This window comes from Vitis vinifera, chromosome 12 (genome assembly GCF_030704535.1).
Source record: "Vitis vinifera cultivar Pinot Noir 40024 chromosome 12, ASM3070453v1".
Classification (NCBI taxonomy): domain Eukaryota; kingdom Viridiplantae; phylum Streptophyta; class Magnoliopsida; order Vitales; family Vitaceae; genus Vitis; species Vitis vinifera.
The window spans coordinates 16,779,956-16,852,044 of NC_081816.1; the positions used below are offsets into that span (position 1 = coordinate 16,779,956).

The 72,089-nt window shown below is 31.7% G+C and overlaps 2 protein-coding genes and 1 long non-coding RNA gene across 3 annotated transcripts; all 3 read right to left on the reverse strand.

The window, feature by feature from the left end:
* Positions 1-17,765: 17,765 nt before the first annotated feature.
* LOC100262380 (uncharacterized) lies at positions 17,766-18,723 on the reverse strand. The gene is made up of 3 exons (XR_009467169.1): positions 18,376-18,723; positions 18,239-18,294; positions 17,766-18,152 (listed from the first exon to the last, which is right to left on the reverse strand). It is a non-coding gene; the product is annotated as an uncharacterized LOC100262380 (long non-coding RNA).
* Positions 18,724-26,518: 7,795 nt separating this feature from the next.
* On the reverse strand, positions 26,519-29,880 carry LOC100267543 (NDR1/HIN1-like protein 13). The gene is made up of 2 exons (XM_002265754.4): positions 29,004-29,880; positions 26,519-27,089 (listed from the first exon to the last, which is right to left on the reverse strand). The coding sequence occupies exons 1-2, from the start codon at positions 29,646-29,648 to the stop codon at positions 27,003-27,005; spliced, it is 732 nt and encodes a 243-aa protein (XP_002265790.1). The 5' UTR covers positions 29,649-29,880; the 3' UTR covers positions 26,519-27,002.
* Positions 29,881-33,213: 3,333 nt separating this feature from the next.
* Positions 33,214-41,815, reverse strand: LOC100245237 (uncharacterized). The gene is made up of 10 exons (XM_002265655.4): positions 41,583-41,815; positions 41,380-41,490; positions 41,220-41,285; positions 40,361-40,543; positions 40,087-40,200; positions 35,755-35,826; positions 35,247-35,330; positions 35,024-35,124; positions 34,604-34,688; positions 33,214-33,865 (listed from the first exon to the last, which is right to left on the reverse strand). The coding sequence occupies exons 1-10, from the start codon at positions 41,658-41,660 to the stop codon at positions 33,479-33,481; spliced, it is 1,281 nt and encodes a 426-aa protein (XP_002265691.1). The 5' UTR covers positions 41,661-41,815; the 3' UTR covers positions 33,214-33,478.
* Between the last annotated feature and the right edge of the window lie 30,274 nt (positions 41,816-72,089).

Consider the following 72,089-nt stretch of genomic DNA (forward strand, 5'->3'; position numbering starts at 1 on the left):
GGCTCTCATGGCTATAAAACAATTGTGTTGGAGACACTTTAGGATAGTTTATTATTTTGAATATTCTGTAAATATTTTAAATATGGTGTGAATATTTGATTTCTCTTGTTTAGGAATCAATTTATTATTCTTGTAAAGTAGCCACCATAATTATAAGAAATGATAAACCAGAAAGTCAATTGTTATACATGTCTTCGTATCATTGAAAATTAAGAGAAAGAAACCATTTTCAAACCTTTCCTTCAACAACCCAATCTCTACATGGTATCAAAGCATCACTCTAATGAGATCATGGCTGAACCAAAACCAAATACTCCTGCATTGTCTGCCTCTTCTCCTCCATCCATCAGCAACCTGTTTGAGAACACGCACTCCTTAAATTCCATTGATGTCTCTGCTCAAGCTCCCCTCAAACTCAACACAACCAATTAGTCATCATGAAAAATTCAATTCCATACTCTTCTTATTAGTTATGAACTCATGGGTTTTATTGATGGAACCCAACCTTGCCCACCCCCTATTCTCTAAGCAAATGGTGTTGAGACGATCAACCCAAATTAAATACTCTCTTTGGATTCACCAAGACTAATTGATCCTTAATGCTATTGTTGAATCATTGTCTCACACAATTTATCCCGTTCATTGCCTCTTCAAAAACATCCAAGGATGCCTGGACAACCTTGGCTACGACCTATGCTAAACCGTCAAGGAGGCACATTATGCAAATCAAAGGATAGATTGCTAATCTTTCTAAATGATCTCAGAGTGTCATTGAATACATGCAGTAGATTAAAAGTCAAGTTGCTGAACTCGTCATGATGGATGCTCCAATCAGAAGTGAAGACTTGACCATCAAAATCCTAAAAAGGACATACTGCAAAATACAAAGACATTGCCTCAGCAGTCCGAGGCCGTGAAACTCCAATCTCATTTGAAGAATTGCATGAGAAACTCCTCAATTTTGAAGCCCACCTTCAGCATGAAGAAGAAAAGAAAAATAATCTACCAGTCACTACAAACTATGCTAACAAAATGGGAAATGGTGACCGAAACAACAATCTGAATTGACTGGAAAAATTCAACTCTCACCCTAGCCATAACCAGTCAAAACATGGCTAGAACCACTTTTCTCATAACCATATCTTCTGCCCAAAACATAAGTATAGGAAGTGATATACCAGAAAGCCAATTGTAGCTTGTATTTATACATGTCTACATATTCCTTCAGCAACCAATATCTACAAAGTGTACATAATTAAAAGGAGTACATACATAAGTAGTGTTAGAAAATTTTTGTTTTTTCTGATGTGAGATATTACATTCTCATATTCTACGTTTAAGTCTTCGATCCATTTATTTTTGTTGTTATTCTAGTTTCACATTGAGCTACATTTCTCATAAGATAGAAAAAATATATATTTATTCTCATAAGATTATAAGCAATAGCCGTAAGTGTTCTACATGAAACCTAAATACCACGATGCAGAATGATCTCTCATGGACTTTCCCCACCCCTTAACTTCAAAAGGGTATGCTTCCACAATATTAACATCAAAGAAACCTGTATTAAATGTTATATCATGATTCATCATACATGATCAAAATCTTTCTATATATAGAGAAAGAGTAGCATATATTATTTAATTAATTTGGGCCTTCAGGCAAGATAAGTAGAGTTAAGGGTTCTTAAGGCAATTTGGTTTCCCCTTCTTGCAAGGATCATGCTACATAGTCATAGTCTGAAAGATCATGTCCCAAAAGCTTCCTTGAATTCATTGCAATGTCATCCTATAAAAACACACATAAGATAATGGTTATTAATGCAAAAGGAAAGGTGAAAAATAACCATAATCTACATAGTTAATGAAGTACCTTGCAAGTGAGTTAATAATGTTCATCCCATCCTTGAAACCTTCTATGACAACATCTGAAAATGGGAGTAGTTGTCATCTAACTTTGTAAACTAATTGAACTCTTTTCGGTTTAGGTGTACAACTTCTAATCAAAGATGCATTTATTATAATGATTTTTTACATTAATGCATCATTATATTTAGCGTTTGAGTAGTTTTTTCTTGAAGTAAATTCTTTTATTGGTTGGAATACATTAATAGAATCAAATCCTACTAATAAGGTAGTTTCATGTCTTTGTGTCCTTTTTATCAAAATAACACTCAATCTTTGCACTATCTAGTTGAAAACATGCATGGATACTTTTTTTTTTCTATTTTATTTTCTTAATTTAATACTTGTTTCTAGTATATATAGAATTCAAAAAATATCTTTAGATATTTCATGTTATTGCATAACCTTGAGTTTAGTATTATTAGGATAATGATAAATAGTAAAACATATATTGGTTTTCTTAAAATAGTTAAAATAAAATGAATTTTATTGAATTCTTAATACTATTATCCTCAATTATTTGAGGTCTGACTCATCCTCCTGTATCTTATATATGTTGAAAATGATTGAAGTTGATTTAGATCCCTACTTTAATTAATTTTATGATAAGGACAAGCACTAGTTTATAGTGGCAAGATGATTCTTTAAAATTAGTACTTGATCTTGACTACTTAATTTGCATTACTCGACTTCAAGTTTTTGTGTGATTTTTGAAACAGGTCTTGGTGATGGTGCAAATTTTGGAGTCGATTCTTTTTGGTAGAAATCAATGTTTTCTTATATGAAGTTTGATAATTTTCTCATTTGATAGATTGAAATTCAAATGGAAATTTGGTTAGTCCTTTGTATTTCAACTATTTTGACATGTTTGAAACAAATTACTAAGAATTTAATGGGAATTTGTTTGACCTATACTTTCTTTGAACATATTTTTTTTATACATAATTTAGTTTAGGTTGCAATGTTTTATGTAAATAATTAATTGGGTATAAGAATTTTTTTTATGAATGGTTAAGTAGATTCAATTTTATATATGAATTTATTGAAAATGAAAATTATTCATTAAGAGATGATTTAACACTTATGCTATAAAGTTAACTTTTTAAACAAAATAAAATAATAATATATTATTTTAGCTTAAATTGTTTCTTGATGGTAGCATTTTTGAGAAAAAAATATCAATAAAGACTTACCTTGATGAGAAAATAGTAGTCAACATAATTTTATATTGACTCATAAAATTGGGTCAATGTATAAATATATTGACGGTAACAAGAAGACCTACATTGACAATGAAACATCAACATTAACCTACATAGATAACTTTTGAACATCAACATATGTTTATGGTGATAGCAAGATGCTATCAGCATATTTTATACTTATTTTGACACCTTGGATCAATAACGCTAACACTCACTGTCAACATAAGCCAATGTTGATATTAAATAGCATCAACAAAGCCATTTTTCCTTGTAGTGCTTATTACCAAGGTCGGGTTGCATCTTCTCTATCAAGAACCATCTTCATTGGGAAATAGTTTTTTTTATTAGTCATTTCCTAGAGACAACACCAATTGTTGAAGTAACAATTTTTGCAACAGTCTTCTTCAATTAATAACTCATTCTTTACAACTTCAACTAGCGAGCATAGTAGTTCTATCCATTGTTAGACTTCATGCTTTCTGCAAACAAAATGAAATGTCAAATTAGATTGATCTAGCAAAACCTCCTCTGAAGGTAAAGTTAGCACTCTATCACCGAAAGATGAAGAGGAAAGAAGGAGATCGAAGAAGAAGAGAGAATATTCTTAGTAATTGATTTCTCATAATTTAACCTTAGGCTAATTATCTATATATAGTTACAAAGCAACCATTGAGCTATTAATACGTGGGTTTATTCCCCTTTGGATATAGATGTTGGAATTTATATAGATGAATGGAAATTAAGAATTTTTTTTCCTTGAAAGACACTATTTCTTAATGGACACAACTTATTTTAAAGGATGTGTCTTGTATTTAAAAGACACATCCTCTTCCAAAGGATGTGTTTGGTATCTTAAGACACAACCCTTCAAAGGATGTGTCTAGTATTTTAAAAACAAAACACATCTCTTCTAAAGGTCACCATCACACCCCACACCCCCCCCCCCCCCCCCCCCCCCCAAAAAAAAAAAAGGCATTTTCATTCATTAATCCTTTCTCTCCGCTCTTTCTCCTTTCTTATCATTTAAAACATTCAAGTCATTAGCTTCAAGTCTAGTTATTTCTCTTTTCTATCAAATTTTTGGTATTCAAAAGAGTACAAATCACCAAGTGATTCACTATTTTTTATGATTTGAAATACTATTATTACAAGAAAGTGATCATTATATCCTGGGAGACGATTATCAATAAACCATAAGTATTTGAGCAGGAAAAAATTTATAATTAAGTTTTAGGAGGTTTGGGATGGTAATGGGTTGGTTTTTTTCATGTACTTATCTCTAATAGAATAAATTTGGAAAAATGATAACCAGGTTATCAGTTTAAGAATTTTTTTTATTAAAAATCAGAGTGAGATTCTAGCATTTCTTTATCTTATTTAACGTTGTTTGATAAAGTTTAAGTATTAAGGTTGTTAAGTAAAATTAAATTAAATTTTATTCTAAATCATCAAAATTGATATTTTTACCTTTATTAGTTTTAACTATTATTTGTATTTTTACTAATTTTAAGTAATAAATTTATTTATTAAACACTCATATTTTGAAGTACTATTAAAACATGAGATAACTATAAGAATATTTACTATAAAAGATGACTTGTGAATGTAAACTCATAATTATAAAACATATGTTCACTAAACATGGGTAAAAGAGGTAAAAAGGTTTTAAAATTAAGAATAAATTAACAATTTTGATTTAATACTTAAAATTATTTTAAATTTTAAATTATAATATTAAGTTATTTTACCAAATATGTTTAATTTATTTAATGACTTAAGTGGTGCTTGTTTTTTTGCCTTAATTATAAATATAACTTAAAACTAAATAGTACTCAATAGTATTAAGTATTAAGTAGTTTTTTTTTTAATATTTTATTTCTATTAAATGTTAAGAAGTACAAAAATAAATAGGTTATTTTTAGTATTTAGAAAAAACCAAATATTTTGGTTTTTTCTATTCTATCAAAAAATTAAGAAATAAGTAATAGATTAAAAAAAAAAACAATGATCTGAAATTTGAAAGCAAGTTATTCTCAGCAAAAAAAATTTATAAAAACAAACAACACCTTAAAGTTAATCAGGGACATTTTCCTAATGCTCCTTTTTTTTTTTTTTTTTTGAACTATTTTGAATATGTAGGAACATGCTAATCTCTTTTGAATATGTAGGAAGAGTTTTTAGCCGATTGACAAACTGACTCCTTAATTGAATACAACAGATCAAACATGAATCCATGTTTTCTAAGAAACCAAGATTCATGAAGGCCACCAAATGGGGCAAAAAGGATTGCTTCGTTGAAACTATTGCTCCAGCATATCTTTAGGTTTGTTCAGTCCAGCTGCATCAGTTGAGAGAAGTGGAAACTGATTTTTTTATCTGTCCTGACGTTGAAATAATACACTATGAACGACATGATTTCTATTTAGTATAGTCCTTCCTTGCTTCTTATCCTTCTCAAAGAAATTAATACTTGTGGGCATGCAGCATGACCTTACTTAAAAACCAACCAATTGACTAACCTGCAAAGGCGGCATTGATGCGGATTCAGCGGAAATAAACATTCTTGCTACTGTTAAGAGCAGGATATACATTATGAACCAAAATTTTACAAGCTTAAGAGTTCTGTTTGGCTACGGGTATAAGGTCGCCAATGTCATATATATTTACATCTATATATATTTTACATCTTTGAATTCTGATGGGTAGGATAAAAGTCATATCTATATCTACATCTATATCTATATATATTTATCCTTCATGTTCATTGTCATTGATGCACTAACAATGTAGGCTTTGAATTTAAGACATATCTGGAAGCATCTTTGAAGGTGCATAGAAAAGAAATTTTCACAGCTTCATGTTCTGGCGCCCTATTTTTGAAGGCAAACAAGCGGGTCAAGGAATGATCATTAGGAAAAAGAAGTTGGGGGAAGGAGGTGAGAAAAGACTTGGAAAACGCCTGTCAAACCAAATATATACTAGTACCGCAGAACGCGGGTCATAATTGTGATGATTGGGAGAAAGAAGTTTTGAAAGGAGAGGGAAAAGTCTCACCAAAATGTCAAAACCAACTTTTATTACATCTATTCAATCATCAGATTTACCAGTGTGGCAATTGACTCAAATGCACTTGAATAGAGAAGGAAGAGGAATATGTGGGTGTCTAGTTCTTTTGGCATAAGTATGTAACTATATATGTATGGATTAGTTCTCACATATGATAAAATTTTGAAGATTTCCTACCAACTCAAGTTCCATGATAGGAACGCCTAAATTTACTGTTTTTCAGATGGTTACAATAGCCTGATCGGCATGGCTTTTGGTCTTTGGCATGCTAGCTGTTCTATAAGACAAACAGTTACATTAATAAAACAATGATCAGCATGTGTATGGTGTGCAATGGCCCGCTTTCAATCGTAAAGATCGATATCGTTCATTCTAAACCTAATGAACACACTTGTACATAATTAAGAGAAGTGCATCTCTCGTATAGAACCAAACAAACTTCGACATCAGGGTCGAAAATCAACTCTAATACTATTTTGTAAAGATCCACTCCCAATTATGTGCATATTATTTACTTTGAGTTTAATGGACTCATATGGCTTTAAAACACATACATATTTAAGAGGAGCACTACCGAAAATTTTTCCTATCAGATGTGGATTTCACACAATCAGATTCCAAGTTTAAGTCTCAAATCCAATTATTTTTTCTGCTATTCTAGTTTCTCATGGAACTACATTTCCCATAAGATAGAAAAACTATATATTTATTCTCATAAGATTATAAGCAATAGCCATAGGTGTTCTACATGAACCCCAAATACAACAATGCAGAATGATCTCTCATGGCCTTTCCCAACCCCCCAACTTCATAAGGGTATGCTTCTACAACATTAACATCAAAGAAACCCCTATTAAATGCTATATCATGATTCATTATACATGATCAAAATCTTTTTGATTTCCCTTTCTTGCAGGGATCATGCCTGGGGTTGGCTGCTGCATAGTCATAGTCCGAAAGATCATGCCCCAAAAGCTTCCTTGAATTCATTGCAATGCCATCCTGTAAAAAACACATACAATAATGGTTATTAATGCAAAAGGAAAGACGAAAAATATCCATAATCTACGTAGTTAATGAAGTACCTTGACAAGTAAGTTAATAATGTTCATCCCATCCTTGAAACCTCTGTGACAACACCTGAAAATGGGAGTAGTTGTCATTCAACTTTGCAAGCTAATGGAACCCTTTCCGGTTTAGGTGTACAACTTCTAATCGAATACACATTTATTATAATGATTTTTTACATTAATGCATCATGATTTTTAGCGTTTGAGTAGTTTTTTCTTCAAGCAAGTTCTTTTATTGGTTGGAATACATTGATAGAATTAGATCCTACTAATAAGGTAATTTCGATGTCTTTGTAGCCTTTTTATCAAAATAACACTCAATCTTTACACTATCTAGCTGAAAACATGCATGGATATCTTTTTTTCTATTTTATTTTCTTAATTTAATACTAGTTTCTACCATATATAGATTTTTAAAAAATATCTTTAGACATTTTATGTTATTGCATAATCTTGAGTTTAGTATTATTAGGATAATGGTAAGTAGTACTATCTATGATGAAACATATATTGGTTTTCTTAAAATAGTTAAAATAAAATGAAGTTAATTGAATTCTTTATACTATTATCCTCAATTATTTGAGGTCTGACGCTATCTTATGTTGAAAATAATTGAAATTTAATTAGATCCCCACTTAGATCAATTTTATGATAGAGATAGGTGCTAGTTTGTAGTAGCAAGAAAATTCTTTAAAATTAGTACTTGATATTGACAACTTAATTTGTATTACTGAACTTCAAGTTTTTGTGTAATTTTTGAAATAGGTCTTGGTGATGGTGCTAATTTCATAATCGATTCTTTTTGGTGGAAAGCAATGTTTTCTTATATGAAAGTTTGATTATTTTTTTCATTTGATTAATTTTATGATAGAGATAGGTATTAGTTTAGCAAGATAATTCTTTAAAATTAGTACTTGATCTTGACAACTTAATTTGTATTACTAAAATTCAAGCTTTTGTGTAATTTTTGAAATAGGTCTTGGTGATGGAGCTAATTTCAGAATCTATTCTTTTGGTTGGAAAGCAATGTTTATTATATGAAGTTTGATAATTTTTTCATTTGATGGATTGAAATTCAAATGGAAGTTTGGTTAGTTATTTGTATTTAAACTATTTTGACATGTTTAAAACAAATTACTAAGAATTTAATGGGAATTTCTTTGACCTATAATTTCTTTGAACATATTTATTTATACATAGTTTAGTTTAGGTTGCAATATTTTATGTAAATAATTTATTGGATATGAGAATTTTTTTATAAATGGTTAAGTAGATACACTTATGTCAAAGAATTAACTTTTTAAACAAAATAAAATAATAAATATATTATTTTAGCTTAAATTATTTCTTGATGCTAGCATTTTTGAAAAAAAAAATATATCAATAAAGACTTACCTTGACAAGAAAATAGTAGGCTTTAAAGGACATGACAAGAAAAATCAAGTACATATGACTGAAGAAGAAAAACTAGTAAATGATGTGTCAAATCTAATGCTTTCTGATGTGGTATTTGAAGCCACTATGGTGGATAACCCCAAAGAATGGTGGATAGACATAGGAGCTACTCGTCATGTATGTTCAGATAGAAAGTGTTCTCTTCTTATGTACAAATAAATGGAAGGGATAGCTATACATGGGTAATTCAATTACTTCCATAATTGAAAACATAGGAATGAGATACTGAAAATGACTTCAAGAAAAGAACTCACTCTCAATGATGTGCTACATGTGCCCGATATCCGTAAGAATCTAGTGTGTGGCTCATTATTAAGTAAAAATGGGTTCAAAATGGCTTTTGAATCCAATAAGTTTGTACTCACCAAGAATAGGGTGTACGTGGGCAAAAGGTATCTTGCAAATGGGCTTTTTAAGATGAATGTAATGACTCGCCTACGAGATTTCAATGATAGTACAGTTAGTTTTTTTGTTTATTTGCTCGAGTCATTTAATTTGTGGCATGACAGATTAAGACATGTGAATTTTAATTCTTTGCGCAAATTAAGAAATTTAAATTTATTACCAAACTTTCACGTTAATCATAATCACAAGTGCGAGACATGTGTAGAAGCTAAGCTAGCTAAATCACCCTTTCATTCTATTGAGAGGCACACTGAGCCTTTAAAATTAATTCATAATGATATCTATGATCTAAAGTTTGTGCAAACTAAAGGAGGGGAAAATATTTCATAACTTTCATTGATGATTGCACAAGATACAGTTATGTATATTTGTTAAGAAGCAAAGACGAGGCCTTGGAAGTGTTTAAACACTATAAGAATCAGGTTGAAAATCAACTTAGCAAAAAGATAAAGATGATAAGAAGTGATAAATGTGGAGAATATGAAGCACCTTTTGATGATTTCTATTTAGAACATAGTATTATTCATCATACCACTACTCCTTATTTGCCTCAATCAAATAATATTGCTAAACTCAAGAATCGAACATTAAAGGATATGATGAATGCTATGTTGATAAGTTCTAGTTTACCTCATAATTTATGGGGGGAAACAATTCTTTCCTCTAACCACATTTTGAACAAAATACCACACAAGAAAAAGAATGTGACTCCATATGAATTATGGAAAGAAATAAAACCATCTTATAAATATTTGAAAGTGTGGGGGTGTTTAGCTAAAGTAGTTATTCCTAATCTTAAAAAAGTTAAGATAAACTCTAAAATAGTTGACTATGTTTTTATTGGTTATGCCAATAATAGTAGTGCATATCAGTTCCTTGTATATAAATCAAACATTCCTGATATTCATAAAAATACAATCATTGAGCCAAGAAATGCCTCATTTTTTTAGAACACCTGTCCTTGTAAGAGTATACCAGAGAAAAGTTCTCAAAAAAGAACATGTGAGGCTGCTAATAGTAGTCATCAAGATGTTGAAGAACCTAGACGCAATAAAAGGGCCAAAGTATCTACGTCATTTGGTCCTGATTATCTAACTTATATGTTAGAAAATGAACCTCATACATTTAAGGAAGCAATGTCTACACTAGAAGCTATGTTTTGGAAAGAAACTATTAATGATGAAATCACACATGGTAGCTAAAGGTTTTGGAAAGAATCTATCATGAAAAATCACACATGGGAACTAATGGATCTTCCGCCATGTAATAAACCTTTAGCTTGTAAATGGATCGTTAAAAGGAAATTAAAGGCTGATAGATCAATTGAGAAATATAAAAAATAGACTGGTAGCTAAAGGTTTTAAACACAAAAAAAAAGGCCTTGACTTTTTTTATACATATTCACGAGTCACAAGAATAACTTCCATTAGAGGATTGATTGCAATTGTTGCATTGCATAATCTTGAAATTCATCAAATGGATGTTAAGGCAACATTTTTAAATGGTGAATTGCAAAAAGAGATTTATATGAAGCAACCTGAAGAGTTTATTGCTCCTAGATAAGAGAAAAAGGTGTGCAAGCTTGTTAAATCTTTGTATGGATTAAAGCAAGCACCAAAATATGGCATGAGAAATTTGACAATATTATGATGTCAAATGACTCTAAGATCAATAAATGTGATAAATGCATTTATGCTAAGAGCACACCAAATGGTTATGTAATAGTATGCTTGTATATGGATGATATGCTAATTTTCAAAAGTAATAATGATATCATTAAAGCTATCAAGAAAATGTTGACCAAGCATTTTGATATGAAAGATATGGGTATAGCAAACATCATTTTAGGAAATAAAATCTCCAAGACATCTAATGGACTAGTATTATCTACATCACACTACATTGAGACAATACTTAGAACGTTTAATAATGTGAAGATAGTCCGGTAAAGACTTTCGATAAATGTAAATCTACACTTAGCTAAAAATACCAGTCAAACCATATCTCAATTAGAGCATTCTCATGTAATTGGTAGTTTAATGTATAACATGAATTATACATTGCCAGACATAGCATATGCAGTTAACAAATTGAGTAGATTTACGAACAATCCAAGGAAAGATCATTGGAAGGTGATAGTCAGGGTTCTTAGATACCTAAGATACACTCTAAATTATGGATTGCATTACACGAGATATCCAATTAAACTCGAAGGGTTTAATGATGCAAACTAGATATGTGATACAATGGACATAAAATCCACTAGTGGATATGTATTCATAATAGTAAGAAGAGTTATATCGAGGAAGTCCTCAAAACAAACATGTATTGCTAGTCTACAATGAAATCTGAATTTATAGCTCTAAATAAAGCAAAAGAAGAAGAAGAAGAAGAAGAAGAATGGTTTTACAATTTTCTAAAGGACATACCATGTTGGAAAAAACTTGTGCATATAATAAGCATACATTGTAATAATCAATCAACTATTGGAAGAGCACAGAATAGCATGTATATGGTAAGTCTCGACATATACGTCGAAGACACAATACAATAAGACAATTATTTTCAAATGGAGTGATTTCCATTGATTACATCAAATCAAAGGACAACCTTGCGGATATGCTTACTGAAGGTTTGCCAAGAAATCAAGTTAACTACTTATCGAAGGGAATGGGATTAAAGCCTATGACCAAAAAGTCTTCATAATGGTAACCAAACCTAGTTGACTGGAGATCCCAAGATCTAAGTTCAAAGAGACAACTAAGTTATGAATAACTAAGAGAAGCACTAAAGATATAATCTCTCTTAACTATTCCTATGATGAAATAGTGTTTTCTGCAATGTGAACTAGGTTAAACTTTACTTTTAATGAATCCTATAGCTTGGAAAATAAATGGGGTATTGCAAGATACTCTTAATAGGAATCACCTATGTGAGTGTGAAATGGGGTCATGTCTATGGGAATTTTTAAGGCTGAAATTCTCTATAACACTCATGAAACCTAGATCTGTTCAAGGCCAAAATGAACACAACCATGAGAATCAATGATGATTCAAAAGGGAATTGTTTGGATATTATTACCTTGATTTACATCAATAGCTAAACAGTTCAAGACATCACGTTCACTGATTAGCTAGTGAATTCGATAATATTTCACTAAGGTTCAAAGTCACAAGCTACCTATCCTAACCCAATTACTTTCCAAGTTGTACTCTCTTGATTGATTAGCTTGTCATTTGTATTTTTTTTTTTTAAGACAACATCCATTCAAGTGGGGGATTGTTGGAATTTATATAAGTGAATGGAAATTAGGATTATTTTTTTTCTTGGAAGACATGTTGTTTCTTAATAGACACAACTTGTTTGAAAGGATGTGTCTTGTATTTAAAAGACACATCCTCTTCCAAAGAATATTTTTGGTGCCTTAAGACATAACCTTTCAAAGGATGTGCCTAGTAGTTTAAAGACACATTTCTTCTAAAGGTCACCATCAAATCTATAAATAGCCCCCCTCCCTGTGGCATTTTCATTTATTCATCCTTTCTCTCCATTCTTTTTCATTTCTTGTCATTTAAAACAGTCAAGTCTTTTTTAGCTTCAAGTCTAGTCATTTTTTTTTTCTACCAAATATTTGGCATTCAAGAGAGTACAAATCATCAAGTGATTTATTATTTTTTATGATTTGAAGTGTTACTGTCACAAGAAAGTCATCATTGTATCCTAGGAGACGATTGTCAATAAACTGTAAGCATCTAAGCGAGACAAATTCATCTTAAGAACATAGAGTCAAACTCTAGCCTCAATCAACCTTATTTGTGAGTTTCAATTTTCTACTTACTTTATTTTATTTGTATATTTGTTATACACACATATTTTCAGTGATTTGGATAACAATTGAAACTATTATTTGGTAATTGGTATCAACTTATGGTCTCTGAATGTTGGTGGCATCTTACCTTTCACACACGCTTTTATGAAATGAGGCATAGACAAAGTGTTTGTCTAGCTCACATGAGGATGAAGAAAAGCTGATTGTCAAGGTTTCTATCCATCCCAAGCAGGGATGAAGGGCACAGCGGTGATCTTGCCTCAATTGCCTTGTAGATTGGTGTTGAATCAATGGAAATAAGGGTAAGCTCATGCCCCACGAAGATGCACAAGAGGACTCACATTACATACTACGTTTGGTTCATAAGGAATGGAATCAAGTTCCTTCAATAACAATAACAAACACACACATTTACAAATGAATTCACTCTCAAACTATGGTTAGGAGAGATGTGATAGGCTAGCTTGGAATCGCCCCTGAGTTAAGAAATTTCATTAAATCTTTGATGCACTAGCATCATGGGGGACCTCCCTGGGCAGTGGAAATCTAATCTCTATTGTAAATATATGGTTTGTAAATTGGCTTTTCCATTACCATTTTATTTGTAAACAAAAATAGCTTAGACTTTTACTAGCTTGAGTTCTCAAGAACAACCTCAATGCTATCTAGTTTTTGGATCAAGCATGATGAAGCCTATTTATTTTAGTAGTAGAGTTATTATAATTCTAAAATTTACTTTTTATTTCTTAATTGGATTTTTAATAGTCCAATACAATGTAATTTTTTAAGAAAAGAATTAATATGAAATATTTTCAAATCTTATATAAATATGATATTTACCATTTATTCATTAATTAATTATATAAAAATGAAAATAAAAAAATTACTATATTCGGTTTAAAATTGACAACCACTGATGTTGATTGATAGCTAAAAGAGAGAAGTCAAAAATGATAGAAGTCAACTAGGGTCCCATATAATGATGGCTATTGATGGGGAAAGAAGCACTTGATTGAAAGTTTGATAAGAAAAATGAAATCTTCACCAATCGTAAGAGTAATCACAGAAGAAATGGGCTAAAATAACGAGCTGTTTTTGGGTTAAAGGAAGGAAAAAAAATCAAGAAAATTAGATGAAAAGGGATATGAGAAGATATTTCTATCAAAATCATAGGAAAAAGGTATTATCTTATATTGTAGGAATGATGAATGACTACTAAGCTAGGCAATTGAATGTCAAGTAGACTACTAAAATAGACGAGAATAGTGGAAATATTTTGATGAAGCATGTGTAAGACGAAAACTAGCTCAAGTTTGGACATAATAGGGTATGTCAAAGAAGGAAAAAGAAAGGAAGAATATTCTATTTAAAATCATAGAAGAAACATAGTCTTAAGATTCATATTCCAATAATAATTTTGTAATTAAGCTTAGGGAGGTTTGGGATAGTAATGGATTGGTTTTTTAATTTACTCATCTCTAATACAATAAATTTGGAAAATGGATAACCAGGTTATCAGTTTAAGAAATTTTTTGTTTTAAAATCGAAATGAGATTCAAGTTTCTTTTATTTTATTTAATATTGTTTGGTAAAATTTAATTAATTAAGTCGACTTTAAGTTAAATTGCTCTAAATTTGTCGACTTAAAACTTATTTATTTTTTACTTTAAGTCTTAATGTTATTGACATTTTTATCTTTATTAATTTTAACTATTATTTATATTTTTACCAATTTTAAGTAATACATTTATTTATTAAACACTCATATTTTGAAGTATTGTTCAAACATGAGATAATTAAAAGAATACTTACTATAAAAGATGACTTGTGAATGTAGAGTTGTAATTATAAAACATAATATCAATAAAACATGGGTAAAATAGGTTTAAAAAAAGTTTTAAAATTAAGAATAAATTAACTATTTTAACTTAATACCAAAATACACATAATTTATTTAATAACTTTAGGTGGTGTTTATTTATTTGTTTTTTTTTTTTTATCTTGATTCTAAATAAAACTTAAAACTAAATAATACTTAATAGTATTAAGTATTAAGTTGTTTATTTTTTAATATTATATTTATATTAAGTGAGAAGAAGTAATGAAAAAAAAAGTAATAGGTTACTTTCAGTATTTATAAAAACTCAAATATTTAACCTTTTCTATTTAATTAAACATTTAACAAATAAGTAATAAGTTAACATAAAAGCAAAAAAAAAACAAAATATCTTAAATTTGAAAGCAACTTGAGGCCACACTCACCTACCTTAAGCGTAGGCAATCAACAGCGGTTAATTTAAGCTGGACTTTGACGGCATCCGGCCCACAGGGACGCCTTCCTAATGCTCCGTTCGGTTTCAATAAATTATTTTATCAAAATAGTTAGACCTCATTTTCTTTATTTTTACTGTTTTGAATATGTAGGAACGTCCTAATCTCTTTTGAACATGTAGTAAGAGTTTTTAGCCGGTTGACAAGCTGACTCCTTAGTTGAATACAAAAGATCAAACATGAATCCATGTTTTCTAAGAAACCAAGATTCATGAAGGTCACCAAATGGGGCAAAAAGGATTGCTCCAGCATATCTTTAGGTTTGTTCAGTCCAGCTGCATCAGTTGAGAGAAGTGGAAACTGATTTTTTTACTATTCTGCAGGAGCATCAATGGATTCAGATCAATCCTAAATATGCAGTAGAAACCTTTAATTCATCTGCCCTGCGTTGAGATAATATACTATTAAGGGCATGATTTCTATTTAGTATAGTCCTTCCTTGCTTCTTATCCTTCTCAAAGAAATTAATACTGGGTTTTGCAGATTGTGGGCATGCAGCATGACCTTACTCAAAAACCAACCAATTGACTAGACCTCCAAAGGCTGCCTTGATGTGGATTCTGCAGGAAATGAACAGTCTTGCTACTGGTAAAGAGCTAGCATGATATGCATTGTGAACCCAAATCCTACAAGTTTAGGCTTTTTAGGAAAATTGGTAGTTTCACATGGTTCCAGAGCTTCATTTAGATACGGGTATGGGTCATATGTGAAAGAAGGGATTAAAGAGCATAACATAACCCAAATCCTACAAGTTTAAGCTTTTAGAAAAATCGGTGGTTTAACCGCTGCTAGTTTTACAAGATGTTTGATGCAGAAGAAGGGTGGTTTGGTCTTTGAATTCTGATGGGTAGGATAAAAGTCATAACTATATCTATATCTATATATATGGATATAGATTTATATCATTCATCTTCATTGTCATCAATGCACTAACAATGTAGACATTGAATTTAAGAAATATCTCGAAGCATCTTTGAAGGTGCACAGAAAAGGAAGTTTTACAGCTTCATGTTCTGGTGCCCCATTTTTGAAGGAAAACAAGCGGGTCAAGGCATGATCATTAGGAGAAAGAAGTTGGGGGAAGGAGGTGAGAAAGGACTTGGAAAATGCATGTCAAACCAGATACATAGTAGTACCGCTGAACGCGGGTCATAATATGTGATGATTGGGAAAAAGAAGTTTTGAAAGGAGGGGGAAAAGTCCAACAAAATGTCAAAACCAACTTGAATACATCTCAGATTTACCAGTGTGGCAATTGACTGAAATGCACTTGATTAGAGAAGGAAGTGGAATATGTGGATGCCTAGTTCTTTTGGCATACGTACATGTAACTATGGAGCAGTGGCCCAATGGATGCCAGGCAAACTTAATAAATTAGTTCTCACATACAATAAATTTTGAAGATTTTCTATCAACTAAAGTTCCATCACAGGAATGCCTAAATTTACTGTTTCTCAGATGGTTACAATTGCCTGATCAGCATGGCTTTTGGCCTCTGGCATGCTAGCTGTTCTACAAAACAAACAATTAGATTAATAATTAAAACAGTGATGAGTGCTTCCACATTATTAAGAACAGTATATACATATATATTATGCCAAAAATTGTTTTTTTCAGCCTATGTGAAATATTACAATAACCCCATATAAGTATGATACCCTCATCGTATCTAGGGTTGGCAATGAGACGGGTTCAAGACAGGTCACCTCCCATCCCAACCCTGCCTCGTTTATTTAAAATAATTCTCATCCCATTTAAAAAATTAAACGGGGTACGGCGGGATGGGATGGGACGAGTATGATAAATTCTCATACCCGTCCCACCTTGCCCCGTTTAACTTTTTTTTTTAATTTTAAATTTTTTTATAAAAAAAAATACTTTTAAAATTTTTAATTACATTAAATAAATATATTTTATAAATAATTAAATTATTATATTTTTATAACTTATTTTACTAAAAATATTTTATTATTATAAAATAGAAATTAAATTAAATTAATTTTAAAAATTAACTTTATATATAATCGGAGTGAGACGAGACGGGACAAGGCAATACCTAAACCCGTCCCGGGTTTTAAAAAAATTCTCAAACCCGACTCAAACTCATTTATTAAAATTGAAATCCGTCCCATTAGGAGCAAGGCAGGTACCCAAAAAAACTCATCCCATTACCATCCCTAATTGTAACCCACATAATTGTGAGGTTAAATAAACAAACATCTTTTCTAAAGCCAAACAAACTTCGAATATCAAGGTCAAAAATTGACTCTAACATCATTTTATAAAGACTCACACTCAATTATGCAGATATTGTTCCTTATTTTAATGAATTTTCATAGTTTTAAAACATATATGATTAAAAGGAGCACATACATATAGAATTATAAATTTTCTTTTATCCAATGTGGAATATTACATCGTGAGATTCTATGTTTAAGCATTGGATCCATTTATTTTTGCTGTTATTCTAGTTTCACATTGAGCTACATTTCTCTTAAGATAGAAAAACTATATATTCATTCTCATAGCAATAGCCATAGGTGTTCAACATGAACCCAAATACAACAATGCAGAATGATTCTCTTGGCCCTTCCCTACCCGCCAACTTCATAAGGGTATGCTTCTACAATATTAACATCAAAGAAACACGTATATAATGCTATAACATGATTCATCATACATGATCAAAATCTTTTGATATATAGAGAAAGAGTAGCCTATATTATTTAATTAATTTGGGCCTTGAGGCAGGATAATAGAGTCAAGGGTTCTTCGGGCAGTTTGATCTCCCCTTCTTGCAGGGATCATGCTTGGGGTTGGCTCCTGCATAGTCATAGTCCGAAAGATCATGCCTCAAAAGCTTCCTTGAATTCATGGCAATTCCATTCTGTAAAAAACACATACGATAATGGTTATTAATGCAAAAGGAAAGACGAAAATATCCATAGTCAACATAGTTAATGAAGTCTATACCTTGACGAGTGAGTTGATAATGTTCATCCCATCCTTGAAACCTTCTGTGACAACACCTGAAAATGGGAGTAGTTGTCATTAACTTTGTAAGCTAATCGAACCCTTTTCGGTTTAGGTGAAATCAAAATCTTACTCACCTGAAGATAAGGGAATCAAGAGAAGGACTAGAAGAAGAGAAGCCTTGATCTGAAGAGCCATGATAATTTATCTCCTTTATTATCACTGTTTTTGGAATATTGTGAGCTGTGGTTTTGGGCGTGGAGGGGTTGGGAGATGTCTGCTTTTATTCTTACACTTGAAGGGAATGTATGCCATGAGACCTGCTTTTATGGTGCACCCCACCCACACGATAGCTATAGAGCATGATGATGGAAGGCCTAACGCCACAAACGGAAGTCAACTGCACTGTATTATATTATGGAAGAAAGCAAAACAATTGTATGCATTTGGCCACAAATCAATACTTGCATGGCTCAAACTCTTCTCATTTCAGCTTGGCCTTTTAGACTTTCTTTCCTTTTCATCACGACTCAAATAATATTCTTCTTCCCCCAATACTAACATGCGCCATTGGCAGATTCAATGGAAAGTAGAACCATGAAAAGGACTCTATTGGTGTTGTTCGGATGGTTCATTGAGGGAACGCATTATTGGTCGCTTTAATCGGTCTATTGGAAAATGACTGACCATAGAATTATGAAACTTGAGTCTCAAATTCTTGTGATCCCAACCACGATTGAATATAATGGGTGTGGCTGTAACCATTTCCTGATTTTTTTTTCTTTGTGTGGTGCCTTACACTACCTTTATGACATGGTGCCTTTGATCCTCAGACATCGGCTTTCACCAACTTTCCAATTCAAAAAAGGGAGACAGACCATGAAAGTGGACTACAGATGAAATCAGTGGAAAAAATGCATTTGGTGTGTTGAATTTTGGTGAGCCTGTAGTGGAGCACTAGCAAAAGGAGGACTACACTACACTTTCCCAACACCAGATCCATTTTTAATCATTTATTAAAACAAAAGGTTAAATTAATCATCCTCAGGGAGGAATAGGATGTCGGTAATGATGGTGTTCTTGAGGGAAAGAAGAGGTGTCTGAACAAATTATGAATCTATCAAAACTGTGTCCTCTGCAATGGTTTGAAGGGTGTCCAGAAAAAGAAAACAATGTGCTATATATGCTTATGGAAAAGGCTGATTAATCTTCAAACACAAATTAAGACCACTAGGATCTCCCATGTTTGTGAACCCTAAAGATCCTATCCGTGTAACAAAATATCCTTATTTTTAACGAATAAAAATTACATAACATATCATTGCATTAGTATCATGACCCATTCAAAGGAAACAACATTTGAATAAGTACTTGCTTATAGAATAAAACAAAATTGAGTAAGACTGTCGGCAAGAGACTTAGTTGATGATCATTTGGTGATGAGAGCATGTGAATGAGATGATTAATGCCGTATAGAACAGCGGTACTTAAGGCCACTCAATGACTACTCAAAAAGTGGCGCATGCTATTCACTTTGGATGCTTACTACATGGTGATGGAATAAACTCATCCCTGATGAAGACTTCCGGAAGTGAGAGCTCATCCTCACCCACCTCCACTTGTTACATATGAAGGTGGCAGTCATATCACCAGAACTCATACAGCACCTTCCCTCAACTATATGTGCTCAAAACTAGAACCTAGCTACCATATCTTCAGTATTGAACTTTAGGGTGACCCCTGAATGCCCACTTCCAGGAAGTAGGGTTTATTCTTCCTAGCTAACATAACTTCATTATTTGAGGCCAAGAATGTGACACCATATGCCTACATTAAGTTGAACTGTCTGTATAATGGATCATTCCAAATGTCGATACCATAGCGTTTCATTCTGTAATGGGGTGAGAGCTTGACACATGATATCCATCTGCACTATCAAATATCAGGATGAAGAATTGAGATAGATTCATCCTTAGCAAGGAGTTAATAGAAAGGATATTTCCTACATTAAGGTATCCCACAGTGGGATTTGCAGGTTTGAGCACATCCTCATCCCTGAAAGAACATGACTTTACAAAATATCTAGGTTGTGTGTTGAACTAAATTGCAGTTGATAGCATAAATACAATCAATTTTGACCAAGTATAATAGTTTTTAGGTTAAGGTAGTGTTTGTTTTTTTACTTAATTCTAAATAGAATCTTAATATTTAACGCTGTTAAATATTAGGTTATTTGTTTTTATAGTATTTTATTTCTATTAAGTATTAAAAAGTATAGAAAAACTAATATGTTATTTTTTCTATTTAAAAAAAGTTACATATTTTGATTTTTTTTCTGTTTAATAAAAAGTTTATAATAAGTCATAAAAAAATAGAAAAACAAACAACCTAAATTCTGAAAACAAAATTATTTTCAGCAAAAAACCAAAAAAATAAACACCACCTAAGTTTGGTTGGACATGGGATAAGATATATTATATCTTATCCATCCTATGTTTAGTTAGTGACGGGGTAGGATAAGTTATCATATCACTTATTTTATCATATGTTTAACCAAGCATAGGATATGATAAGTGATGGGATATATTATCCATCCTTTATTTTTTATCCCTTTCATATGGGATATGTTAATCTCATAGGAAGATATGAGATATATTCATACATCAAAAAAAAAAATTTTTATTAATTTTTTATTTTTAACATATTCATTTTATAAAATAAAAAAATTAATATAAAATAATTATATATATATATATATATAATTATTTTTATATATTAAATAATATAAAATATAAAAAAATATTTGTAAAGTTTAAATATTTTAATCATAAATATTGTTAAACATAAATGAAATTCCATTTTTTTAAATAGAAATATTTAAATGTGACATAATTTTAATTTTAAACGTAAAAAAAAATTAATATGTATTTTATATTATTTTTTATTAATTTCATAAACTAAATATAAATAAAACATAATATAACATATCATATTGAATATATTATTTTAAAATATTATATCCATAAAATATATCTAGGATATCATATCCTATTCAATATAATATGATATCTTATGATATACAAATCCTAATATATCATATTTCGTCAATCAAACGTAACTTTAGTCCACACATTCCATGAAAATGAAAGCATTCCATTTCATTTTAAGCACATGGATTTGAAAATGAGTAGTTTTACTGGTTTCTTTTGCAATTAAGTGTCCAGATGCTCCCTGATAGCAAACAGAATCGTTTCATTTGAATCCATGCCTGTAAATACTATACACCCTCCCCTTCTTATATGGGCTAGGGTTCAATTTTGGGTCTTTTGGTTACAGCTTTGGGCCCATTTGGCCCATCTGGAGTATAAGTGGCTGTATCAGAGTTCTCAAAGATGGTCTGGGCCATTTGGGCTTCTCCATTTAAGGGCCAAGTCCAGTATCCTGATAAATTTTAAGCTATCCCTCTTGAGTCATCTTGCCCAGTATCTGTGTTGGGTGCTTGGCCCACTGGCGCAATTCACTAGGCTAGTGTATCAAATTACTTAAAGCTGCTTAATTTAGAAGAACAGGAAGGCCCTGTTTGGATAACCTCTTATTTTCTGTTTTAATCGAAAATAAAGTCAGAGTCACCATTTTTAACCTACAATATACATATTATAAAATTTTTATTAAATATGAAAAAACTTTTTATATGGTCAAAATAAAGTTTCTATAAGAAGCAATATTTTCTTAATTTTTATATTAATTTTTTTTCAAAAAAATCACAAACTCTTCGAATAAAATTAGCTAAATAATTATAGAAACTCTTATTAAACTTAAAAAATAGCTTTTTAACCGCTCAAAAGCCAAACCAAATAGAGAAAAAGCCATTCATTTACTTGGGTTTCTTTTCAATCAAGGACAAGAAAGAGAAAAGAAAATAGCTAATCATTCTCCAATTTTATTTCACTTTTGTATGATGAATATATATATCTAAATTTGAAATTCCTCAATTTTATTTTTCTTTATGTATAACTTTTTATGATTAAATGAAGTATAAATTTTAAAACAAAAGTCCTCATTCATGGCAAACCTGTATGAATGTATGATTAGGCTAAGATGGTAAAGAATTAAACAAGCCTTTAGCCCATTTAAAAAGTTATCCTAATCACTAAACTTAGAGAGGCAAAATGAATGGGGAAGGGAGGGAGGATGACAAGCTCAACTACAATAACGACTTTGATGCCAATAGTAGTATCCATGTTGATTCAAAAGGCGATGTTCATGATTTCTCAAGAAATACTTGGTCATCTCGGTAGTTTCAAAGGAAACGAGATCCTCAAATTTATTGTTTTGGCTCACTTTAGCTAGGATTGGATCTATCGAAAAGGAGGTTTATATTGAAAATGGGGTTTCCATTGAAAATTAGGTTCCTTATCGATTTTACATAAAGATTTTTTTTTTTTTTTTTTTTTGCAATTGGACAATCATTAAGCTATTTGTTTCATGTTTGAGGTTTTTAGTGCCCATGTGGAGCTAAGACCCGTAGATTCTAAAAAAATTTTAGGATTAATTTCTCATATTTTCTTCTATGTGTGCATATTTGGCTATAGATGCTAGTTTTATTCTTATGGAGATGGAATGAAAAGAGAAGTCGGAGTGATATTCAACCTTCAACCACTTGGACGATTAGAAGTTTGGATCTTTGAAATATTCAAATCTGAGATTGGAATGGATATTTCAAGTTCCAAGTATGTCTCCTAGAAATCCAATTCAAAAAAATTTCATGTGCATGTTTTGCATAATGAGTTCGAGGGTTAAGACTAAGAGATTGGGAGGGTATGGGAATTAGGTTAAGAATGTTGACTTTGAGGTGGGATTGTTTGCTTGTGTGCTTCCTTTTGGGTTGGATTTGTGGCTTTAATGATGATTTGGACCCTTGGCTTTGGGTCTTTTTTGAAGATGGGGTATCATATGGGTGGACCTTACTTTTATAAGCTTAGTAGATCTATTCCTTTTTTAGTGGGTTTGGGATTGGATCCACTTTTACATGAAATAGGTAATAGTTAACCAATAGGGCGGTTGTGTCTGTTTAAGCATGGATTGCTTTTGGCCTAATACATATTTTCCCCTGTTGAATTTAATACACTTATAGCTTTTATTTTTTACTATGCATGTTCTTTCTTTGTTTATCAAGTGAAGTAGTGGATTAAGATAACAAAAAGCTACTTAAGCCTCCACAGTTGACTATCCTTTTGTTTGGTGGTTATAAAAGGCAAACTCTCTCTTATGTTCCTCACTCATTCCAAACTTTGGGGCTTGTCCGTTTTGGTCTCTCCTTATTCTAGTGGTTTCTGCTTCCATAAAATAGATTACAAAGCTACTCTTACCCACAACTTAGAGCCCATTCTATACCTGGTGGTTCTATTCCTAGGCCTAACTCAGACTCTAGTCTAGAGAACTTATTTTTAATGGATGAAGAAGACTTGACCTATTATGAGAGCTTCTCCAAGCTTTACCTCATAGGCAAAGTCTTAGAAGAGTTAGCCCCTTTGAAATCCATTTCTTCCAAGATGAAAATAGGAAACTTCACATGAGTCTTTTTCTTCATGGATCTAGGCAATGGTTTCTTCTTCAATGAATTTTCTATTTTTAAGGATTGCTTTAAGGTGTGCAAAGAAAGACATTTTTTTTTTCCAAAAATCAAGTTATTATTCTTCAAAAATGGAGAGAGGGATTTAATTTAGTGAGACCCTAAGTCAACCACTCCATGGGTCCTAGTGATTAGTCTTCCCTACCTATTGAATTATGGGGGTCAATATAGTAAAAATAAAAATCATGTCTCAAATTGGAGTGGTTTTAAAAGTCGATTAAAGGAATGAAGAGATTGTCAAATACTTGTTTCTAAGGGTGTGCTAAAGGTGGATTTGAGTTAGCCACTTAAATATGAATTTAAGTGTCATAGGAAAGGCAAGATTAAGTCAGCCAGAATTGATTATGAGGGAGTCCAAAAGAAATGTTTTAGTTAGAGTCTTGTTGATGACAAGCTTGATGAATGTCCTAAAATTGAGTTCAAAGACTAGTTTTAACCTTGGTAAAGATCATTCCAAATTGAGACAAAACTCTTGCCAAGGGAAATAAAGGTGATCACTTAGGTGCAAGTAATGCTTCATATGTTGAAGTATTAGTGACCATCATTTCTAGTGGCAACCCCAAAGATGGTGTGGTAAATGATAACAATTTGAATCATGAGGTTCAATAGTGAGAAAAAGAAGGTGAGAAAATTCCTAGCAAACTTAGTCCAACCAATGAAGTAGTGCTTATTTCCAACCTTATTTTCATATATAGATCTTTACCTTATGATTCTCCTATGGCTTTATATTTGCATGGTGGGGAGGGTAAGGAAGCTACCAAAAAGGAAAAAAAGACGTATGTAGAAGGCCTTCAAGCTACTAATAATGTAATCAAGATGGAAATTGATGGCAGTGGACCCTATTTTAGGAAAAACAAGATGAGTTGATGGCTTAAACTCTTCCCAAAAAAGAGATGGAAAGAATAAAAAATTAAAAAATTAAAAAAATTAAAATAAAATAAAAAATAACAAATAACAAATAACAAAAAGAAACAAGGAGCAAGAACAATAAAGAAAAAAGGCAATAAAAACCCCTTCAACCATCCAATCTTACGCATGAAGGTCGTGACATGGAATGTTAGAGAGGTTGGTTGCCCTAGTTTTGTATCTCAAGTTAAGAAGCTATCAAAAAATCTACCTCATAATATTTTGTTTTTATCTTAAACTAAAGTTAATGCCAATAAAACATTAGATATTTTGCATAAACTTCAATTTGATTGTCATAACTTCGTTAATCCAATAGGATTTTCAAGAAGATTATGGTTTTATTGGAATTCTGCTCTTATTTAATGGATATTATTTTAAAAAATTATAAGATGTTTCATTGCATAGTTTATTTATCTAATTTTAATATCGACTATTTTACAACATTCTTATATGCATATTCTTGTAGCTTCAAACAAAAAGAGACTTGGATACTTTAGTTATTATCAAAAATTCTATTATTAGGTCTTGGGGTATTTTTGAAGATTTTTAATAAAAAAATTTTTACCCCCGTGATAAAATTGGGGGACATAACCTTTTTAATGAAATTTTTAGAAAACCTCTTTCAAAAAAATAATATGAATAATATAAGTATTAAGTTTTATGTAACATTCTTAAGAGGTATTTAATAAAATTTAATACTTATTACTTAATAAATTAAGTTAATTTTAAGTTAAATTATACTTAAATTATGAACTTAAAACTTATTATTTATATATTAAGATTATTTGATAAAATTAACTTAAAATTTATTTCAAATCATCAAATTAATATATTTATCTTCATAAATTATAATTAAGGTAAAGGGGGTTGAGTAACAACTAACAATAGAGGTTGTACAGTAGCAAAAGAAATTATGAATGCAATTAAGTCAAACGAGAATAACAAATGTAAAATAAAGATGTGAATTTAAGAATAAATTAATTATTTTTACTTATTACTTAAAATTGTGTTTTACTTTAAATCATACCATTCAATTATTTTATCAAACATATTTAATTTATTTAGTGACTTAAATTAAATTATTAAGTCACTTTAAGTTATTAAGTTAATTTATCAAACATCTAGTTAATTTTATTATAAACTTATAACTTCAGGCTATCGAAGAATCTATTTGATATGATGGTATCAATAGGTCCATCCAAGCAATACCTTCATGAAACCTACTCCTTATATGAGATGATCCATGTGTTTGTTGTAGAGGGTATGCCCAACATTTTGTCCATGCTTCTCCTCTCCATATTCCAACTACTATATTTCAATAATCCTTAAGGTTATGTTTAGTTCCTGAAAAATATGAAGAAAAAAAAAATACAAAAGAAAATAATTTTTTCATGTATAATTGTCCAATGAAAAACATAAAAAAAAATCAAATATAATTAAAACTAATTAAAATTTTATGTATTTTTAAATTATTTAATCTTTATATTGATAAATTAAAATAAATAAAATGAGTTTAAAGTAACAAAAAAATAATTTATCGACTTTTAATCTATTTTTTATTTTCCTTTTACTTTTCCTTTGTATTTTTTTCTCTTACATTTTCCCAAAAATTTTATGGAACCAAACATAGCTTTAAATGATATAAGAAGCTATTAAATTAGGTGAATAATACAAAATCCCAAAAAGAAATCAGTGGTTAGTTGCTTCAACAAAAATAAAAATAAAAATAAAAAGGAAAAAAATTAAAAAATCTGCCAGGAAGATCATTGATTCTAAAGATGGCACAATGTATTGTTTGAAGCATGAGCATGACATTAAGGAAGAAGAAATAATGGTGAGACGAACATGTACACCACATCCTAATCTTTTTATCTTCCCAAAGAGATTAGCTAATGGGGCTTATGATAATAATAACATACATGGCTCTCACACTTTACAGCTGGTTAGAACTTATAACCAATAGAAAATTTCCAAAATCGTGGAAAGTCAAATTCCTATATATAGACCCCCATTTCTCCCCTTTCCAATTTTCTCTTTTACTTTTCACAAATGCTACTCAAGAGGGCTTTTTCCCCCACTCGACCGGCTTTTCCTATCCTTTCCTTTCCTTTCCTTAATATGGTAGCTCACATCAGATCTGCTTTGCCCGTTTTTTCTTTTCTCATCTGTCTGTTTGGATAGAGAGAAAAATCATTGGAAGGCAGAAACTTCAGCTTCATGCTCTGCTCAAACGCTCAGTCCATCAAATCCGCACTGCTTGTATGTTAGAGACTGCTTCCTTGGACTTATCACTATTGCACAGTCTACAGACACCTGCCACCACCACCATACATTCTCAAAATCACTCATTTCAACTATATAAATACAGACCCATTTATACCAAACTCTAATTTTTAATTTTTTTTTGAAAAAATAATTACAATTTTGAGTACCCAAAAAGAAAAAACCCTAAATTGCTTTGAAGCAAGCAGAAAAGAAAACCCTTTTTCTGTGAACTTAAGTGCAGAGAAGTACATGACTATGCCAAAAATTTGAAGTCATAGTGAGGTACAGAAAAAAGGAGAAGATGATTTTGTAATTATACCTTTTATGGTTTTCTAGACATGAAAAGATGAGCCATAAAGAAATTGAAAAGAGGGGGGCCATCGGCCATGGCTGCTGCTGCCATTGCCAGCAATAACAATGAGAAAAGTCCAATTCCTTTGATATTTGGTCCTAATTTCACACACAGTTCACTGGGCCACACCTCATTGAAATTCACACTTCCCCCACTGGGTATTGGAATTCAAAAGCCCACGAGAAAAAAGTGATCAAACCCAATCCCCAATTAAGTGGATTCTTTGAAGAAAAGGCCCTCCAATTCCTTTTAAATTAAAAATTAATATATTTTGATCAAAAGGTCAAAATAAACCTCATTTTTTTAATATAAAATATAATTTTTTTAAGCAAAAAAACCTTCATTTAAATTTTTTTACTAAAACATCAAGAATATTTATGAGAAATGGAAACCCACCAAGTAGCTCGATTGGTAAGGACAAACACTACAAAGTGTAATCCCAATAAATGACAAAATATTAGGTTCGAGTCTTTGTTGTTGTCAGATGATCGGCACTTCGAGATTTAAATCCCCATGAAAAGTTTTAAAGGTTTGATTATGAAAGGCTATGAGGTTTGAATCCCCATGAAGAGTTCTAAAAACCGGAGAGTTCTAAAAACTTGACGGGTTTGGTCATAAAAGGATCCTAGTATATTCTTATGAAATATTACTCTTACAAATCTAATCAACACATGGTGGGTAGTGGCTAATGATTATTACATAGATGTAAGCACATTTTTAAAAATAAAATAAAATACAAAAATTATAAAAGAGGGTAGTGTGGTCTTTCTCTCAAATATAAAAGTAACAACTTTTTCTACCATAAAAGAATAGCAATATTTTATAAATAATAAAAAATAAATAAATAAATGTAGGACAAGAGAAAAGAAGAGAAGGAAGTGTGTGCAAAGAATAGAAAAAGAGTGAATGGGAGAAGATCCTTAGCCCTTAAGGAAGAACATGGTGAAATAAAGTATGCATTTTCCCACTTTTATCCTCCACTTTAAATCTGTAAAGTGGGTAATCCTACCAAAGCATATCCAAACAAAAACCCAAAGCTACACCACTCAAAAAAATTCCACTCATATTTATGAAAATAAATGCCATTCCATTGTGTGGATTCCCAATTTGACCAAGCCAAATTATTCCCACCTTGGTTGCACTTACTTACCAAAGCCAATTATTTATTTATTTATTTATTTATTTATTTTTATTATTATTATTATTTTGGGTCAGCAACACTCACTCAGGAATATCACATACAGTAAATTAAAATTAAAAGAGAGAAAAAACAAACAAAAGAATAACAACTAACAAGGGACCACTACCCCCATTCAAATGACCCTAATCCGGGCAGTGCACGATAGCACAGTCAGCAATTATGAGCGGTGCATTTTAGCAGAAAAGGAGCGGGGAAAAACAAAAGGACAGACGGTAGTGGGTTTCTCAGAGGCGGAGCGGTCCATATCGGCCACCTCTCCCACCACCGCCGGCGTGAGAGAATTTCGGCCTTTTTCGGATAAACAGCCGAAATTCTCCGTGTGACAAATGCCGGGGGGGAAAAGCCAAAATTCTGAAAAGTTAGACAGAAAATCTTGTAGAAGAAGAATCTAGCAGAGAAAATGGCTGACCTGGACACCGGGAGAAGTGAAGTCTAAGACTCGGATCTTGGCACCGACCTCGCCCAGAATCCTGAGCTCGACGCGGTCGTTGAGGGAGGCGTCTTTGATGAGGTCTGCGGCGTCGGCCTGGAGGAGGTTGGCGCGGTCGACGGCGACGGTGGTCTCCACCTGACGGACGCTGTGGGCCGGCTGGTAGAACCCCGGGACCACCCCTTTTCCGAGGGGGATCCCTCGATACATCACCGTAAACCTGGACTCGCCGTACTTAATTCCCACCTTGTTGGGATTGACGGCAGTGAAGAGCATCTTGATATTGAGGGAGAGGGAGGCGGAAGTGGGGGTGGGGGGGCTACCGGCGACGGTGGAGGAGGGGTTGGCGGTGATGCCCATGTACTGCACGCCCACCTGCTGGAGATCAAATTGGGGCTTCTTGGGCTTAACAGCGAGGACGATGATGAGGACGACGGCGAGGACGAGGAGAGCGAGGAAGGAGAAGAGGAGGAAGAGGCAGCAGCAACAGCCTTTGAAGGATGCCGAGGAGGGCGAATAGGACGGCGATTGGTAGTGGCTATGGTGCTGACTGTGAGGGTGGTGGTGGTGGTTTGGGGGAGGGCGTAGGTTGTGTTCTCCGTTCACGTTAGCCCTGGACGTCATATTTTATCTAACGTGCTCCTTCCTTGGCCTTCCTATCTTCTCCCCTCCTTCTTCTCTCTCTTCCCCTCTCTCCTTGGTGTGTTCTGTTTTCTTGCTTTTCAAGGGAAGCTGAGAGAGTGAAGTAAGAGAGAGTGTGCGTTTGCTTGACAAATACATAAAATATGTGGATATTTACAAGGGAAAAAGCAAAATGAAAAGTAAAAGTAGAAAAAATGTTGTGTTTACCTTTTTAACGTTCATTCTTCTCCTCCATTATTTTTAATAATTGGGATTCCATCCACATAGGGAACTTCTTCCAACTACGCCCAAACAATCCCTAAAGGCATCGATCTTACACACATTTGAAACAACACTAATAAGAGAGGAATATATTATGAAATGACTATAATGATTTTTCTTCCTTTTTTTCATTCTTCTTATAACACGTTGTATAGCATTTTTACAATAAGTATTTTTAATAAAAGTATTTTCTCCAAAAATATTTTTAAGAGAATTACTTATTAAATATTTCTTTAAAAAGCACTATAAGTGATTTTTCAACACATTTTTTAAAATTTTAAAAGTATTTTCTAAAACTTGTCAAATATTGATACACAACCAACAATGTTTTTTCTAGCTAATTTCCTCTAAACAAACGACTAATGTACCTACAATAAGGTATGTTCGAATTGTATTTCTAGACACATCCCTTTGAAACTTAAATTAGTTTTTAGAAGAGACAGACAATAGCTTTTTTAGAGAGTTTTTTCCATACTTGAATGTGATGTTTGATAGTTTTTATTACGATAGAGTTATAAAGTTTAATGTGTTTTTTAATACTTTAAATGTCAATAATTGGTTTTAAGAATAACGATTTTGAAATCAAGCATTTATACTCATGATTACTTTTGACATAACGATTTGATATAATTATCACTTGCATAATGAATATAGGCATTGCCCAAACAACACTTTGCCTGTCTAATATATGGATGGAAGAGAAGCTCACATCTAAATGAATGCAAGGAACCGCACTAAATACATAATTTTTTTCAAAAACACTTTTTAAATTAAAAACACTTTCTAAAATCACAATTAAACAAACTCTTATTATTTCTTTATATATATATATATATATATATATATATATATATATATATATATATATATTGATGGAAATGGTAACCTAGAAATGTGTTGATATTGTAGTTGAGTGTTAGTTTGTTGTATAAAGGATCTTCATCTAAACTTATAAATGTCTCATTGTGTAGATGGTCCTTCCACCAAATTTGTAAATTTTAGAAGCAACCACCAATATACAGCTCTTAATTACTTCCCATATACCATTTTTAAAGAAGTGTCCATTATTCTTGTCATTTCTTCCATGTTTTATAAAATTAAATGCATGTGTAAAAAATTCTTTAAAATAAATAATATTTGTTTCATCATGTTTTTGAAAACTTGTTTTTAAAAATTATTTTTAAATTTAAAAATAAAAAATAATTGTTTTTTCAATATTTTCTAAAAATAATGATGTTTTGTAAATTTTTTTTAAAAGCATCTTTTAAAAAATATAAAAAGTTAATTTGAATAAATAAATTTCAATTATTTTTAAAATTAATTTTTTATTTTAATTTTGTATAAGAATTAGTGAATTCAATTCATATTAATATCAATTCAATTCAATTCAAGTCTTATTAAAAAGAAAAAAAAAAAAAAGTAAGTTTAAAATTAAAAATCAATAGTTTTTTTTATATAAATACAAATATTTTTAAAAAAATCAAATTATATTTTGTTATTAAAAAGTTACACTATTTTAATAAATAATATAAAAAACAAACCTAAATTCATTAACATATTCAATGAATCAAGCCATCCCTCATTTGGAATTTGTTTTCCTTGCTAGAAAATTCATAAAAATGTAATTATTTATATAAGAAATGCTATAAAATTATCATTGACCAATTTTGATGTGAGTTTAAGTCGTAGCATGTGAATCAATTATGATGTGTACTTTTGTTCCATGTGGTCTTACAAAAATTGAAAATTTTAGATTGGCATTCATATCAACCAATCAATCATCTAAGATTTTCACACAAACATCTTTTTGGCTTTATTATTTCTAATCAAATCCATTGTGCCCCCTAAATAATACAATTGAAGTTTGATAGATTGAGCAACTTACCCATTAACCATTGTCTTCAACTAAGTTTCACTTATTTCTTATCTTAAATGCAAAACTTCATCTATCCTTTTTCTTTTTTTTACCCCTAGTTTCTTCAATTTTCTTAGCAGCCAAACAATGAACAACAAATCAAATCAAAAACCCATGAACAACATCACTCAAAACACAAGGGAGGAGAAAGAAACAGCCTTCGGAGTGAGGAAAATAATTCTTCTTTCAACTTCAACAAATTTATAAGAAACCAAACAAAAAAAAAAAAAAACAGAAATTCAAACCTTATTTAGTAACTATTTTTAAGAACAGTTTTATGTCAGACCAGAAAACAAATATTCAAACCCTATTTGAGAAGGATTTATAAGAACAGTTTTCTATTTTCTAGAATAAAAAAAAAAAAAACTAAAAAACATATTTAGTAACCAAAAACTGTTTTGTGTTATCAAAAAACAGAAAAAATTTGTTTTTAGATAATATTTTTTTAATTGTTTTCACTTATTTTTTAAGAGTTATTTAAAAAAAAATAATTATACAAATATATATAATAATTAAAAATAAAGTTGTGAATATAAAAATTATTTTTAAAACCTATTTAAAATATTAAAAACATTTTAGGATCTCAAATAAACTTTTATTCTACAAAACATCATAAAACAGTTTTCAAAAATTGTTATTAAAAACTATTTTTTAGAACTAATTTAAAAAATAATTATCAAACAGAGTCTCAATGTCTATTTAAGAATTATTTTCAAAAATAGTTTTATATTCTCAAGAATAAGGCGTTTGATAATAAAAAACTGTTTTTTATTTTTAAGATAAAAAAATAGGATATTTTCAGATAACATTTTTTAATTATTTTTTATCATTTTCACTTATTTTCTAAAAGTTGTTTTAAAAAATAATTATAGAAACATATAAAATAATTCAAAATAAAACACTAAATATAAAAAAAAAATATTAAAATATATTTAAAAATATTGAAAATAGGTTAAAAACATTTTAGGTTTAGGCTTTATTTTACAAACATCATAAAACACTAAATATAAAAAATATTTTTAAAACATATTTAAAAATATGTTAAAAACATTTTAGATTTCTAAATAAGCTTTTGTTTTACAAACATCAGAAAACAGTTTTCAAAAACTCTTCTCAAAAATTGTTTTTGAAAAAACAATTCCCAAACATACCCTAAAACCCTTCCACAACCAAAACAAATAAAAAGGTAGCTGAAGCCCATTGATTCCCACACAAGAGAGAATTGCACAAGTTCTAATTTTATCATCTACCAGTTTATTTCGTCTTCTAATTTCTCTTAGCTTTAAATTCCAGTAACTGCACAATGTTTCTAATGCATTCAGATTTTCAATAGCAGCTACAAAAACAAAAGGCATGACAACAATCTAAAACTTACTGTAAAAAGATGATCATAATTTATATGCAAAAGATGATCATAATTTAGCATTCCTACATACTCCACAGAACATCAGCAATATAGTAAAATCAGCAATACAAATAAGAAAAAAGGTTCATAAAGGAAAAACCATGAACATATGTAACATCTAAAGAACAATAAAAGATGAACCAAATAGAACAAGAAAAAATTGCCTGTTAAGAGGCAATTCTAGACCTAGTAAGAAACATGGTAGAATGCTGAATGGGATGGTTTCCAGCACTACTCATCACCTGTATCAGGATGTGGGCTGGCATTACCTGCTTCGAGTTTTGTTGTTTCTTCCACCCTCCTGTTGTTTTCATCAACATCAAGCACATCGTCCATCATGTCGTCCTCCCCAACATTAATGTCTTCCACATCTTCCTCATCTTCGTTGTTTCCACCAGGGATTTTTCTTGTTTTTGGGCCATGCTCAAGCCTATGGGTTTCCAATTCTTGGTCCATCGTTTCCTGTAAATTCTGCATATCATTGTTTGCTTTCCTTGCTTTCCTCATATTTTGCCACCTCTCTAACTCCTTTTCAACATTGGCAATATACTGCTCCTCAATATGTTTCTGATATTCAGACAGTTCCTCTCTCCGAGCAGTCTTCCATTCTAGAAATACCTGATATGCAAATTTGTGAGTATAAATTTTTTTTTTTGGATAGATAAACACACAAGGATATATTAGATAAAGGGAGCTTGAAAGGCGACCTAGAGCATACAGGGAGTATACAGTTACCACCTAAAAACAGAAAAAACAAAAGGGAAAAAACCTCACCATCCCTTAACAAGAACCCAACCAATTCACAAAGTTAAGGGGCCTACAGCTATAGAAGATTTAGCCCAAGAAAAGAGATTACAAATAAAGGAATTTTTCAATCTTTGAACCACCAGGACCTCATTATCAAAAACTATCCTATTTCTTTCCTTCCAAACCATCCAAAATAAGCAAAGAGGAGCTGCCTGCCAAACCTTTCTATGCTTCTTGTCCTTAAAAGTAATATGCCAACCTAAAAGCGTGTCTCTAGCCGTGAGAGGAAGGACCCAATTAACACCAAAAAGAGAAAACACGAGATCCCACAAAATCTTGTGAGTATAAATTGACAAAGATAAAATTCAAGTTCATCTATAAGTGATAATACAACTTCAGAAATACCAACTCCTGCACCAGTCATTTCTCTACTCCAATTTCCTTTCTTATTATGACTTATGTTATTAATACATTAGTAAGTCGGGAATTTCTCAGGATTCAGCCTCTTGAGCAGAATTAGGAGAGGAATCCAGCCTTAATGTCTACCCATCTTTCTAGAAGTGCCTCACAAGAAGACCCAAATTAGTGGGAAAAGAGGCTCAAACTCACCTGTTCCCTCTGCTGCTCAACCACAGTTGCATCTTCTTCCAATGGTTTGCTGAATGAGTAATATATTGGAGGCTCTGCTTTGGTCCTGAAAGAAACACATCCACAACCAATCAATGATAAGTAAAGAAGTATCAAGAAAAAACTTTGTTGTTCTACCTAAGATCCTGCAAAGAAGCAGGAAATGGTCACAGTTGCTTCAACACTATGCACATGAACAGAAACTTATCTTCGTCTCAATAAAATTGTGAATATGGACACTTTTGGACCAAAATTAAAAATAACCTACACAGGCAAAGAAGCACATGTTAAGAGCCATTGCAGAAATAAACACAGCTTAACCATCAAAGAGGGTACAAGACAAAAAGGTTGATGGGAGAAATGAAATGCCAGAACACGGAAATAAATAGTCAAAGAATGTGCCTTAGATAATTGCAAAGCCTTTTTTGGTGCTCACTCCACCGAAGAAACAGCAATTCCAACTTCTTTTCTTCTGCCTTGGCAGCAACACGAGCTCTGAGAGTCTGATAGAAAAAAGGCAGTGATGAAACAAGGTACGAAGCCATTGTCTATTTTTCACACAAAAAAGGGATTCAATTTAAAGCTTCACCATAGAGTTGCACAATATAATTAAGTAAACACAAACCAGATCTCGTCTCCGATTTTCTGCAATTTGTTCACGCTCTTGTTGCCTCAGCTTTTCACTTTCTTCACGTGCTCTTTGCTCAGCCTAAAAAAGTCAGACATTAGTTGCCAAATAAATTCATCATGAAACTCAAAATATTACATCAAGTTCTTTAAATGTCACATGAAGATGCTTTTTTATTACCACATCTGTGGCATGAAATACAAGAGCTATGATCAAATCTCCCTAAATAAATTAACTTTCAATGTCTAAAACTCATGAAATTTAATGTCTAATCTTTCCAATTTCAAGTCCAACATTTTAAATGTTTTAAGTTTCAAAAATTAAAACCATAGGCATTGAATTAACTGGCAAATGATAATATTACCCTTTGCTTGGCAACATGGATTATAACAATTCTTGTAAATCCTGATTCCTTGAGTTTAATTAGAAAAGATCAGATGCAATGATACAAGCTTTGTGGTTAGACAATGATACAAGCTTCATGGTAAGTCCAACAAGTACTTACTCTCTGTAAAGAATTTGACCGACGCATGAATGCCTCAGTTCCTGAAAGTTTCATGTCTTCCTTTCTGAATTTCTGGAGAAGTTTCACATGAAGTACAAAGAACAAGCAACAATAGAGTTAAGAACACAAATATCATATTAATAAGAATCTGAAGAAAAATTTGCTTATGAAAAACACACTTCGGTTAATGAAATAAAATTGGGACATATTCTTGAATGGAACTTCAGAAAAGTTTTGACTTTCAACAATTATTCCTCTAAAATGTAGGAAATAATAAATACAAAAATCGTGGGCTAAAGCCATTATTACTTGTATATAAAATTTTCTAGTGACATGTTAGTTACATTTAAAAGTAGAGATTGCTTAGAATCCTCACACTGGAGGAGATTTTTCTACTTAGAGTGCTTGGGAAGTTATCCATGTCACATGCATAAGATGCTGTCGAATGATTTGGTTCTGGAAAAATATAGAGTGCCTAGGCACTCTTTTGTACAATGGTTGCTACTGAATAAAGGTTGGATACACATGATACGTTGGTTGTGGAAGATCTCTTCCACCATTCAAAATTTATTCTTTGATAAAACTCCACTGAGAATTTTTGCTTAACTGTTTATTCATTACATCTATGGGCATCTTAAGGGACGCAGAATTAATAGACATGCTCTCCCATGGACTTTTGAGATTGATGGGATGGTTCACAACTACAAGGGTGATTTTTTTTTTTTTTTTTTCCTTTTTTGGATAGGAAAAAGAACAATTCGTTAAAAAATGCCAATAAAAAGGGGGGCAGAACCCAAGTACAAAAGAAGTATACATAAGTCAGAAAGGGGCAAGGATGAAAAAAAGGAAACACACTAGTGTGACCCCACCCAATCCAACAAATCATACACGAATGAGCATTCCACTCCCAAAAAAATCCAGACCAATGAAAGAAGGTTTAAATAAAAGAATCCTTTAACAACTGAATTGACTTCTCTACACCTCCAAAAGGTCTCCAGTTTCTATTTTGCCAAATAATCTAGAACAAACATAATGGGACAAACCTCCAATTTTTTTGCGCTTTTCCCCTAAAAAAACCCTGAGCAAGGCATATAAAGTAAGACCTATAACACAATAAAGAGCAAGAATAATAGGTCCCAAAAACTATGAGCTGCACCACAATAATTCTCATTAGGACTAGGAACTTTATCCGCATCCAAACTAACCTGTGCTCCATAAATCTCCCATTTAGGAAAAGGCACCTCCAAACCCAAAGAATCAATTAATTTGCTCCAGAAAAGGCTTCCAATCACCGGAGTCAAAGAGGAGTTTCAAGAAATTCAATACACCATCCTTGATATCTGCATTTTTAGTGAGTCAAACACCATCACCTTCACCTTCAATCTTTCCATAAGGTTTCTTCTCCAATGAATATTCACTATCCTATGAAAGAACTTCATATTTCTATCTGCTCATTGAGACATAACTCCTAGACTTTTGTTTCCAATAAATTTCCTCCAAATCAGCCCAATAGTTAAAGGCACCTACAACTAATGTTCATACCTCATCTCTTTTGGAGAAAGAGCCACTTCCCCCTTCCTGATCCCAATTCAATTTGATCAAGGGTGATGATGTAATTAAGTCAGAAAATATGCTTTTGTGGCAATGGTCGATCATAAAAGGAACAATAGGATCTTGGAACTTATGAAAGAACTTCATATTTCTATTCGCTTATTAAGACATAACTCCTAGACTTTTGTTTCTAAGAAATTTCCTCCGAATCAGCCCAATGGTTAAAGGCATCTACAACTAATGTTCATACCTCCATCTCTTTTGGAGTAAGAGCCACTTTCCCCCGTCCTCCTGATCCCAATTCAATTTGATCAAGGGTGATTATGTAATTAAGTCAGAAAATCTTCTTTTGTGACATTGGTTGATCATAAAAGGAACAACAGGATCTTGAAACCTATGAAAGAACTTCATATTTCTATCTGCTTATTGAGACATCTCCTACACTTTTCTTTCCAACAAATTTCCTCCAAATCAACCCAATAGTTAAAAGGCATGTACAACTAATGTTCATACCTCCACCTCTTTTGGAGAAAGAGCCCTTTCCCCCCTCCTGATCCTAATTCAATTTGATCAAGGGTGATTATGTAATTAAGTCAGAAAAAAAAAATTATGTAAGTCAGAAAATCTGCTTTTGTGGCAATGGTTGATCATCAAAGGAACAATAGGATCTTGGAACAGTGGGATCTTTTGAAACTGTGTCCTCCCATTGGAAATAGTGGTGGATAAATTTAGAGGATATAAGACTTTGGTTTATCACAGAGAAATGGATAGAGGACATTCCAATCTATTTAAAGAAAAGAATGAAGATTCAACATAAATTGGAAACCCCCACCCCATAACCTGGTTTTTGGCAATGAATAAAGCTGGATTAGTTACGGATGCTTGGGGGTACCATCAATGACTAAAAGCATATATGCTTGGCTACTCTTGATATTGTTTCAACACAACTTGAAGGCTATAAAGAATGTATTGGAGGTAACAAATAGAAGTGCTTAAGCATAATATACATGGTATGGTTTCTATAAGTGCTAGCAATATTCCAAAGAAGGTGAGGCTCCTCAGAGAATTGGGGTGTTTAAAGAAAATTTTCCTTTTTGGGATAAGCTGATGACTTTAATTCTTAGCAATATATACATATGCAGAGAAAAACAAACTTAATTGCAAACTTCATGGCTAGTTTGGGTCATTGATGGATGAGAAATTAAAAGTAATAGTGGAATTCCATGCAAAATTGAACCAATGCTCATATTTGAGGCAAAAATTTGTAGAGAAATAAATGAGATTACAAACTTCATCATTATTTCAAGTCACTATTTGATGAGAAATTCAAATCAATAGTTGTGTACTTGGGTTGCAACCCCCTTTTTTGGTTACACAACTTCTAATATTATCCTGCTCATCTATTTGCCAATCAAAAAAAGAAATTATAACAATAGTGACATTCCAGGAATATTGAAAAACAAAGTTTATGTGGGAGGCCAAAGGTTGCCCACACACACACACACATGATCGTAAACCTCATGGCTAGTTTAGGTCCATGGATGGATGAGAAATTTATAAAAAATAGTGAAATTCTAGGCAAATTGAGCCAAATGCTTTTATGTGAGGCAAAAGGTTGTACGGTCTACACACACACAAGCATGTATGTGCACATATGTGTGTATTTGTGTATGTGGCACCACAGCAACATCATATAATCTCCAAAAATAAGTTGGAGAGCCTGTGACAATGGTTAAGAAATTTGGAGTCAAGAGATTGACATAGAGTGTGAAAGAAGTAAAAGGTTTTTAACTAGAGATTTTAGCCTACTGATCTATTCAAAATTTGAAATAAAAATCTTTGAATTTTCAAATGAAAAATTCAACCATTATTTTTAAATCTCTTTCAATCTGAATTGAAATAGACAAAAAGTTTTCAGCTAGAGATTTTAGTATTCTGGTTCAATTCAAATTTTGAAATGAAATTTTAACCATTGATTTTTAAACTTTGTCATTCTGAATTGAAATAGAGGACTATAATTGGTATTGTAGTATGATTTAGATTTTGAGAAATGGGAATGACAAAATGAGGTGTTTCCTTTACATTCACTGTATCAATACATCTATTGCTCTTAAACATGGCTTATGAAACTTGGTTTATGAAGTTTCTTTATTCTATGAATGCTAAAAAACCCTCAGCTTTCTTAGAGCATTCATTGGCACAGGGAATCTTGAATAGATACCTGATTAAATTTGAAGTAAAACATGCATTTAATAGCATCAACCTAATTAGGCTGTTGCTACAAGCAACAAGAAAGAGTAAACCTTGTGTCAAGACATCTCAAACAGCATAGATTGTTGGACGATATTCACACTAGTAGGCTCTCTAATATGATAAGTAATAATTGCTAAAGTAGTTTGGAAAGATTTGAACTACTATTAAAAGGAGAAACAAACAGCCATGCTCATTCTATTCTCATTTGCATCTTAGCTTCTGGATGCCAGGACACGCCAGCCCAAAACTGTCTTTTAGTTTGTTCATGATAGGTATTATCAAATAGCACTTAACTGCCTTTCTTCCTGCCAAACCTAGTTATAATGATGCCAATTTCTAGACATAAAACTCCACTCATAGATATGAATGATTTAGATGATGACATAAGAAAATGCATAAACATAAAATTTAAAATAATTTATTTAATGAGGGTAGTATATATTAGTTCCACAATGAGGTGAACTAAGAAATTAATATCCCTAACTTGACAACTAACCAAAAGCAGATCAAGTAATTATAGATACATACCTCTAATGTCCCTATAAGTTGACCCAACATTCTTTTGTTCCTATTAACCAAGCTCGGGTCCTCGTTCTTTGGCAAAACCCTTGGAACATGCTCTGTCACTGGAGCTTCAAAATCCTAAAAACATAATGAAATAATAATAATTTAAGTAATAGTACTAAAGACAATAATGAAGAATAGGAGCAATAAAAAAACTAGGTTTCTATTCCCAAACCAAAATCTGCATTAAATATGTAATAAATAAACATATATAAGATGGCAAGTCTTCCAGTTTTACCATCTTGGCTGCTCTTTGATTGCCTTCTTTCCTCGACCAACCAGTTTGCCGAAAATTGGATGGTTTTCTATCACTCTGATTAACAGCAGTTGGAATGTCTCCAGCAGGGTCTTCCATAATTGAATTATCTTTCTCAATGTCTTTTACCGCTTCAACATCCTCAGTGATCTCGCCATCCTCCACCTTCATTTCCAAATCAAGAAAAGTGTAATTAAGTTCTACTTGGCTTCTATGAATAGGTGGGTAAAGAAAATAAATCAATGGTGTTTGGTTGCTAAGAAGGAACAAAACATAAAGGAATTGAAAATCTGAATCCTATCCTAGATATATCATGTTTCCATGATTGTAAGAAAAGTTTCCTCAATCAAACCTAGTGGCGATGATTCAGCCCAGTGAAGTCTTGTTTATTTTGGAAATCTACAGAACATAACTTACAAAGGCTCCAACCGAAGAAAAACATAACTTTAGTTGCGAAGAGATTTTTCTGGAGTAATGATGGGTGGATTGCAAATTGTAGTCATAAGGGAAAAATCTCTTTTGCTCCATTGCGACAAACGGAGCCAGAAATCAACAATTTTATTTCTTTTCTCATCTTTGTCTGATGTTTGCAGAGAAAAGTGATGGTAAATGTTTGTTTCAAGGTTTGGAACCCAAGAAAACATACAGCTCCCATCATTCAGCTCCAAGGATACTAAACCTTTCAGATTGTGGAAAACCCACAAAAAAAAGGCGAAAAATACAGAAAGACAAGATCTGGAATTCAATTTTCTCATCCTTCTCTCGATTTCCTCAACAAATAAACAAATTCTCCCAACAGAAACCCAAAAAAAAGAAAAAAAAAAGAAGAAGAAGAATTTACCTTAACAATCGCGGACGATAGCCGCCTTTTAGGAGGCGGCTGATCCTCAGGGTCAGTCCTATCCGCCTGAAACCAAAAAAAGAAAAACCAAACCTGAGAAACTCAAATTTGAACCAAAAACACATATAAGATTTGAAATCTTTGAGGAGATAAGAATTACTGGTCGAACAAAGCCCCGATTGCGAGCTCCGTTGGCGCCGAAATTGCGAGGACTACCGGCCGCCAAGCCTCCACGGCGTAGCCCTCTTGGGTCTCTAAGCCTCTCCGTAATCTATAAATTGTATATGTACACAAAGATATACGCATGAATAGAGAGAGTTATTGATGAGAGAGAATAGAAGAGGAAGAGACAAGGATGTGGACCTCCCATTGTTGGCGATGGAGCTCTTCGATCTCCTTGCGAAGCTCTTCTTCAGTCTTGTCCACTGCGGCGCTGCCCATCTGCTCTTCCCTCGCTAAACCCTTGCAAGGGGTTGGGGGCTTTTTATTTATCTATTTCCCTTCCCTGGGCTCAAATCAGAAATTTGATGAAATAAATGGACGTTTTTGAAAACTCCGGGTAGGTTTTACCGGTGGATTATGAGTCTTTTGGATATGTCCCAAAACCCCTTTGAGAAGTTGAAAATTCATATAAACACATTAGACATTATGAAATTAAATAAAAATATCAAAAATAAAATAATATTTTTAAAACATGATTTACTTTCTTTAATTTTCTCATTAATTAAATGAAAAATATTTTTTTTTCTAAAAATATTTCCAAACAAATAAAGTAATTATTATGATATCACTACCCTTCAAGAAATATGATCGTGCAAAAAAACATTAAATAAAAAAAATAATTGAAAATATATATATATATATATATATATATATATATATATATATATATATATATATATATTCAATAACTAAATAACAAATCAATTAAAAGAAAAAAAATAAAAAATAAAATAAAAGAAGTCTAAAGGGTATTTGACTAAAGAGCTAACCATTTGAAAAATGGAAAAAAAAAATTGATGGGTCTCATTTTTTTTTAATTAATATTGTAGAATCATTCATTTCACTTTTTTAATTGAAAAATATTAACATATATTTTTTTTGTACAAGAGATTAGATTTACAACCTTCTTCTTCAAATATCAAAACTATTAATGTAATAGAAGATGAAAAAAAAATTAGCCTCAAAGAAATTAAGAATATATTCAAAGATGATGATAATTAATAAGATTACTTGTTAAAATAATCCAAGACCAAAGACTAAAAATTATTATTCTAAGCTAATTCTTCTTGATCTTCAATACGAAGAAGGAAATCAAATGATCCAATCAAATTATAATAGTGAATGGAACACAGATGGAGATAGTGAACACCAAAAACTGAACATACTCTAAGAGATGATCATGGCCTCTATGGCTTACAAGTCAAAAGGAAATTACAATCATTTAATAGCAAAACATCTAGTAGTTGGTTTCACAAGTCAACTAAAAGGATGGTAGGACAAAGTCTTATTTGAGGAAGAAAAGAGATTAGTCTTTCATTCTATTGATGAAAATGGAAATCAAAATACGATACCCACCCTTGCATATGCAATAACCAAACATTTTCGAGGAGAACCAACTATTCTCCAAGAAAAAACCTTTGAAATCCTCGCAAAGTTAAGATGTAATAAATTAGGAGATTTTAGATGGTATAAAGACGTATACCTATCCAAGGTACTAGGACATATACTAATCAACTTAACTAGAAAGAGAGGTTTTTACATGGTCTTCCTTGAGTATTTGCTAAGAGAGATAACATGCTTCAAGTGTGGTTAAAAAAAAGGGCATTTATCTACGGATTGTAAAATAAAAGAAATAATTAAGATTTAGACATAGAAAAAACTCTCAAAAGATAGATGATGAATTTGATCAACTCAAATTCATCTGAAGAAACAAAATCAAAACAAACAAGCGATAAAAGATAAATAAATTCTTCTTATTGAAGAAACTTCTTAGTCAAAATAGAAGAAGAAAATTTCGACTCATTTATAAAAAGGATTTCTAGAATAAATACTCAAAAATGGTATGTAAAAATAACACTTCAAATAAAACTTCATTTTCAACTCAAAATTGCAGCATTAATAGATTCAAGTGCAAATCTAAATTGTATACAAGAAATATTAATTCCTATAGTATACTATGAAAAAATTACTCAAAGAATGTATGATGCAAATCTTCAAAGACTTCAAATAAGTTACAAAATTTCAAATGCATATATATGTAATCAAAATATTTGCTACAAAAAATTAAGATTTGGTCCATATAACTTACATAATTGAGGGAAATGATATAAGATATCAAAAGACCAAAATACCCATTCACCTTTCACAAAAGTTTTTTTGGTCTTTATTGCACCACTATTCATGCAACCATAATAATTCTATTTTAACTATTTGGATTTTTCATTGTTTTTTAAAACCTTTTTTATAAATAATTGAAAATTAGCATTATTTTCTATTTTAAATTATAAATAAAGAAAAATTACGATTCAAAAACTATTTTAAAAAACACTTTCTAAAAAATGGTAATATGATTTATATTTTTTATATTTTCTTTTTGAAAAAACATTTAATTAAAAAATGAAAACTATTTTTAAAAATAAAAATTCAAAACCTTGTTTAGTACTAATTTTTAATATGAAAATAATAAAAAGAATTAAATTTCATTCATTGATTATCCATTAAATTTTATATAAATTTTTTTATCCTTATTTATAATAAGAGTAAAAAGATTCAATATATTTAAAAAAGAAAAAAAAGTTAGAAATGAGTACTACTTAATTGGGAATAGAAAAGGGAAAAAAATACAAAAAAAAAATGTTGAAATTAACACTCACTGTGCCTATGTAGGGGTTAAGAGTATTTTAGGGATTAATGAAGGATAATATCCTTTAACTTAATTTTTACCCTTTATTTGGATCTTGGGCTTAAATATGCATGATATAAGGATCTTTTGTCAAAATTTGGGTCAAGTTGGACACAAAACACAATTCTCCCTAAAAAAATATGCAACAAGAAATTGTGCTACAAACCCTATTTTTTTTACCCTACTTTATAATTTTAAAGTGGACAAAGAAGGAATCAAAACTAAACATGATGGACAATTAATTTGTTTTGAATTTATTAGTCCAATCCAATTAAAAGAACTCAATGTCCTCTAAAATAGTGAAGAAACTAAACAGTTATATTTAATTTAAAAGAAGAAATAACATATCAAATACTTGGAGAAATAAAGACAATATCAAAGAATGGAAGAAAACCTTTTCCAAAAAGAAATACATGATAGAATAAATAAAATCAAAATTCAAAAAGAAGAAAAATTGTGTTACTCTATTCCCATTACTTTTTGGGATAGAAAAGAACATAAGGTCTCCCTTCTAAACATTGAAAGATTTAATGCAAATCAAATCCATATTAAGGAAAGACTAACTCAAATGAATCAAGAAATGTTGGAATACTAAAAAAATGATATACAAGATCTCTTAGATAAAAATCTAATAAGGAAAAGCCACTCTCCTTAGAGTTGCACCACTAAAAAAGATTAACACATTTTATTTTATAAGAGGAGATAAATTATCATTTTTAAGATAATAAGTGATTTATATGTTAGAAGAATTATCATTTTATTATATATATATATATATATATATATATATATATATATATATTTGTTAGATTTATATTTTAATTTAATCTAAAGTAATCACCTAGGGATGACAATGGGGTGGTTTTTCCGAGATTCCACTCCGCTTCACCCCACCCCTAATGGGAAGGGTTTGAGATGAATATAAACATGTTAAGGGTGGCTTTGGAAAGTTTTTAAAAAGTTGAGACGGGTTCAAGAAGTTTTTAAAAACCTGAGATGAATTTGAAGCAAGTTCGGGTATGACTTTGTTCTATCTCACTCCAATTATATATAATTTTAAATAAAAATAACTTTAATTTATTTTTTCATTTTAAACTTTTTTTAACATAAATAAAATATTACTTTTCAAAAAAATAAATATAAATATTTATAATATTTTTATTTATAAATAATATTTATTCTAAATAAAATTAAAAATTTTAAAAATTAAAAATTTTAAAAATTAAAAAAATAAAGTAAAAGGGGCGAGGCGGGGTGAGTATTCTCATACTTGACTCGCCCCAACCCATTTAATTTATTATTGTTGTTGTTTTTTTTTTTTTTTTGACAAAAAATGGGAATAGATATAAATAAATAAGAAGGCGTTGGGATCATAGTGACCCTTCCTAAACTAGTCTTATTGTCTTCACTATAACACCTAAGACTTAAAGATGAGGTGAATTGGAAGTTGAGTTTTTTTATTTTTACAAATTTAAAAATTAAAAATGCAAGAAACAAATTAAATTATATGAGCAAAAATATCAATAATCAAATAGAGAGAAGTGTTTGTATATTAGACTTTGTAGTTTAAAGTTGACAATTTTATTCTATTCATTCTAACATTAGGACTCTTCTAGTTCGTGTCTTACTCTCCATTGAAGATTCAAGGTTACTACTTGATCAATTAGGATAACACAAGTAAATATAGAAAGGTCCGAGAAAGGCAAGTTGGTGTTTAATAAGGTATGATGTGGTTTAAGGTTTTTAAAACTAAGAATGAAAATATCGATTTTGATGAATATATCAATAACTCGATTTTACTAATATATTGGGATATATAAGGAAATATCGATGAATATTATGACACAAAATATTAGTGAGATAAAAATTGATCAAAACTCATGAAAAAAATATTGGGAAAACTTTTAAAAAATAATAATAAAAAAAGTAATAATAAACTATGGACCCACATTTTTCACATGTGCTCCCACTTGACAATGAGACTTGCTTTAATTTGTAAAAAATTGATTTTTTTTTTTAAATATTTGGAGTCACCCTTTATTTTAAAGGGAAAACAAAATAAGAAAGAAAATCTTATGTGACTCATTATATAGAAAAGATGTGTTTGTAAAAATTGAGTCAAAATTTGGGGATCAGATTACCTATCGGGAAGGTACGATGATGAACTGTAGTACCTCTCTAAACCCGTACACGTATTGTTTCTACAAAATGAATTGAGGGAATTGTGACGATTAATTAACTAACCATGAATACCAATATTAAGGAGACAAATCAATATGCATAAAGATGACGAAAAAAACTAATTACAAAAATGTATAAAATAAATGACAAGAGAATTATGCAAAATGATTTATTGATCTTGTTAAAAAAAATGTTTCAAAAAAAAAAAATTTTTTTCAAGGAATTTCAAAGGAGTTTATTAAAAACAATTTCAAATTAATGATTTCAATTTATTTATTTACAAAAAAAAAGTTTCAATTTATTTTCAATTAATTATTTGGTTTTATTTTATTTGTGTTCAATTTTCAAGAAAGTTATTAACACTTATTACAATTAAAAGAATATATTAAAAAAAATTAATTCTAAAAAAAAAAATCAATTTGATTTTGTTTGCAAAAAAAAAAAAAAAAAGACTTTTATTTATTTATTTGGAAAAATTATGATTTTTATAATCTTATTTACCAAAGTATTTCAATTCATTTTTATTAAAGAAAAGTGATTTATGCAAATCATTTTAAAAAATATTTTATAAGTTTATATGCAAAAGATATTTTAATTAAAAGATTATTAATGGAACCCCAAACCACCCTCCAATTTTTTTTAAAAAAAATTATTGAAAATAAAGGTTTTATTGGAAAAGTTTTATAAACTTATTAAAGCTTAAAAGAACTTATCTTTGACTCTATAAAAAAGGGGATTTCAAATTTATTACTTGTCTTCAAAGATTTGGAAATTGTAAAAATAAATAAATAATAAATAAATTACAATAAAGAGTTTATCCATTTTTTTTTTCATATTTTATTCACAAAAACATTCTAAATTGATTTTCTTATTTGATATTTCAATTTGATTTTTGTTTTCTTTTAAAAGAATTTATTTGCTTAAAAAAAAGGAAATCTACGTTTTGACAATTTTATTTGAAAATAATTTGATTTATTTTTTATCATTAAAGATAAACAAGTAAAAATAAGTAAATTGTTGTAAAACAAAGTGATAGAAGAAGAAGAAAGTACGAAAGAGAGAATAGAATGCATAGAGAGAAATTGATTTGATTTTCATTAAGGGTCCTTCCCTTTTATAGAGAGTCATAAAGAGATAAACATTATTATGGATGATCATCCACAAGTTTTCACAATGCTACAAATTCTCACATTTTATAACACTCCCCCTTGGATTATCATAAGAATATGATAACTACTTCGTTAAAAACCTTGCTAGTAAAACCAAGTGGGACAAAACCTGGATGAAGGAAAAAAGAGTGCAATATATCCATATCAGTATTTTTCCTCTCATGTAAACATGATTATGATTTCTTCAACACTTCAATTGGTAGATCTCTCAATCTTTGTATTTCAATGTTATACCTTAACTTTTTCAATGTGGTCGAAGGTAACGCCTTTGTGAATAGATCTACTAGATTATTGCATGACCGAATATGTTAAACATCAATCTCACATTTCTCTTGGAACTCGTGAGTATAGTAGAATTTAGGAAAGATATGCTTAGTTTTGTCACTTTTTATGAATCCTCCTTTAATTTGTGCAATACAAACAACATAATCTTCATGTAACTTGGTTGCATTGCCTCTAATGGAAGGTAGTCCACATGTTTCTTGAATATGTTGAATCATTGACCTTAGCCAAACACATTCACTACTTCATGAATTGCAAGAATTTCTGAATGATTTGAAGATGTGGCTACTATTGTTTGTTTGACTGATCTCTAAGATATTGTCATACCACCATAAGTAAAGACATATCTTGTTTGAGATCGAGTTTTATAAGGATCTGAAAGATATCACAATATATGTTTAATTCTATTCCAATACCTTTTAATTGGGGTAGAACTATACCTTGCTAGTAAGTTGACAGAGAATGCTATGTTTGGACTTGTACAATTTGCAAGATACTAATGTACCGATTTCACTGAGATATGGTACTTTTGGACCAAACAATTCTTCATTTTCTTCTTTAGGATGAAATGAGTCTTTGTTCACTTTAGGTGAATGAAAAACTGTGGGGGAATTCATTGGATGTGATTTGTCTATATAAAATTGTTTTAATACTTTCTCTATATATGTCGATTGATGGACTAATATGTCATTTGAACAATGCTCGATCTGCAAGCCAAGACAATATTTTATTTTCCCCAAATCTTTCATTTCAAATTTATTCTTTAAATAATTGGTTGTTTTTGTGAGCTCTTCAGGAGTCCCTATAAGGTTCAAATCATCCACATATACTGCAATTATTGTAAGCAGAATTTCCAATTTCTTGATAAAAACACATGGGAAAATTAGATTATTTACATATCTTTCTTTTAACAAATACTCACTCAAAAGATTATACTATATGCGTGTTAATTCGTATAGAGATCTTTATAGTTTGATTGAGTACATCTTTCGAGGTTTTGGATTAGTTGCTTCAGGCAATTTGAATCCTTTAGAGATTTTCACATATATGTCAATATCTATAGACCCATATAAATAGGCTGTAACAACATCCATGAGACGCATATCTAGTCCTTCAGAGATTATTAAACTTGTCAAGTATCAAAATGTGATTGTGTCCATTATAGGGGAATAAGTTTCCTTATAGTCTATACCAGGTCTTTAAGAGAAACCTTGAGTAACAAGTCGTGCTTTATATATTATGATTTCATCATTCTCATTTTGCTTTCTCACAATGACCCATTTATATCCAACAGGCTTTATGTTTCTAGGTGTTTGAATTATGGGTCTAACTACCTCTCGTTTTGTTAATGGGTTCAGCTCTATTTGGATTGCTTATTTCCATTTTGGCCAATCATTCATTTTTTAACATTCATCCACAATTTTTGGTTCTTGATCTTCATTGTTTCTCATGATGTCTATTGCCACTTGGAATGCAAATATATTGTCTATAATAATGTCACTACGTTTCTCTCGTGTGACTCATTGAGATCTCTTTAGTTCTAGATACTAGTATTTGATCAATTTGTGTCTCTTCGGGGACTAACTATTTATCAAGTTGGGTTTCATTATTTGACCATTTCATATTTGTGAACTCTTCAAGAGTACCAAGCTTTTCATTTGTTATTCATTTTCTTTACCTAGGAACTGGATCCTTTGAGCCAATAGGTCTACCACGCTTCAAGCATGTCTTAGATTCACTTGTTGTGACATTCTTCAATTGTCCTCCAGGGACATCAATATGTGTTAGGGTATTCACAGTTGGCATGTGTGACTTTGTTACTTTCTTTATATTTGTGAAAACATTAGGTAACTGATTGCAAGTTCTTACAAGTGAATAATCCTTTTAACTTCTAGTTCACACTGCTTTGTATGGGGATAAAGATGAGACAAGGAGGTTACATATCATGTAGTGTCTTGCCATTCTTCTGGAATTAACTTACCTACCCTTAATGGCGGGAAAATTGTCTCTTTAAACTAGAAATTTGCATAACTTGTAATAATATCCTTCAAAGGTTCAAATATACTAGTCACTAGTTGAAGAAACTTCTGGTTCTTTAATGAATATCCATTTGACATTTCAAGGAGTTGACGCATAATTGTTCACCCCAAGGAACCAAGTTGGTCATCTCAAATTCTTCTAGATTTGATAGAATGTCAAGTATCATTCATGTGGATTTGTGTGCCACTAATGACATAGTATGAGCTTGTCTGGAGCTTTCAATCATGTTTTCAAAAATTCATATATTTAGTAATGGCATCAATCAACTAGTGACATAGTATGAGCTCTTCAAGAGCTTTTAATCAAGTTTCCATAAATTGATATGGTAATAACATCAATTATTACATATTGTACAATTAATGAGACAAACATCTTAGAATATACTTATTAGGCAATTAATATTATGTGTAAATAAAACATAAACCTGTATTAGCAAATATGATATATACTATATTAGATAAAAAGACATAACATAAGAAAGTAAAGATCCTACATAAGAATAAACATATTTTCATCACCAATCAATCAATAAATTTTATCATTGGGATTTCTAAAGAAAGTTATAATAATCTAGCTTAGATATGTTAACCTTTTATTTACTAATCTCTTTCTTCCAATTTTGGTAAAATTCAATGAAATGTTTGATCGTATGACTAGTATGCATCAACAATCATTTTTTGTTCAACTATGGTAGGTTTATTCTACAAGCCTAACCCTTTTTTTTTTTTTTCATTTCGCCACTTTTGGTGGTAGGGTTTGAATTTCTTCTTGGGAAAACAATGACCCTCATGGATTAAGAAGTTATTGTATACTAGATTTAGCTCATATCTTATTCTATGATCGTATTCCTAATTGATTACATTCACTTCGGGAAACAATTCCAATCCGATTAGAAAATATTGGTGGTTATGAATGAAAAACTCACTATTCTCAATTACATCCAGTTATAGTGAACTTAAAGGAGGATCGTAGTCTTTTAGTGGGTATACTTTCTTTTATATTATTCTAAAGAACAAAAGGGCTATCATATTTTAATGACATAGAAATTACCTACAATAACAAACTAAAAATATTTAAATAAATTTATAAATGTGAAACATTTAACTATGCCTTTTCATGAAACATGACAACTATTTTAAAAATGAAGTATGAAAATTATAGATCTAGATATTTAAACCTTCATATATAATAGAAAGAATAATAATGATACATTCAAATAAAAACATAGAAAATTAAGTATTCAATAATTGAACTCTTAAAAAAAAGAAAAAAATTCATATTTCATAACTTCAGGCTATAAAAATATATAAACTTCTTGTAGTTCTAGGCTATAAGTGAAACAACAATGTTTATGCCATAATACTTATAATAATTTCTATTTATGTATAACATATATTTTGTTTTACATATATGACTTCAAATTATAAATTTTCGATATCACTTCTAGCCATGAAAGATTATAAAATTAATTATTCAACATAGATCTTAGCTATGAGAAATTATATAATATTAACCCTTTTTTGTATAGCTTTTAGCTATAATAACACACAAAATAATAATCTCTATAGTTTTCATTTATAGGAAATGCCTATTTTCTTTCATAGAACTTCAAGCTATGAAAATATTTTACATATATTTTTTTTCAAGATATAAAATATATACAAAAAATTTCTATATTGCTTCAGGCTTTGGGGTACAAGAATATATAAAAGTTTTTCATATAGCTTCGGGCTATAAGAATATGCAAATTAATTATTTATATAGCTTTAGGCTATAACAATATACAAATTATTTTTCATGTAGTTTCAAGCTACCAAATACATATTATTATATAACTTCTAATTATAAGAATATATAGGAATATATACTTTCCTTATCTATATAGGTTGATCATGATAAACAATATTTTTCATATTATCATAAAGTAAAATACTTACTATGAATTCAAGAAACTAGCTAACAAGGCAATATTAACTAAAGAATAAAATTGTCAGAACTTCTAGTCATAATTTTATTACGATAAAATGAATTTTTTTTGGATAGCATCAAACTATAAAATATTCTTTATATAGATTCTAGCTATAAAATTTCATAAAAATATTAATTGACAATTTAGTTTGTATAACTTCTAGTTGTACCATAATTAGAATATCTCTATATAGCTTCTGACTATACAAAATTCAAATATCAATATTTTCAAGTTTCTGTCTTAAGTAGAAAGTATGGCTTATATGGCTTTTGGCCATGAAAACATTTTTTATATAGTACTAAACATTCTATTTTATCATAACAAAAATGTATAAATTTATACATAACTTCAAGTTATGAAATATTCATTGTATAGATTTTGGGTATAAAATTTTGTTTTATATAACTTTCGGTTAAACAATATAAGTAAAAGAAATTAAAATCTAATATCTTTCATTGCTTTGGGCTATGATTATTTTATCATAACAAAAATGTGCAAATTAATATATAGCTTTAGGCTATGAACTATTTTAATGTAAATTTGTATATAACTTTAGGGTATGAACTTTCATTATGTAGATTTCTAATAGCTTTTGGTTGTATAATATTATGCATATCTTCAGCCTATGAACTTTCATTATGTAGATTTGTACATAGCTTCAGGGTATGAACTATTTATTTTTATATTTTCTCACTAGATAATATTGTTTGGTATAACTTCCAATTATACTGTAAATTAAAAATAAATAATTAGGGATCATATACATAACTTCTAGCCATGTAGTTGTAATTTTGTAATTTACCCTATAACTTCTGGTTATAAGAATTGCACATATTTTTCATAACTTCTAGTTATGAATTTACTTCATAATTTTGTAATTTATCTCATAATTTTTTGTTATAAGGATTGCACATATTTTTCAATACTTCTAGTTATGAATTTTTTTTTGTCATGATTTTTTAGTAGAAAGAAATCATATTCTCTAAGTAATACTTGCACATATTTATGTATTCAAATAAAATAAGCAAAAGAGAAAATCAAAATGTAATTTTATCATACATATAAATAAAATAGAAAATCATGATATAATTTGATGGCTTGTCTTTTTGTGAGAAAGAAGAGAAAAAAGTCTTTCTATTTCCCTGAAGAGAAAAATGTCTTTCTATTTCTTTGAAAAGAGAAAAATATTTTTATTTATTTTGTAAAGACTATCCATGTTGATAACATGTTGTAAAACAAAGTGAGAGAAGAAGAAGAAAGTAAGAAAGAGATAATAGAATGCACGAAGAGAAATTGAATTGATCTTCATTAGGAGTCCCTCCATTTTATAGGGAGTCACAAAGAGATAAACATTATTATGGATGATCATCCACAAGTTTTCCACAATGCTACAAATTAGTAAATGATCATCCCCCATTTGATTTTTTTTTTTCTTTTAAAAGGAATTTATTTGCTTAAAAAAAAAATCTACATTTTGACAATTTTATTTGAAAAGAATTTGATTTATTTTTTATCATTAAAGATAAGCAAGTAAAAATAAGTAAATAAATAAATAAAGATGCTTATAAATTGCTTAGAAGATTCATGAAGATTTTTTTTTAAAAGAATTTAGTCTAAAAAAAAATATTTGCTTAACTTTATAAATAAAAAGTAAAAATAATAATAATAAAAACTAAAAAAAAAAAAAGATTTTTTTAAATTTTATTTAAAAAAAAAAAAGATTTACCTTTAAAAAAATTATGAGTTTATCTAAAAGATTGAATTTTTATAAACCTTTACTAAAGAAAAATTTTTAAAAATTTATTTAAAAAAAAATATTTAAAGAGATAACTTTGCCGAAGATAATAACAATAATAATAATATAATAAAATTATGAGTTTACCAGTTGAACTTTTTCATTTACTAATAATAACAATAGATTTTTATAATTTTATTTAAAAAACTAAACCAATTCAATTTATTTAAGAATAAATGTTAACAACTTTTATATGGAAAATGGACTTTTATTTATTAAAAAAAGGCTTTTACTTAGAGAATTGAGTTTTACAAATTTGTTTACAAAAGAATATTTAGATTCAAATCTTATTCACTAGAAAAGTAACAAGTTTATTTTGGAAAAAAGACCCAAGGTCATGACCATAGAGGTAAGTAATGACATTGATTCGATGAGAGTGGATGAACTTGTTAAACCTCTTCAGACTTATGAGATGTCCCTACCTAATTCTCAGAAGCCTCAAGATACCATGTTTAAGCCTTCAAAGAATGAAGGAAAAAGAAATTGAAAACTCTAAGATTTTAGGAATAGAAAAACTTGCATTAGGGTCAAAATGAATCAAAGACACCATGAGATTTCAAAGAAGGGTAAAAGATCTTAAAATTCCTTCAAATATATATATATATATATATAAGGGATCCTTTAAGGGTAAAACAATTGAGTGTTTTAAATTTTATGGGTTAGGACATGTGTTCTAATTGTCCTAGTCCAAAAGATATTAGAAAGTCCATGCAAGGAACCTAGAGTGACACAAACTCAAATGAGAGATTCTTTAACTCGTAGAGACCACATGTATGATCAACAAGATTATCTTGCTTTCATTGCTTTAGTTAATTCTGATAAGAATGTTGGTAGAGATTGTAATAGTAATTAATATGATAATGCACCTATACTTGATAATTTGTGTGAAGAGTATTAGTTTTTATTGAATAATTACATCAAAGTTACTACTACCTATGAATCACAAAAAAAAAAAAAAAAAAAACTAGGCTTGGTGTGTTAAATGACGAAAAACTAAACTACATTGAAAAGATTCAATTTCTTAAGATTGAGAATAAATCTCTTCTTGAGAGAAACAATGCTCTAGCTTAAGAGATTGAACACCAAATAAAAGTTGGTTCTTCAAAAAATGAGAATTTTCATCCTAAGACAAAAATCTTAAATGAAATAATTGATAAATATAAATCTTATGAAGATAAGAAAAGTCTTGGATACATAAACAAGATTGAGACTCCAACTAGCGGAGAAACAATCTTTGTAAAGGGCAAGGAGGAGGAAACTCCTTACCTTGTAACTTCTTCTAGAACACCTCCTTAATGTTTTTAAAAAAAATAAGAAATCATGAAACACTCAAGGTAGGTGCTACAATAGACTTTTTGATAGGTATGCGTCTCATCTAAATAGGTTAGTGAATAAGTCAAACTTCCTAAAAATGGAATTCTAAATATCAAAAGAGCAAAGAAATCTAACATTAAGCTTAGGACTAAGACAAGCTCCCTTAGTACTCCTCCTAAGGTTAAACAATTTTAGTTGAGAAAAAATAGGTCCTATTCGTTGCACTTAGAGCTAGGACGCTTAATAAGTGGTTTTTTTTTTATAGTGGATAGGCATATGGAAGATGATAAATCTTTCTTTACTTATTTTGAAGATTTCAATGGAGGTAATGTCACCTTTGGTGATAGGAGTGTCATCAGAGTGAGAGGTAAAGGAAGTGTATCTATCATTGGATGCCCTGAATTAACTAAAGTCGTTTTTGTTAACGGGCTTAAATGTAACTTGATTATCATTAGCTAAATTTGTGATAGTGAACAAGTGTGAAGTTTTCCTAAAAATATTTGTGAAATATTTGATAAAGAAGGAAAACTCACTTTCATTGGGCATAGAACTATGGATAATTGCTATGCAATTAATTCTAGTTCTAACACCTTTCAAGATTGCAATAGGTCAAACTCAATGTGAATAAGTTATAACATAGGAGGTTAGGGCACATTAATTATAGGGATCTTGCAAATGTAGAAAATAAGGACCTAGTTTGAGGTATCCCTAAGTTAAGTGGACAACACAACACCATATATGGTGATTGTATGAATGGAAAACAAGTAAGAGTGCCTCATAAAAAGACTAAGGGGAATAATACATCTAGGCCCTTATATATTCTTTACATGGAACTTATGGGTCCTATGTGGATTGATAGCAAAGACGGAAAAAAAAAACATTCTAGTAATAGTTCAATATTCTCTCAAGATTGAGAGCCCATGCAACTAATAGCTTAGTGAATCACTCAATAGTTAATGTCATGATTCATCGTAGATCTTATTCAATGTGTAAGCATATATACCAATGCACTCACCATGACAAATCCATGCTGATGATCAAGACAAGTCATACCTCAAATTAGGAGGTAGCACATTACAATCTTAGATGGATTGTCTAATTCCATAAATGAATTGTGAGTAACTTATCACCTTACAAGAAGCTCATGACTTGGATCTTCTATAAAACTCTTACGACACCAAAGTCATATACAATGCAAGTGATATATGCGTGAACGCTCAAATAATAAATAATACAATCAGGGATAAAAAGGAAAATCATAAGATATAAATATACTAATGAAATTTTATTATGCTACATCATGTCATGTTTTTAATAGTTTTATACTAACAAATTAAGCATTTAAATCTAATCATACTGTGTTCCAAATCCTCTAAATTCTATAGATGTCGAATCTCATTATTGTTGCTAGTAATTTCAGATCTTAATTTGAAGGTAGTTATGCATTGTTAGATAAACAACAATAATATTCCTTAACTTAAAAAAAAATTGTACATGTTAGATTAAAGAAATACATAACTAAGTAATTATATTAATAGATTTATTATTATTATTATAATAATAATAATAATAATAATAATAATAATATAAGAACAACAACAACAAGTCTTCGAACCTTTTGATGAAATAACATTTTTATAAGCCAATCAAATAGGGTTTATTTAGATTCCAATTTCTTATATTAAGGGATTAATAATAAATAAAGAATTTCAGGTGTTAATTTGAAAATTCATCAAATGACTTAATGGATGCAAGATAAATACTTTTGGAAGACCTTTAATCATAGGAAACATATGTAAGATGAATGCATGAGAGCACTTAGGATTTACATATCATTTCATGCATCTTTGAAAAACTCAATTTATTCTTTAAAGTTACAATAACATCAAAATCCGAGTTTTATCAAATGAACCTTAGGCAAATCACTTCAAAACTAGCATACTAATTTACCTAAAGACCTTGCCTAAGTGTTAGAAAAGAAAAGACCAGAAAAAGATAGGTTTTCAAGTAAAAAATGGTGAACCGGTCAAGGCATTGTCCAAATTGGCTCAACCGGCTAGGGTACTGATCGACTGATTCTCTATTCCCGGTTGAGATGAGCGAAAAACACTCTCTTTTAGTAACCTTTCCTTCCTAATCAAGATATTTTTTTTCTCGGTCGACCTCCAGTTGAGGGTAACAGTCACCTACCAAGCATTAAATACTCCAACGGCTAGTGAACTGGTCAACTCCCAACTTGACCGGTTGAGGTTGTTTTTGGTTTGCTTGGATCCCGAGTTAGAAACTTATAAATAGAGAGCTCCACTTCATTTATGAGTAAGAGAACACCTGCATTTATTTGTCTACCCACTTGTTCTTGCCTTACAAGCTCTCATTCTTTTCTTGGTGCATTAAATCTTCATTTGCATATCCTTTAGTACACCTTTGTGATTCATCCTAGCCTTAAGTTGTATTTGAGCTATTGTTGAGTTAGGTTGAGAGATTCATTCTTGTTAATTGAGTGTTAAAGCCTTCAAGTGAGTTGAAACTTGAAAAGATTGTGTAAGAGCCCATTGGAACCAAAATCCAAGTATAAAGGTGATTGGAAGCTTAGTTAAACCTTCAAGTTAGTGGAACCCTCACTTGGTTAGGAGCTTGAGGAGAGTGGACGTAGGCAAGGGAATGTTGAACCACTATAAAATTTGAGTTTGATTTCTCTAGCTTTATCTCTTTTTATTTGCTCATCTTGTGCTTAAATTTGTTGTGTTTAAAAATATATATATTTTTAAGCCCAATTCACCCCTCATCTTGGGTGTTTTCTCTTTTAAAGATTAGCATTTATTTTCTCAATTGGTATTAGAGTAAGGCTTCTTGTTTAAGACTTAATCGTTTAAGATGAAATGACTAATCCATCAAGCTCATCTCACATTGAAAGTTTTGCAACCAATAGACCTCCATTTTTTACGGAAACCAATTATCCCTATTGGAAAACTAAAATGACTTGGTTTTTACAATCAACCGATTTAAATGTATGGGATGTCATTGAAAATCTCATCTCACATTGAAAGTTTTGCAACCAATAGACCTCCATTTTTTACGGAAACCAATTATCCCTATTGGAAAACTAAAATGACTTAGTTTTTACAATCAACCGATTTAGATGTATGGGATGTCATTGAAGATGACCCAACTTCCTTCAAAACTAGTTGATGGAGTCATGGTTCCAAAACCCAAGCAAGAATGGGATGAACATGATGGAATAAATTTTCAATTAAATACTAAGGCCGTTTATACTTTGCAATGCTCTATGGATAGAAATGAATATAATAGAATATGTCAATGCAAATCGGTTAAAGAAATTTGAAGATTTTTTGAAATAACTCATGAAATAAAAAATCAAGTGAAAGAGTCAAAAATCAATTTACTTGTTCATAACTATGAATTATTTTTTATGAAAGATAATGAGACTATTGTTGAGATGATCATTAGGTTCACTGACATTGTCAATGGTCTCAAAGCTTTGGGAAAAACCTACAAGAAATCCGAAAAGGTGATAAAGATCTTGAGGTCACTTCCATCAAAGTGGCATACAAAGGTCATCACAATTCAAGAAGCCAAAGACTTTGACCAAGCTACCTTTGGAGGAGCTCATAGGGTCATTGATGATATATGAGATCAATTTGGCAAAGAAGCAACAAGAAGGTGAAGACAAAAAGAAGAAGAGCATAGCTCTCAAAGCTATAACTAAGGAAAAAGAAAAAGTTGACGAAGAAAAACAAAGTGAAGAAGATGAAGATTTATCCCTCATCACAAGAAAGTTCAACAAATTCATGAGGGGTGAAAGGTTTAGAGGAAGAAGGTTCACTTCTAGAATAGACCTTTCTAAAAAGGAATCTTCATCTCATGGTGACAATGAGAGATGGGAAGAGAAAAGAGACTTGGTGTGTTTCAAGTGTAAGAAACCGGGACACATTAAATATGATTGTCCTCTCTACAAAAGTGAAATCAATAGGAGAAAAAAGAAGGCAATGATGGCCACTTGGAGTGAAAGTGAAGAATCCTCTGAAGAAGAAAATAAGAAAGAAGTGACAAACATGTGCTTCATGACAATAAATGAACTTGATGAGGTAAACCCTAACCTTAGCGATGAAGATATACATGATGCATTTGAAGAATTGTATAAGGATTTTGAAAAATATTTCTCTTAAATAGAAAGTTCAACAACTTGAAAAAGAACTTGGAGAAGTAAAAAAAACATTTTCAAATGTTGAAATTTCTAAAACTCATCTTGAAAAAGAAAATGAGATTCTAAGAAAAAAAAATTAATGATTGACCTCCTCTTTTTCAATATTTTCTTGTGGACAAAAATCTTTTAAAATGATTCTAGCTAGCCAAAAATGTGTTTTTGACAAATAAGGACTATGATTCAAATCTTAAAAAAATCAAAAGTATTTTAAAAACTATTTTGTAAAGGAATCCACAAGTGCAAGTCCTTCCACTACTTGTAACTTTTGTGGAAGAGGGGAGCACATTAGTAGTACATGTCCTTTAAGAAATGGTTCTCAAAAGAATTTAAATGTAAATACTAAAAAAATTTGGATTGAAAAATCCCAGGTCACTAACCCTCAAGGACCCAAAAAGATATGGGTACCTAAATCAACTTGAGTTTTATGTTGTAGGGTTCAAAGAAGGATAAGTGGTTATTGGATAGTGGATGCTCAAGACATATGACTGGAGATAAATCCATGTTTGCTTTCTTTACAAAGAAAAATGGAGGATATGTTACATTTGGAGACAATAAAAAAAAGAAGGATTATTGGTCAAGGCAACATTGGTAATGGCACATCCTCTCTTATTGAAAGTGTTTTATTAGTAGATGGTTTAAAATATAACTTTTTAAGCATTAGTCAACTTTGTGACAAATGTTTTAAAGTGATTTTTGAAGCATCTCATTGCATCATTAAGGATATTCAAAATGATAAAACCATATTCATGGACCTTAAATGTGATAATGTTTACGCTATAAATTTTTCAAAATATGATGACCATGATAGATGCTTTTCAAGCATGCATGATTAAAGTTGGTTGTGGCAAAGGAGGTTGGGACATACTAACATGGACCTCATTTCCCAACTCAACAAAGATGTACTTGTTAGAGGCCTTCCCAAAATAAATTTTCAAAAAGATAAAGTTTGTGAAGCTTGTCAAGTGGGAAAGTAAATAAAAAACTCTTTTAAAAACAAAACTTCATTTCCACATCTAGACCACTTGAATTGTTGCATATGGATTTATTTGGTCCCTCTAGGACACCAAGTTTTGGAAAAAAATCTTATGCATATGTTATTGTGGATGACTTCTCTAGATACACATGAGTCTTGTTTTTAAGTCAAAAGAATGAAGTCTTTTATGAGTTTTCAAAATTTTGCAATAAGGTTCAAAATAAAAAAAGGTTTTGCAATTACTTATATAAGAAGTGATCATGGGAGAGAATTCGAAAATATTGATTTTGAAGAATATTGCAATGAGTATGGAATCGACCACAATTTTTTGGCTCATAGAACTCCTCAACAAAATGAGGTGGTTGAAAGGAAAAATAGAATTCTTTAAGAGATGGTAAGAACCATGCTAAATGAAAACAACTTACCAAAATATTTTTGGGTCGAAGTTGTTAACACTTTGTGGACCCCGCATTTTCGGTTCATGCGTTTCCCACTCGATGGCGAGCTCGATTTTTTATTTGAAAATGATTTTTATTGTTTAGAAAAATGACTTGGAGTCGCCACTTATTTTTGTTTTATTTTAAAAGGGTAAACAAAATAAGAAAGAAAACCCTAAGTGCGACTCCTTATTTTGGAAAAGGTGATCTACGAAAAATCGGATCAAGTTCGAGGGTCAGATTACTTATCGGGAAGGTACGGTAAAGACCGTAGCACCCCTCTAAGTCCCTAAAGTTGGGTCTCTACTAATAAAATGAAGTTGCATGGCAATCAATAAGAAAAACAATGAATACTCAGAGCAAATCATGCACATACGGGAGTCAGAAAAATGCATATAGACTAACCAGAGTGAGAATGAGTGCGTACCTAGGCAACAAACCATCATGCGCTATCAAGAGAGGCGGGTTAGTACACAATTAAAGAATAATCTCATGCATGTCATAGAGCAAAATAAATCAATCATGTATGATAATTAAGTCAATCAAATTTCATATGTCGGGCCCCCACCAAAGCCTGTTTTATCTTGCCTGAATCAATTCCGATAACTCCATTGTTCGGAATTACGAAATTTGATTCCTTGCTTATTTCAAAACATTTTAAAAACAGAAGAAGTATGAAAATTGCTTACCAGAAATAAAAGTGGCAACAAAGCTTTATTAAAAATGTGATTTTGGAACCTAAAGAAACTCTAAGGATGAAGTATGAGACAATTGAGACTATTTGAATACCAGGATTTAAAAGAATTTACAAAATGGGATTCCGGGTAGTTATTTTCAAAATCAAAGAATAAGGAAATAAGAAGAGAGAACACATGGCCCAAAGGTGGCCATGCATGCCATGTTGGAGAGAGGGAACGAGTCTGGGGTGCAAATGGCGTTATGCTGTGAGATTGATGATGGCAAGTGTTGTTCTCTCTCATCTCACACAAAGTTATCATTGCCCTTCAACAATTCAAGTCCAGGCTTACTTACGATTTCAGTAATCTAGCAAGGGGTTATTCTTCTCGAATTTCTCTCTATAAGCTGTTGTCTCTCTCACAGGAATGACAGTTTTAAACGCCTCATTCGAACACCGAAATAGTGCTATTTGGAATCATACTTGCTTGAGTCAATGAGAATATTACCGAGCATGTTACCTAACATTGCGTCAGAAAAGTATGGAACCTCTCTCGGTCAACGAACCAGAAATCACATCCTCATATTCCTCATTCCTTGACTTCCTCAATTTTGGCCATCAACGTTCTGGGCTCAACTGCTGTTGACATTGTACAGGGCATGAATCCGAGTGTCTGAACACATGAATCCGAGGCATTTAGCATGGCAACACTCTTGTCTAGCCAAAGAGACCCATCATAACTTCTGAAATCGCCTACGGAAAGGAGACCAAACAGACTTGAGGACGCCACTTGCATCATCTTAGGCAGACCCACTAAATTTGGTCTAAAACCAGGGCGAAGTAGAGACATTCTGGCCGCATCTGTGTTTTTCTTTTCAACTAATTCATTCAACAAACCAGATTGAAAATGTCCCATTATGCTATTTCAGAGAAGCCATTGCACTCTTGGGCGTAAATCAGGTTTTAAAATGTCCCTTGAATATCTAGCCAAGTCATACCCATCATTGTTGATATGGTTATTCCCTTCTTATGACACGAAAATGTGGGAATATACGCGCGGATGTATGTGAATGCCTCTCTTATATAAACAACGTGCATGAAGACCCTGATTATCCTCTAAATTCCACAGCTACAGCTTACACCTGGATTGCCAACCTCTTAGTTGACGTGCTAGGTCAAATGCTTTGATGGGTGAGCTAAGTTCAGCCATTCTAACTGATGGCTTCTTCTCTGGTGTTTAAATTAATCCAGCAGCAACTCACTCACGGGCTTCTCATGTTTAACCCCTTTAAAATCAGGATTAATCCGCTTTAGACTTTAGTTTGGTCCTCACTTTTCCTTGCAAATTAGATTTCCAAGTGAAGCTTACTATTGGCGAGTTGCTCAAGTTTCCCAACTACCCTATTCATTAGCTTTGATCATAGACTGCCACGATGACAAAAGAGTCATGGATCATCACCTTGAATTATATAGCTGTGGATTTAACTACCAAAAGGTTGTTCAGAACGTGGAACAGGAACGAAGAGCACGGTGGCGGATTGATGAACCTCAAAGATAGTCAAATGGTAGGCTTGTCTTTAGATGCTGAACATGAGAAGAGGGAGGTTGAAATATGGGTTTGACGTAGCCATGGATGTATGCATGGGAGTGGTGATATGGGGTGAGCTATAGCCGTGGGTGTGAAAAGAGGGAAATGGGTATTAGGAATGGTGGCCAGGCTTTGCATGATTTCATACACGTGAATGATTGATGCTGGGACCTTCATGGAGGCTTTGAGTGGATCTTTGGGCGGCGGTGTAGAGAGAGAAAGATATGAACGAGTATGCATGAGTGATGATATGTATGAAGGTGGGGAATGGAGATGCAAGATAGAAGAGTAGTGGGCACGTGAATGTAGGGAGATAGGATATGAGGGTGATTGCCACGGGTATGGGGTTAATGGGACGGACTTGCATGGTATAGGCATATGGAAGGAAAGGATTTTAAAACGCACTTGGGAAATGGATGAGTGGTATGGTGAATACGTTTAATAGGCTAAAAAAATGGGCATGAGGACAATGATTAGGAGAGATAGAATTAAAAGCCAAAAACTAGTGAGAGAAAATGAAGAGAGATGACCAAGTTCACACAGTCTACTATGCATGTGAGTGAATGATTTGGAAGGGTTTCGGTTTGCCATGCGTGGTGCATGAGATGGGCCATGGATTGATGGAATGAGTAGTGAAAGTTAGCTTGACCATGTGTGGCCATGCCGAAAGCGTAGGGATGGGTGTGAGAAGGTGGGCGTGAGGATCTGTATAACGGGCATGAAGAGTGTCGGCGTCATTGGTGCTATGGGTAGTGATGGGTGATGAAATCAATTAATGGAGCAATTTGTGGAGTGATGTATGCAAGGGTTCATGCATGCACGTGGGAAGGGTTGAAAAAAAACCGGTATGAAATGTGTGGTAGAGTAAGTGGCTCCACTCAACAATGAGATGCCTCTCTTTATTAGCTTTGAATTGGTAGCTTCAGCCTCAATTTGTTGCTTTAAAACCACCACCCCATTTTCAACATTTTCCCAGCCTGCAACAGCTTCTTCAACAACTTTGGCACGCTGCTTAACAAAATCATCTTTAGCACCCACATTCAAAAGAACAGCTGATAATTTCTCTGTCAGACTCTTCACATTATCATTGACTTCATCACCACTGGTAGCCACTTTGGATGCAACTTCTGGTGACTGAGTGCTCGGTAACAAAACCATTTAAGGAGAAGACCCACTGAATACTTCTTCTACACACGACTAGGCTACCAGTAAATTCCAAATAGCGTCCCTGAACCAACTGAGCCTTTATGGAACCTCATGACTGAAACCCGTCACCACAACACAATCTATTCTCCACCATATTGGCTACCTTCAAAACTTCATTTTAGAACACATTGGCGTCACAGCATCTCAAAATCACCAGTGATCGAGTCAATCTCTAGAGTGAATCAATGTGGGAAAACAGAACCCAACAATCATCTCACCATAATGTCAGGTTTAGCTATAACCAGTTTCTTCCAATCCCGAAACCTTGAAGGTACATTCAGGAAGGAAAACAAGGGGGCAAAAACATAGCAAGGGGAAAAAGAATCATGAAGCCTTTAACGATCATTGTTGAACCCATTTCATCATTTCATCCATGGGTTTAACAATCGGTGAGTTAAAAACAGAGAATATCCACAAGAACAGAGCACAAAATACAGAAAGCTCTCAGATATTAAACCAAAGATCAACCAACCACAACAACCCAACAAACAGAATTTAAAAAAAAAAAAAAAAAACAAAGAGGATGAGATATGAAAAGTATGAAGAGTGACAACATGCGCAGAAACCGTAGGAACCAAACCTGAAATGTCTCTTCCTCAAATGGGTGTTTTTCCGTTGTAACTCAATGCTCCGCCCCGGGTAAATATTCAGCTCATAATCCCTTTCAAAAGGCTTCTCAAAGCAATCTGGTCTTTCTCTGATTTTCCCTCTCAAACCCTCTTCTTTCACTCTCTCCTCCACAAATATCTCCTCCCTGCCCAAATATCTCTAACGGCAGCCCAGACCCCCTCCCTTAGACCACAAACTCTACCAAAAGAAAACTCTCCTCTCACCCTTGGCAATGGAAACCTCTCCTCTCGCTCCCTGCCAGAATCCCTGCACGCCTACCCTCACTAACGGCCTGCAGCCTTTGCATAACAGACCCGCTCCTCAGAATATTCCCTTGACAGGTGTCGCTCCCTGATTGCATCTCCCATCCACTACTCTGATTCCCAGCAGCCATCCATGAGTTGACAAGTGGCTCATTGAGAGGCCTCCACCTAGTAAGAATGAGTTGCTGGGATATGACAAAAACCGAGCCTCATATGGGGGTTTACACACTTTTTGTTATGTTTTAAATAGAATATTATTAAGGCTCATTCTTAAGAAAACTCCCTATGAGCTTTAGAAAAATAAGAAACCCAATATTAGTTATTTCGAAGTCTTTGGATGCAAATGTTTTATATTAAACACAAAAGACAATCTTGGAAAATTTGATGCAAAATCGGATATTGGAATTTTCCTTGGTTACTCAACTTCAAGTAAAATTTTTAGAGTTTTTAACAAAAAAAACCATGGTTGTAGAGGAGTCAATCCATGTTATTTTTTATAAATCTAACAATTCTCTCCAAGAAAGAGAGAGTGTTGATGATGATTTAGGTTTGGAAACCTCCATGGGAAGATTGAAAATTGAAGATAGAAGACAACAAGAAGAAAATGGAGAGGATCCCAAGAAAGAAGGATCACCATTGACACTACCCCTTCCTCAACAAGTGCAAGGTGAATTAAGCCAAGATATTCCTAAAGAATAGAAGTTTGTCATCAATCACCCACAAGATAAAATTATAGGTAATCCATCTAGTGGGGTAAGAACTAGATCCTCTCTTAGAAACATTTGCAATAATCTAGCTTTTATCTCTCTAATTAAGTCTAAAAATATAAATGATGCTTTAGATGATGAAAATGGGATGATTGCTATGCAAGAGGAGTTAAATCAATTTGAAATAATTGAAGTATGGAAATTAGTGTCAAAACCTTCAAATCAAAGTGTTATTAGAACTATATGGGTCTTTAGAAATAAAATGGATGAAAATGACATAATTGTTAGAAACAAAGCAAGGTTAGTAGCCCAAGGTTTTAATCAAGAAGAAGGAATAGATTATGAAGAAACCTTTGCCCCCGTGGCTAGGTTGGAAACCATTAGGATGTTACTTGCATTTGCATGTTTTAAAGACTTTGTTTTATATCAAATGGATGTGAAAAGTGCTTTTTTAAATGGTTTTATAAATGAAGAAAAACACGTTGAACAACCACCTGACTTTCAAAGTTTCAACTTTCCTAACCATATTTTTAAACTAAAAAAAGCACTTTATGGTTTGAAACAAACACCTAGAGCATGATATGAAAGAATGAGTAAATTTATTTTTAAAAAGGGTTTTAAAATGGAAAAAATTAACACAACTTTTTTCATAAAAACCAAATAAAATGATATGCTATTAATTCAAATATATGTTGATGATATCATTTTTGGTGCTACTAATGTCTCTCTTTGTGAAGAATTTTCTAAGTGCATGCATAGTGAATTTGAAATGAGCATGATGGAAGAACTCAACTTCTTCTTTGGACTTCAAATCAAGCAACTAAAGGAAGAAAATTTCATCAATCAAGCAAAGTGTATAAGAGATCTTCTCAAAAGATTCAACATGGAAGAAGCCAAAACAATGAAGACTCCAATGAGCTCATCCATCAAGCTTATTAAGAATGAGAAAGGTAAATCCATTGACTCTACTATGTATAGAGGCATGATAGTTTTTTTGCTATATTTGACCGTTAGTAGACCTGACATTATGTATAGTGTATGCTTGTGTGGTAGATTTCAATCTTGTCCTAAAGAATCTCACTTAAGTATCGTAAAAATAATCCTCAAATATTTGAAAGGGACAATGGACATAGGCTTATGGTATCCTAAGAGTGATAACTTTGAATTAATTAGATTTTTGAATGCCGATTTTACTGGTTGTAGGGTTGAAAGAAAAAACACTAGTGACACTTGTCATTTCTTAGGATACTCACTTGTCTGATGGCATAGTAAAAAGAAAAATTCGGTAACTTTGTCAACAGTGGAAGCCGAATACATAGCAACCAGTTTATGTTTTGCACAAATCCTTTGGATGAAACAAACACTTAGTGATTTTGATTTATCTTTTAAGCATGTTCCTATTAAATGTGGTGATACTAGTGCTATAAGTATATCAAAAAATCCCATGCAACACTCTAGGACTAAGCATATAGAGATTAGACATCATTTTCTTAGAAATCATGCACAAAAGGGTGACATAACACTTGAATTTGTAAGCACAAAAGATCAACTTGCTGACATTTTTACAAAACCTCTAAGTGAAGAACAATTTGTTGATATTAGAAGACAACTAGGGGTGATTTCTTTAATATCTAATGATTGTTTAATGAATTCTTGATGAATATCCCTTCTGATTGCATGAATTTCATGTCATATGCATCATATAGACGTATACTTAGATAATGGTCAAATTTCTACCAAAAAATCAAAATTCCCTTTGCATTGGGCATAAAAAATTGGGGATTTCAACTTAAAAGGGTAAGGGGAGGATCACAAAATGAGAAAGTGCGCAAAAATTTGAAAAGTTAAAACATTGGCTGCGTTAACCAGGCGATCAACTAAACCAAGACCAGTCGACCGGTTCGTCGAGATTGAGGTTTTAAAGAGACTCCCGCGCTTCAGTTTCTGCATTGTTCTCCTCCATTTCTTTAGGGTTTCTCTTATTTTGGCTTTTAGAGACTGATTTGAGCGCATTTTGGACCGATTGAAGTCTTTTGGAGTGGATTTTAGGAATATTGGAGGCTAGGATTTCAGATTTGGGTTGCCTTCTCTTCATCCTGCATGTCACAATCAGCTTCAACACTGTTCTCTCTCTATTTCCGCATGCCTAGGGTTTTAGTTGTGAGTGTTTCTCTCTCTACCAGCCACTACTCCCTTGCTTCTTCTTTCTCATGGCTCCTAAGTGAGAGTTTGTTGCCTCTAGGGCACAGGGCAAGCGCCCAGCTAAGCCGTCTTAGCTAGAGGCATGCCGAAAGACGAGGTTTGACACTACCTTGTTCAGTTCCGTGGAGGACTACTAGTTGTACAAGCAACACTTTGCTCAGAAACAAGTAGTTCCGAGGAAAAATATTAATTTTCCCCAACTTCAACATTTCGGATTAGAGGGCCTATTTACTAGGATGGGTTGGTTGCCCGTGGTCATTGTTTCAGAGCCGATTTTCTCGACTCTAGTGTAAGCATTTTATTCGTGGGAGACTTATGGCATGGGTGGCTCTATCATTTCCATTGTTAGAGGAGTCGAGATCCATTTGGACCTGAAGAGCATCTGTAGTATTTTTTATATTGCTCCGGTTGGACTCAGAGTATATGAGTCCAAGATGTGGCTCATTATGTTGGGATTCGAGCCTAGAAAGGCCATTCAGAGGATTTTCGGACTTGCATACACCTAGGGGATGGGCAAACCCTCGACCCACAGTTTGATCGTCATCAGCAGAGTGCTACACCATATGATATGTTCTATATTTCTACCACGGGACAGACATTAAGATGAGGTCTCTTACTATGAGGCATTCCTTATTAACTCCGTTCTGACTGGGAGACGGATCCACTTGGGGTACTTGATGATGATGCATATGATCTCACGTTGTGAGAGCTCGACTCACGTACTCCCTTATGGTCGCTTCCTCACCAAAGTGTTCAAGGATGCCGACGTTGACTTAAATAGAGAGACAGATTTTGAGGCCCCCAGCACTTATGACACATATGATGATCATTCGATGGTGATAATGAAATTTGAGAAGGTCCCTGATGGTTCTTGGGTTAGGAGAGTAGAGAAAGCACCAACACAGGCTTGGGGACAGGGATAAGCACATCCCAGAGTAATGAAAGAGGTTGAGATACGAGAAATGGAGAGTGGAGTAGACTCTTAGAGTGACTATCAGCAAAGAGAGCCCGAGCTTGACATTTTTCCACTCCAGTCAAAGAGTGTTCAGTTTGAGGCTACCTTCTCTGAGTTGATGATGTCTGAGCCGACTTATACAACGGGTCCATCTACTCAGTCATCATTCACTGAGCCTCCTCATATTGAGATACCACCTCCTCAAGCACCTTTCACTCCTAACCATGCTCATTGGATGGATTTATCTACTCAGATTGGCTCTTTAGACACTCACATGGAAGAGTTTGTTGTAGTCAGTGATACATGGTTCTGCTCCATGGAGGATCGCATGGATCAGTATTAGGTTGGCTTCACTTCTCAGTTTGAGTATCTACAACAGAGATTTGAGCGTATTGAGGATCGTATACATCAGCATCAGGCTGGCTTTACTTCACAGTTTGAGCATCTCCAACAGAGGATTGAGCATATTGAGGATCGCTTGGAGAATTAGCATGAGGAGATGATGGCTTATCTGCACTCTGTGTTTCCACCTCCACCTCCTCAACCTTGATTTCTTAGAGACCCCATTCGTTCCTTTTTTATGTTGCCAAAAGGGGGAGATATTTTAGGATCTAGGAGAGTATAGGAGATTTACATGCATATCATTGTACTTACATTGTCATATCATCACTTGGATCGTATATATTGGATATTGATACATTTGACTTATATATGATATTCTTATATGTTTCATGACTTATATTGTTTCTTTTAGCATGTCTTTATTATCTTGGTTTTAACTTCGTAAATTTTGATTGTTGACCCATGATTGGTTTAAAGGGGAGATTTTTCTTTTCTTAGATAACCAAGGTTTGTCATCATAAAAAAGAGGGAGATTGTTAAACCAAGGGTTCTCCTAATTAGGTTTTGATGATAGCAAACCATGGTTAAGTTACTAATTGGTTTGAATTATAAAGAATTTCAGGTATTAATTTGGAAATTCATCAAATGACTTAATGGATGCAAGATCAAGACATTTAGAAAACCTTTAATCATAGGAAACATGTGTAAGATGAATGAATGAGTGCACTTAGGATTTACATATCATTTCATGCATCTTTGAAAAACTTGGTTTATTATGTAAAGTTACAGTTTCATCAAAACTCGAGTTTTATCAAATAAACCTTAGGCAAATCACTTCAAAATTGGCATACTAATTTACCTAAAGACCTTGCCTAAGTGTTAGAAGAGAAAAGACCAGAAAAGATAGGTTTTCAGGCAAAAAATGGTGAATCGATCAAGGCACTGTCCAAACCAGCTCAACTGGCCAGGGTACCGGTCGACCGGTTCCTTCTTCCCAGTTGAGAGGAGCAAAAAACACATTATCTCTCTTCTAGTAGTCTTTCCTTTCCGGTTAAGGTATTTGCCTTTCCAGTTGACCTTTGATCGAGGTCTGGACGAGGGTAACGATCACCTGCCAAACATTAAATGCTCCAACGGCTAGTGAACCGATCGACCCTTAACTCGACCGATTGAGGCGATTTTTTGGTTTTCTTGGCTCTCGAGGTTAGAAGCCTATAAATAGAGAGCTTCACTTCATTTATGAATAAGAGAACACTTGCATTTATTTGTCTACCACTTGTTCTTACCTTAAAAGCTCTCAATCCTTTCTTGGTGCATTAAATCTTCATTTGCATATCCTTTAGTGCACCTTTGTGATTCATCCTAGCCTTAAGTTGCATTTAAGCTATTGTTGAGCTAGGTTGAGAGATTCATTCTTGTTAATTGAGTGTTAAAGCCTTCAAGTGAGTTGAAACTTGAAGAGATTGTGTAAGAACCCATTAGAGCCGGAATTCAAGTGTAAAGGTGATTGGAAGCTTGGTTGAAGCTTCAAGTTAGTGGAACCCTCACTCGATTAGGAGCTTAAGGAGAGTGGACGTAGGCAAGGGAGTGTCGAACCATTATAAAATTTGAGTTTGATTTCTCTAACTTTATCTCTTTTTATGTGCTCCTCTTGTGCTTAAATTTGTTGTGTTTAAAATGATTTTTTTTTAATCCCAATTTACCCCCCCTCTCGGGTGTTTTCTCTTTTAAATATTAGCCTTTATTTACGTAATGACCAAAAAATTCAAAAATATATAATAAAAAAATAATTCTTATAAATTAGATATGATTATTTAAGATTATAATTTTATTATATTAAAATCATCATCATTATTATTATTATTATTGAAATAATCTATAAGCATTATACATAGTTTTATTGTAGTAACCGTGTAAATAATTCTTATAAATTAAATATAGATTATTTATGATTATAATTTTGTTATATTAAGTGTACGTGTATGTCCGTGTGTGCCTGCGCATGTGTGTATGTGAGAGAGAGATAACTAATTTTCAATTTAGATTGGTTTGTGTTAAGGAGGTGTTTAATCAATAAACACCTCCTTACTTGTACAAGTCATATGGGAGACTACAATTGTTTATGACAAATGCTTTGTATTGGTTTGTGTTATCAAACACCTCCTTACTTGTACAAGTCATATGGGATACTGCACTTGTTTACAATGAAAGCTTTGTTTTTGAATCATGCGTAACACATTCAAAATTGGGCCTAGCCTTGCCTTGCCGTGCCGTGCCGTGCCTTGACGGCAAGTAATACTAGCATTTGATGTGCCGTGCCTTGTCCCTACTTATGATAAAAAAACTCTAAATCTCGTACTTTACATTTTAGCACCTCAAAAATTGGGCCTGGCTGAAATCTATGATTCTGTTTATAGCCCAAATCCAGCCCATACTCTAACTACGGATCTCATAATTATTGTCACACAGCACGTTACGTTGGGGTGGGGAAAACTTTGGGTTACATGTGTGGGCCTGAGGCCGCTCCAGCCACCTGCAACCCAAGTCTGGGCCTTATCTGAATCTGAATCCAAACTAAGTTCATAATAATGGGCCTTGGCCAACCGTTCGATTTTTGTCTTCAATAGAAAAATAAAAATATGTGGCTTTTTCTAAATGAAAAAAAATAATATATTGATTTTTTTCAATTTTTTTAATATTTAATAAAAATAAAATATTTAAAACCTAATACTTAACTGTATTAAGTACTATTTAGTTTTAAGTTCTACTTAAAATTAAGTAAAATAAATAAATACTCTATTTGAATATATTTCATGTTTTTTATTTTTAAAATTGGGAACTTTTGTATAAAAGTAAAGTATCTTATACCAAAATGTATAAATTTATTTTATACTTTTAAAAATCAATTTAAAAAATTTTAAAATTTCAAATGGTATTTTTTTTTATATCTTAATTTTTAAAATGGTTTTTAAATTTGTTAGTTTTTCAATATAAGGCTTTTAAAAGTTTTTATATTTTATATAAAACTACAT

What these genes read in the sequence shown, in the direction of transcription:
- LOC100267543 (XM_002265754.4), bottom strand. Translation starts at nt 29,648, where the DNA reads ATGACGTCCAGGGCTAACGTGAACGGAGAACACAACCTACGCCCTCCC. An exon ending in TCACTTCTCCCGGTGTCCAG is followed by an intron (nt 27,090 to 29,003) that starts GTCAGCCATTTT and finishes TGGTGGTGGCAG; the next exon opens with GTGTCTGTAGACTGTGCAAT.
- LOC100245237 (XM_002265655.4), bottom strand. Translation starts at nt 41,660, where the DNA reads ATGGGCAGCGCCGCAGTGGACAAGACTGAAGAAGAGCTTCGCAAGGAG. An exon ending in ATCGGGGCTTTGTTCGACCA is followed by an intron (nt 41,286 to 41,379) that starts GTAATTCTTATC and finishes TTTTGGTTTCAG; the next exon opens with GCGGATAGGACTGACCCTGA. An exon ending in ATCAAAGAGCAGCCAAGATG is followed by an intron (nt 40,201 to 40,360) that starts GTAAAACTGGAA and finishes TTATGTTTTTAG; the next exon opens with GATTTTGAAGCTCCAGTGAC.